At 33.3% G+C, this 72,089-nt stretch overlaps 1 protein-coding gene across 3 annotated transcripts; it reads right to left on the reverse strand.

The window, feature by feature from the left end:
- Positions 1 to 3,439: 3,439 nt before the first annotated feature.
- Positions 3,440 to 43,944, reverse strand: LOC106670145 (protein gooseberry-like). Of its 3 annotated transcripts, XM_014400224.1 has the most exons (10): positions 43,744 to 43,802; positions 43,502 to 43,674; positions 40,480 to 40,798; positions 32,592 to 32,642; positions 28,414 to 28,523; positions 8,388 to 8,584; positions 8,122 to 8,284; positions 6,132 to 6,289; positions 5,820 to 5,976; positions 3,440 to 4,618 (listed from the first exon to the last, which is right to left on the reverse strand). In XM_014400224.1, the coding sequence occupies exons 2-10, from the start codon at positions 43,548 to 43,550 to the stop codon at positions 4,419 to 4,421; spliced, it is 1,404 nt and encodes a 467-aa protein (XP_014255710.1). In that variant the 5' UTR covers positions 43,551 to 43,674; positions 43,744 to 43,802; the 3' UTR covers positions 3,440 to 4,418. The 3 variants fall into 3 exon arrangements, with proteins under 3 accessions (XP_014255710.1, XP_014255709.1, XP_014255711.1); XM_014400223.2 differs by lacking the exon at positions 43,502 to 43,674 and having other exon boundaries at positions 43,744 to 43,944; XM_014400225.2 differs by lacking the exons at positions 32,592 to 32,642; positions 43,502 to 43,674 and having other exon boundaries at positions 43,744 to 43,944.
- Positions 43,945 to 72,089: the final 28,145 nt, after the last annotated feature.

The raw sequence follows: 72,089 nt of genomic DNA on the forward strand, positions 1-72,089 counted from the left end.
GCAGTTCCAACAGTTTTCGAGTTATTTCATAGACAGTATCAATTTTTATGTATTCTCATATATTCTTTTCAAATCAGAATAACAACTCAGACTGCTTACTGTAATTCGTTTGGGGGTTGCAGCATTTAAATAAATAAAAACAAATTAATTTATAAAGTTATTTAAATCAAGGTACATTTTTAAATTTTCATAAATAAAAATGCATCTTTCTAGCACTCAAAAAATTCTATAAAATAAAAACACATTTTTATAAAATAAACATTATGCAAGTGTAATTATATTATGTATTTATTACGTGTCTTATGACTCAAAATAATTATTATTATACAGAAAAAATGTTGAAAATTGCAGTAAAAACAATATAATTACAGTAGTCTTGGATTGTTATTCTGATACGAAAAGAATATATGAGAACATTACACAAATTGAAACTAAAAGAAGGCTAAAGGAGAGAGAATTGGCCGATTGATTTTAAGTTTTTGTCGGACAAATTTCAACAGAAGTCTGTTTTAAAAAAAGCGTTCCAACAGAGTTAAGAATCCGTGATAACTCGATGTTTGGGCATGCACACTCATAAATTGCGGATTAGTTGGCGATGGTTTGTGATTGTGTGTTGGAACAAACTTACTAGTGGGAAAAGTACAGAACAATTGTTCATATTCTTAAAAAATCAAGCAGGAAATAATTTAAAACTAAATTAGATTTTTATAGTTTTAAATATTATATAGTTAAAAATAACCATTTAATTATTTATGTAATCAATTATTAAATTGCTTTCGTCAAAAAGTTAAACTTTTGTGGGTTTTTAGTTTGATTTATGTATTTGTTGAAATGACAATTTTGTTTTGAAATCAATCAGTGCTTTGTTTATAAGAATGTGATATGTTTCAAAACGTGTAATGAACAATTTAATCCAGTCTCTTTGTAACATGTTCTCATTGTTTCATTGAATTCTGATTGGATAATCTTGCTGTTCAAGATCGGGCTTATCAAGATATGGACAAATGTTAACTTTAGAATTTTAACCTTTGTTACTTTTGAAAGGATTACTACTCTTTCAATTTTGAGACTGCTTTTTGTCCATTTGAAAAGATATTGTACTTTTACCACTTTGAAACTCGATCTTTGACTCTGGAAACAGTTGTAAGGGTAACACCAAAAGTTTTACGTTCTTAAATCGATCCGTCTCTAATATATTATTTGTATACTGATTTTCTTAGTTTTCACATTGTATGGTATAATTTTTTTTGCAGCTTATAAAATTTTGCATTGTACTAAAATCGTAAGGTGACTAAACTTTATGAATTTTGTAAAATATTAATTAAATCGATCTTGGAAAATCCTAATAAATTTGAAAAAATTATTCTCTTTGAGATGGATTTGTTGATATAACTCGATGGTAGAGTTATTAAAATTCGACAGATTCTTACTTCCAATTGTTAATTGTTTAGTTGATTTTGTTTTGTTAAATTAATTTATTAGTTTTTTTAGGTTTTTTTAAAAATGGATAACTAATCTAAAGTTATAAAATATTCTAGTTATAAAATGACTTTTCTTCTGTCAGCCTAATGGAGCTAAAGATAAAATACACTAGATTAAAATTTTGCAAACTTTAGTTTCATTTTGAAGTGTTTTTGGATTTAAGTAAGATCTGACAAAGGATGTTTTCAATTTGTCTTTATCCTTTTAGTATTAAGTATAGTATTATAATATTTTTTATAAAGATGCCATTTAGGTTTAATTCTCGAATAGATTGCTTTTTTAAAATAAATATAAGTTATTGTTAATGCCTTAACAAACAATTTATTTAATTTGTTTTATGGTAAATACCTGCCTGTTCTTAATCGTATAATTGTCCTTTTGTATGTGATCTGTTTAATTATTTACAAAGTAAGTAAGAGATATGTTGTACTACGAATCTCTTGATTGATTTAAAGCAATATTGCTAAAGACTATTTTTATAAAAATATAAAATACTCCAAAACGTGTCTGGCTAAAATATATTTTAGATTTAATGATTTAAGTATGAAAGTTGATTTAAAGTGATATATATATATATATATTTTAGGTGTATGATTTCTTGTGACAAATATATTCTTAGGAACGTAGTCAATTTCTTTTAACTAATCCTTTATTTGAAAAAAAGCCCTTTCAAGTTTTTTTATAACTATAATTTGACCAAGCTGGGACCCCGACAATCCTGAAGAACAAGTATACACATGCTACTTTGTTCTCGACTTCTCTCTTAGTGGACAAAAAATTGATTTACTCCCGCAACTGCATAAATGTAATATTTTATATAATTTTATAGTAAGTTAGTCTTATTTATTAACAAACATATTAAAAAGGAATAGTCCAAATCTGCTTAAAAAATAAAGTCTACATTTTTCAAGGGGACACTTGTTGCTGGTGGTGCTTTGGAGGAGGGCGGGTGTCCAGTGCCATCCACCAGTTTGTGAATAGAACTAACCTTTAATTAATTATACACAATTTTTTTTTTTCGAAATGAAAAATTTGTGTCAGGCGGGATTCGAACCCATGACTTTCGGCTCTATACGCCACTGCTCTACCACTTGAGCTACCATGACTTCGATCGCCTATGCCACAAACTTCTCATTTCGACTACCCAATTTTATTCTAATTATAAGCACTGTGACACAAATTTTTCATTTCGAAAAAAAATCATGTATAATAATTGAGTATTTATATATTTAATAGAAGCTGATAAAATTTAGTAATGGCAAAACAACCTTAAACATGTCTATAGATTGACAAATTTAAGTTTTCTTTTTACCGACTGTATTCAATACTGTTACAGCCCTTGGCAATGTTGGGACAGAATCGGCCTTCAAGGGAATTTGAGATCGCCTGTAAAAAAATTTAAATATGTCAATTTGTAGACATATTTAAGGTAGTTTTGCCCTGATGATTACCTTAAAATAAGTCAAAAGTTTGGCACTAGCAACTAAATTTACTTTTTTCTTCTTCAAGACGATACCTCGACCCAGAGTATTTGTAAGTGAAAAGTGGTCCATACTTCTAATACTCAAAACTATCCTTTCTGACCAGTGAATTGATATTTATAATCATTGGAAGCGTAGGTGGCCGCAAATCAGATTGAGAAGGTGCACATCCCTGTAAGATAAGGTCCTGGGTTTGAATCCAGCGGCCTTCCATTCAAACCTGATATACAAACCTGCTTTTGTAGGGGGTTCATACAACTTCGTTGTTGAAATAATCTCAAAAAAATATATTTTATTTACTCTAAATTTTAAGCACCTAGTTGACATCTTGGCAAATGATTGTAAGATTTATTCAGCTCTAGGTTCATACTGATCCACTCCAACGGACTTTACCGACTAAAAAATCAATTTAGCAGCATTAGAAGGCAGAAATAATTTCTTGAAAATTTGCAATATATTTACAATTTATTATTTATTATGCACAAAATTACACATATATATCAATGCATTCGGTGATGTCAAATCATAAATAGAGGTGAAGCACTACTTAAATAAAATAAAACATAGACAAAAAAGAACATCCATAATCCAATTCATTTTGTTGACAAAATTAATTTACAATTTTTTTGTTATTAGGAGACAGCTTAAATTACAACTATTTTACAATAAGTACTGCTCTTAGCTCTCTTAAAGATGGCTCACACTGTGTAGGAACTAGCTATACCTAAGTCTCCCCTCGACGCGTAAATGCATTTTGTAATTGAAGGAGAAATCACTGGGCCTCATTTTGGTAACAACGTTTGTTTCAATCCAAAATGAATGACTTTGAAATCATTTCAGTTTAAACAAACCTCCTTAAAGACGCTTTGTCTTCAATTTATTGAAACTAATTTAAATTCTATGTACACGATAGTAGAACATCAATACTCACAAGGATAAAGCAAAAATTAAGTTATTTAGTTTTATCATTAATTTTTTCAATAACAAATTAACTGATAAGCTGTGAAATTATGATAAAGTTAAATATAAAATAATAAACTAAGATTTCCAATTTTTATTGCATTGTATTTTTTTAAAGATCTTTTTTTCTAATGAAAATCAGCATTAATCTTCAATAGTGATGTTAAATTTTTCCCTTTGGCATATTCCTAAGTATGTAGGTAATTTTATAAAATATATTAAAACGTTGCTTTCAATTTGGTAAAAATTAAAAATATAACTTACAATACATAATATAAATACTGTAATTTAATTCAATTTTAGTACGAATTTTTACCTATTAAAATAAAAATGCAATAATAAAACATTGTAATTTTAAACTATTCATAAATCACTCAACTTAAAAATTAATACCATCGTTAACTAACAAAATCACAATCGGTGTCAATAAAGAAATAATTTATTTTCAAATGTTGAATTAAGCTTGTAATGTAATGTGCCCTAATATGCATAAGGTCAATACCACGTGTAAAATGGTTGTGGGCGGTGCTGAGAAGTGACGAAGCTTGTATTGTAGCCTGTGGTGCCAGGGCTGAGAAGTGGTCCAGGACTGGAATGGTGTGGCGGTAAAACGGACCAGTTGTTATTTCCACCGTTGGGGCTGTGAAGTGACACCATATCACCGGAATTTGCCACCAAACTTTCATTGCTAGTACCTAAACGAAAAACAATTGAATTTTTACTTCAATGCTATTTTATAATATCACATCATAAATTATAAATTATTAAGTGGTTCTACAAAAAATCTTATCTCACCATCCCTAACCATGATTTTTTTTAGCCTTCGGTAAAATCAAAAATTGGAAAGCTATTTATTATGAGTATTCCTACTCAGATTGTTCAACAAATTCCTCATCTTTTTAATGCAGCATCAATTAAATCTAGGGATTCTAGCTGATGATCAGCATTGACGATGGAAGAATTAATAGAATGTATTTAAAAAAGGAAGAAAAAGAAAAAAATTTGACATTGCGTGTCACTCTAACTCTACAATGAAATTTTTGTAGTTCATTCAACAAATATGATATTTATAAAAGGAGAAGATGGATTACATATCACACAGTCCAACCACAGAAGATGGCAGTATGCAATCTACAGACAAAACCGTGAGAATTGGTTCCACTCAAACATCCAGAAAGAAAAGCCTATCATGGTATGAACTTTCCAATTAATTACATTAATAATAATTAGGGGAATGATCATCCAATAGCAATAAAAAACTGATTGTATGTATATTTTAAAACAATTTAAATTTAAAACTAAAACAATTAGACAGATAGATGTCAGCTCATTTCTTAATATAAAATCTCTCCCTCTCTCTCACCTAGACTTAACCTCTTTCTATTCACTATTCCTTCCTTCTCTCCCTCACCCCTCACTATCTCTATTTTTCTCATTCACTAACCCTTTCACTATTTCTTCCTTCTCTCTCTCACCCCTCACTATCTCTATCTTTCTCTCTCACTCACTTTCTTGACCTCTTTCTCACTAACTCACTTATTCTTTCACACTCCCATTATTTTTTTCTCTCTCTTTCTCACTAACTCACTTATTCTTTCACCCTCCCATTATTTTTTTTCTCTCTCTCTCACTCACTAACTCATTCTCTCTCCCACCCTCTCTCTTCCTTTTCTCACTCTCTCTCTTCCTTTCTCTCTCTCTCTCTCTCTCTCTCTCTCTCTCTCTCTCTCCCTTTCTCTCTCTCTTTCTCTCTCTCCTTTTTTTTAACCTATTTTTTTAATTTAATGTATCTCATTGTCTATTTATCAGCTGTCCTCTTCTTATCCTACTGTTGTGACACGGCGGAAAATTCGTGGTGATTATGTCATTTTGTTCATGCTCCAATGAAAAATTTACCTGTTTGTGTTCCCATAAGTGCAAGACTCGTCGGTGGCACGGGCGATAGCATGGAACCGGGGCTGATTGGTATTGGATAAACGTTGTTGGCAGTGGTCAGCAGTCCTGGAGAGCCGCCGCTCACGTGATGGCCACCGGAGGCTCCTAGGGTCTGCATCTGCCGAAACAAATTGCAAATTAAAATCAAACGGAATCGTGGACCTGTGGAAAACGGTTACATCTGCCCTTTACAATTCGAAATTATCCATCTGCCACAAACAGTGGGGGGAATCGGGCATTAATTAAATCCAGAAGGGAGGTGTAATGACTCACCTGTGAAGAAAGCAACGCTGCTGTCGACGAAGGCGGGGGTGGCGGTGGATAGGCGTTGATGCTGTAGCTGTGGGTCGTCGGGCTTCCACTTCTTTCTTGCTCCATTGAACTCATTACATGGCTGCTTCCGTAGCCGCCATTACCCTCACTTACTGACACTACAAAAAAATACAAAAAGGCGGATTTTATTACACAAGAATGTTACACAAAAGAAGACAATAATACAAAAATCACGCTTTTTTAATTTAATTTGTAAACATTTTCAACTGAAGTAGAGGTTCTAAAAGTAAGTTTTATATTCAACCCAAAGCGAATGATTATGTTATTACGTATATTCACAATTAATAAATCTTAACTAATTATCAAACTATTGAATGTAACTGTACTCCAACGTTTATTTAACTATCTTGCAGTTTAACTAATCATACATAAATTGCCCATTATGGACTTTGGCTCTGCATTAAATACTATACCGATGAAAGGAATAATGACATTTCGACTTAATCAAGTATGTCGATTTGTTGAGGTAGCCGAGGTGTTTGTGCACTGCGTCCATCAGTTAGGACTATAGTGCTCCTCCAGTATAACCCATAGGTGTATAGCTCACTGTCTAACTTCTGGTATTTTATTAAGCCCCTAAGCTTGATAGCGGCTCCTCAGTTTGCTGCATTAAGCTTTTCTTAGCCAGTGTTTAGAACCTTGGCTTCTACCTTATACCTTCTTCCTAACATACGATATATACTGCTATTTCCAGCTCATGTTGACAGAAACTACTTAGGCTATCTTTTGCCACTCCCAATATTTTCATATGCTTTCAAGAGATATCCAATAATCCTAATTTTCCGTCTTTGCTTTAGCAAGTTGTAAATTTGACCGAGATTTTCTTTGCGTTTGAGTCTGTCTCTGTCTAGGGTATGTTATTGTAATATTGCCATTGCCTGCCGAACACCAATTTCACACTTACTACCTTAACTGTCATTTCATTTTTGCTAGTTGTAGGAATTAGAATACTAAAGATTGATCATTCGGAGATCGTGAGATGCGGTCTGGTGTGACGTAGGTTTTAGAAAAACATTTTCTTTATCGTGCCAACGTTTCGATCTTTACTGAGATCATCTTCAGGGTTGTCTTTGTTTAAGTTTTACAAATGCATGAAGGATGTGAAAAAAAATGAATTTGTACAATGCTAGAAAATTTTATATTAAAAAAAAATGAATTTATACAATGCTAGAAAATTTTAGATAAAAAAAATGAATTTATACGACACGACGGACAAGAATGACACATCTACACGGAAAACAAACACTGAGTGAGTACAAATACTTTGATTGAGTCTAAAATTTTCTAGCATTGTATAAATTCAATTTTTAATTTAAAATTTTCTAGCATTGTATAAATTCATTTTTTTAATTTAAAATTTTCTATCATTGTATAAATTCATTTTTTTTAATCTAAAATTTTCTAGCATTGTATAAATTCATTTTTTTCACTTCCTACATGCATTTGTAAAATTTAAACAATGTTTATAAATCCCAGGCTCTGAAGTACGAATGCTTTGATTGAATCTAAAATTTTCTAGCATTGTATAAATTCATTTTTTTATTTAAAATTTTCTAGCATTGTATAAATTCATTTTTTTAATCTAAAATTTTCTAGCATTGTATAAATTCATTTTTTTCACATCCTACATGCATTTGTAAAATTTAAACAATGTTTATAAATCCCAGGCTTTGAAGATGATCTCAATAAAGATCGAAACGATGGCACGATAAAGAAAATGTTTTTCTTTATCCTACATCACACTAGACCGCATCTCAGGATCGCCGAATAAACAAAAATTAACCAAGGTCACTAAACACCACATAATACTAAAGATTGTTAATTTGATGTGGATGTTGCTTTCCAAAACCTAAAATTTGACTTTTTGTCTCGGTAATGGTGAATAACAATTTTAATTATAAAAAAGTAAGTAATGAAAGTTTAAACTTACGCTGTGGAGGGTGCGAGAAGGAAGATGGCTCTGGAATCATGTAAGTCGGGGGTGCTGTACTTGACGGTGGATAGCTCATCGGGAGGCCCATCCCCGGGTAGCCAGGTGTGGAATTGCTGGCAAGTTGCTTCCTCAAGCGTGCTCTTCTGTTGCTGAACCAAACCTGTAAAACGGGTAAATCTTAAAAATCCAATATCAAATTTCCAAGTGAACAATTGAAGATCGAGTCTTCGGCGAGGCAGGGTTTTAAAGGGTTTCGTCATTACCTGAATTCGTGCTTCGGTGAGCTTTGTCCGTTGAGCGAGTTCCTCCCGGGTGTAAATGTCTGGATATTGCGTCCGTTCGAAAGCACGTTCCAATTCGTCGAGCTGCTGCGCCGTGAAGGTGGTCCGGCTCCTCCTTTGCTTTCTCTTGAGCGGGATTCCGGGTTCGGAGTCGCAGTCGGAACCCTCACTGCCTTTTCCTGAAAACAGTAGCTTTTTTTTAGAATGAAAAGAAAATCAGCCTGCGGGAACGGCCGGGAGAAAGCAAATCGTCATTCCCGACTTGTTCGGCATGTCAAAGGGACGAGGGCTCGGCATAACCGCATTTGATGTGGGGGAGGGGTCGACAGGTCGAAGAGGGCTGGTAGCCGTGAGTTAAGACAAATGAGATGTGTTAGTGTCAAGACGGGGATGAAAAAAGAGCCAGCCATCCTACACCGGCGGCAACACAAAGGATACCACCAAACTATTTTCCAGAGCTTACACATTGTCTGTTCCTACCTAAGCCAGAGGGTGGTCAAAGGGAATCGAATGCTGTTTTATTTGAGCCATTGTCGAGGGTCCACTCACTTTCAGAATGCGTTGAAATCACCGAGGCAATAACGTTTTCAGTTTCATTTGACCACACTTAAAAGCCAATAAAAGTCCCAACTTAAGTGGAACCGATATAAAATTTTTTATCCTCATTGTACATACTGAAAAATTAACCATTCAACAATATCCCATTGTTTATTTAATATCTTAGTTTAACAGTGTAGTATAAGACAAGTTAAACCTTTCAAAACTCAATTTAATCCCTGTCCGTTTTAATTTAAATTTCAGTGGAAATTACCAGAATAATTTTCAATCAATCCAAGGGAAATTTTACAAGAAAACATCTCGCCTAGTTTCCTATGATTCTTTTTTTTATGTGTGCGCAACAGCAGAGGTCATATTCGGGTGAAGTCGGAGTGCCGGTGTTTTTGAAAAAAAAGCCCGTTTGTAAGTATGTCGGGTTCGGATGCAGGGCCGCTGGATTCGAACCCGGGACCTTTATCTTACAGTCATTTGCGCAGTGTCAACGCCTAAACCGTTGCGGCCACCGATGCCCCTTTCCCAACAATTAAACGCAACTAATGTACAACTTTCCATTTTTTTCTCCATAAATTTTAGGGACTTTTTCCAAGGGTTGAAACCTTTTCTACCTGCGATACAGTTCGCGTTTCGTGGGAAAAACTGATGACCTCGTCAATTCTATAGGGAGGTAAAAAGTTTAACTGAGAGCACTAATAAGATCAAGTCAAGCGGTTTCTTAAAGATTATCAAACTCAACTCTGGGGCCAACATACTTAGAATTTACGTCTTGCTTACAAAATGAACTAAGATAAGTAAATCTTAGGCTATAAAACAATTGTCAAAAAAAAAACTACAGGTTTATTAAGATGGTTTTGCTCCATTTCTATATCTGCTTATAATAGTATAAATATAGTACATTAATATAAAAGGAAACCTTATTATTTTATGAGTCAACTTTTATTTACAAAAGTTTACGAAAAGCTGGTAGTCTAGAGGGTTATTTAAATAAAACAATTTACCCCTTGTTACCACTTGCTTTGTGGTTTTTACTAATTATAACATCACAGATTAAAAATAGTTGTGGGTTTTTTATATTAGAAACTGTCAAATGGAGTAAAACAGAATGTGTGGGAGCTGGAACGAATCGGAGAGCCAACTGTCTGCATCAAAGACAATGACCGTATCTAAATGAGACAATATTGTTCAAAAGACTGGTACCGCGCGCGTTTGCTTGGCACCGCTCGCTAGTCGGGAAATCCGACGTTCTGAACTTTTCCACAATTATAATTGTAATAGGACGGGAGAAGAAAGGACAGCGTTTCGTAAGAAAAAAGACTCACCTCACATAAACAATGACCGTGGAAATCGGAAAACAACGTCGTTATGAGCGGAATCGCGTTTAACTGGTCTGGAGGTGTTTTGGACAGTTGATGTAATAGGATGGAGAGTCATCAGGTTTATTTGTTTATAGTCTTGGTCCTTACATTTTGGACACAAATTCAATATAACTTAAATCAACCTTTACTATACATTAAAGCCTGAAACATCAAGGTGAACAGAAAAACATCCAGAATTATACACGTTTTCTTCAAATACAGAACAAACGTAAATTTTTCATTCAGGCTGTGTGACTTACGTAAAACAGCTCATTTTCTGCTTTAATGTTGGAAAAGCCCTAAAATTGAAATCCTTCTTTAATTTCACCTTACCAGGTCTTACCAGTTCAATTTACTTTTGGAATTATTGAGTAAAAAGGCCGTTTGGCTTAAGAGTTATGAAAACAAAGTTTAAACAATAGCTTGACGCGCAAGCTTCATAAACAAACCATAAGTCCTATTTTCATGATACAAACCGGTACAAAAAAATGTAAGGTGGTCTCATTGAAAATTCTAAAGTATGACCTCTGCATGATTTGAAGAATAAATTTTATTATTAGTTGGAGATTGTGAGATGAGGTCTTGTGTGACGTAGGTTAAAAAACATTTTCTTTATCGTGCCAACATTTCGATCTTTATTGAGATCATCTTCAGGTCTGGGATTTACATTGTTTAGATTATGCAAATACATTTAGATGTGAAAATCGATCAATAAAGATCGAAACATTAGCACAATAAAGAAAATGTATTTTTTAAACTACATCGCACAAGACCGCATCTCACGATCTCCAAATAATCATTAATTAACGGTCACTAAATATACTGCACAAAAATAAATTTTATCCATTATGTTTATTGGTCTAATTGACCAAATTACTTCTTTCAATTAATTATTCATTTTATGTAATGTCTTGGTTGAGATGAAAAAGCTAGTATCACGAGCGGGATTCGAAACCACGACCTTCGGTCCAATACGCCGCTGCTCTAAACACTTGAGTCACGACAGCTCAAATATGTGTGGTGAGTAGTGAACGTTAGTCGATAATTATTCAGAAATCGTGAGATGCGGTCTGGTGTGATGTAGGTTTAAGAAAAACATTTTTTCTATCGTGCCAACGTTTCAATCTTTATTGAGATCATCTTCAGGGCTCAAAGTGTTTACCTTCTGTGTAATTGTGCCATTCTTGCGTGTCGTGTTGAGAGTGATCTCACGATTTCTGAATAATAGCTCAAATATTTTGAGCAACGGCGTATTGAGCCGAAGGTCGTGGGTTCGAATCCCGCACGTGTCACTAGCTTTTTCTTCTCAACTAAGACCTTACATAAAAAACTAATTAATCGAAATAAATTTTATTTTAATCAAATATAAAAAATTTGACATTTTTAGTCTATCTGTAAAATTAAGAAGAAAATGTGCTGTTTCACTCAGTAGTTACAGTCCTGTGTATTTCAGACTTGAACACTTTATAAATTAACACACGAAAAAGAAGGAAAACAAGCCGTAATAAGAAAACAAATCTTATAATTACATAACTGCACGTTTATTTTAATTAATAAAACATTTCTTTAAAAAATTTGAATAAATAATGCATCTAAAGTAACAATTTACACCCCACCTAGTGGTTAATATGGCGAAAAAAAAGTACAATTTCCGTTTCAATTATAATAGTTTTTATAGACTGGGTACTACGGCTAGTTAATTAATAAATCCATCATCGGTGTGGAATTTTCATTTGCCCTCCCCCCTGGGAGTTTATTTAACTCGTAAATGTGCGTTATTAAAAAGTGGATAGCCGGGTGGCTGCCTAATGGATGTTTTGCCGCTTCTAATGGGCTAACGTATTAGTCCTCGCCCTCGACTGACTTTGACAAATTTTAAGACCGACTCGTCTGGTTCCGGCATCCTTTGTTCCCACCGACCTGTCGAACAAGTCTGATTCCGTTTAATTTTCATCTTCTAATCTTGACGGAAGAAGATTAACCCGAATTGCATTAGAAAACATGTCAATTGAATCGTCCTTACACTACAGTTGACCATTCTCATTCTTTTTTCAAGCTAATTTAAGTAAACGAATATTTAAACAAAAACTTTCATATTTAAAAAGTGCAAATTTCAGAAAGGAAAAGAAAATATTTATAAAATGACACAAAAATACAAATGCACTGAGGCTGTCCAACAAAACTGTGGTTATTTATCAGACGTTAAGAATTTTTGTTTTTCATTAAAAACAAGCAATTTGACCAAAATCTGTTAAGAGGAAGAAAAAAAATCATGATATTAGGGATGGTTAGGGTGAGATGCGGTCTAGTGTGATGTAGGTTTCAGAAAAACATTTTCTTTATCGTGCCAACGTTTCGATCTTTATTGAGTTCATCTTCAGGGCCTGGGATTTACAAACATGTCTTTTCTATACCGACTTCCTTCCCCACCCCTCCAAAATCCAACATATATAAACATAAAACAGCAAAATCTCACTGGCACTCTCAACACGACACGCAAGAATGGCACAATTATACAAAAGACAATCACTTTGAGTGAGTAGAAATACTTTGATTGAATATAAAAAATATATTTTGCATTGTATAAATTCACTTTTCCACATCCAAATTGTAATTGTAATATATAAACAATGTTTGTAAATCCCAGGCTCGGAAGATGATCTCAATAAAGATCGAAACGTTGGCACGATAAAGAAAATGTTTTTCTGAAACCTACATCACACTAGACCGCATCTCACGATTTCTGAATAATGATCGATTAACGGTCACTAATCACCACACATTTCTTCACGATATTACTGTGAGTTAAATTATCAAACGTCAAACTTAATATTTTTACATTGAAACCACGTATTTTGTGTCTTAATATTCAAATATGATTTTCAATTATATATAAAAAAATTAATAGGGATATTGCCAATTTTGCAGTATTTTTTCTCTCTAGCGTTTTTATTTTTTTAAATATAAACTGCATTAAAAATTATTATGTTTTTTACTGAAGGAAAATTTAATTTTGAAAAATAACAAAATTAAAGGTTTTAATTCCATAATTTTGTTTATTGGACACAATAATTTTTGTAAACCAAATAATACCGTATGTAATGTTCTCTGTTAGCTAAAACCTCTGTGCACCTGTTAGGTAAACTGTTAATAAGGTTTTCACTAATTTCATAAGGAATTTCACTCGATAGATGTTGCAATACTATACTCAGTTGTTGCAGGTCAACTGGCTGCGGATGAAAAACCTTCTCAGCAACGCATTCCTCATGTGCTCAATGGGATTGAGGTCTGGAGAGCATGGGGAAAGGCTGATGGGATCCAGGTTTTTTAAACATTGAAGAACAACACTGTCTCTAGGTCTGGCATTGTCATCCAGAAGTCGAAAAACCTTTCCAATGAGATCCCTGGTTTGAGAGATGTATTACGCGATAATTTCTTGGACATAACGGACTGCAGGGAGGTTTGCCTTTAACAATATCGAGTCCGGTTTGTTCTCCTGTGTAAATCCCAGCCCAGACCATTACACCGCCACATCTAAACTGCATTGAAGGGGAACACTGGAACATTGTACGCGTCACCTGTTCTCGGTAGCTATTCGGCGCCTGTTTTCACAGAAACGCAATCATCTGTAAACATAACACCATACCAATTGGTGTACTCTTCTAGATGCAAGATGCAGCATATTCTCCTGAGTCGCTGTTCGCGGGCTGTTGCTGCGGGTCGTCTCAAAGTGCATACGATGCGATTACGAATCGTTTGTGAATAAAGGCCTTGCCAAAACATCTTGTTCTTCAATTAGGATCTCGCGGGCACTATGGAAAGGGTTCCATACAGAAATACAGAAATGACAATATTTCTGTTCTCCCTTAGCGGAATGCGCTGAGATCCACTACCAGGCTTCCTATCGGCACTTCCAGTCTCTCGGAATCGGGATAAAACCCGGGAGACCACGCTCTGAGAAACGCCAACTGCCTCTGCGATATCCACTTGCGGGTGACCTCGATGACTCATTTTCACAATAATAATGCCAACTGCTCGTTCAAGATGATGTCTTTCCTTGTTAAAGATGGATGGAAATGGAGAAAATACGAGAAAAAGTGTATATTTACAAAATGAGTAATCTTTTTTAACGAGGGTTCGCAACAGCAGAGGTCATATAAACCGTCAGGGTACCGGTGTTTTTGAAAAAAAAGCCCATTTGTAAGTATGTCGGGTTCGAATCCAGCGGCCCTGCATTCGAACCCGGGACCTTTACCTTACAGTGATGAGCGCCGTGTCAACACCTAAACCGTTGCGGCCACCGACGCCCCCCACGTTTACTATTCTCATGTAAATCCGTTATTAGAAAAGAGGATTAACATTTGTTTGTTTTTGGTTTTTAGTTTCTTTTCTGTTGTATCCAACTAACAAGAAAAATCGGTTGATTTAATTAAAATTAATAGAATAAGAATAAATTAGAAACATCCCTATTCATTTTTGAATAGTTTAGAATCAAATAGCGATGTGATACTTGCCATTATCAAAAAAATCAACTAGGATTTTAAAAACATTGGCTATCATATTTTTGTTTTCTTGCAAAAGCAATGATTTGGCCTGTCTGTAAAGGGAAAGAAAACAATTGTGAAACGCAAAATACGAACGGAAATTTTGATTTTGGAAGACAAAAATTTTTTCGACTTCTCGCCTTTTTTTCCTTTGTATGAATGCAAAACTTTCCTGCGTTAGTTAGTTTGGAAGCAATGAGACTCATAGAAAAAATAGTGAAATTGTGAAGACAATCATAAATAAAATCAACGTCGACAAACTCTCTTAATTTTCTATACATCATCATCAAAGTACATATATCGAAAAATTTATAATAAAGATTAAACACACCTTTCTATTAAGTATATAAATATAAGTTAAACCAAGTCCTTTAGGCAAAATGTTTAAACAGGAAATTCAATAAAACAATAAATAAAGTAAGACTGGGAAAAAATAAATGAAATAAAAAACCTAAAAAGAACCAGACCTACTTTTTCTTGTTAAACTTTTTTTTTTGTATACCACAAGTTAACTTTGCGGCCACAATCTGTTTGGATTGTGGTAACTGAGAAGCCAACTTACCATCCATCTTTAAACCGTTAAACTATAAATATCAGTTAGGCCATTTTCAATTCATGTTACATAAAAATATTATACGTAAATAATATAAACTAATATAGCACAAAATAAGCATTGTCTATGTTTATGTATCCTTTTAAATTATATGTAACAAATATGAGGGTAATAAACAGGAGGAAAATGAGAATATTTTACTGAACTAAAGTATGATATACTGATGTTTATACAATTAATTTTATGAATTTATATGTGTCACATTAAACATGTATTTTTACATTAAAGAAAAACTAAAAGTACATTATTGAGAAACCAAAAGTAATCATGGATCTATAGAACACTCAAGCAAATCATTTAAGTTCATCATTGAGGCCATTATCAATTTATTTCACTTAAAAATAGTTTATACATTTAAATTAATATTTATTACTTCATATTTTATTTATTCAAAGCATGTTCTATTTTGTCTAAATATTGCAAGTTCAAAAAGACAAGGAATATGAGAATAGTTGCCTCTAAAATAATTATTGATCAAACAAATGAATCGAATAATAATTATTCATCAAAAAGTGACCCAGTGCCTGTTGCATCATCGACTTTCAGAACAACACCCAGCATCAACTCTATGATCATCATTTACGATATGCTACAGTTATTATTTTACTCTGGCTTTCAACTATTATAAAGCAGTTTTCTGCGTTTAACGTCCATTTTAAATTCAACCCAAAATTGGATCTAGCTGGTTTAAACTAATTAGTTAACTCGATTTTTAGCGGAGTGGAGGTCGTTGGAATAAAACTTGACCACCCACCTTGAAACTGTCGCGACATCTGTTAATCAATTTAACGTAGGTTAATTAAAATGTTTTATTAGTATAGTTATTAAGTGTTATCAAAATATCTGCAGACACAGAGAAATTTTCAGCAAAAAAAAGGAGTACATCAAAAACCTAATTTTTACCTTTTACAAATAAACCATCTCCATTAGATTATCCAGGAATCTCGGTTGTCGCTAGAAAGTTAGGCGTAAATTAAAATTCAGCCAGATGATCCGATATAAAGACTATGTTTACTATCGGACCAATTAATAATCTTAACGGGAGACGGCCTAGGTGGGAGGTCTACGAAGAAGTTATTAATTAAGAAAGAGCCACTTAGTAATTACAAAACACCTCCGGGACTTACCTATAACATTTCCTTTTGTTTGAACAGTGCTCGGAAAACAAACACGTTCACTTTCTAATTTCGCCAATCTTATTTTTGTAAATTGTTGAAAAGGGTCTAATTTTGTCTTTTTGGATGCTCGCATATGGTGGCTTTTCTGCCATTGCGGACACACGACAGGATTGATTTCTAGCTACAATTATTTACGACAAACTTTTATGTGACGGGTTAAACGCTTCTCTAGAGCATAAATTCTTTTTGCAATTACAACTCCATTTGATGTTTTAATGGTGGCTGTGTCTCGTGGCTTTTTCATGGGCTACTTCTCGTGATTGCGCTACCCCATTGACATGCTCGCCGCCTCCGCTGTTGGGACAAAAAGTCAGACATACAATACTCCCCACCATGCTGGACGCCATCTTGGACAATGAATCCTTTCCGCCCTACTTAATTTCAATGGGCGGGCCAGTTTCCACAGGGTTATTATAAAAAACGAGGCACCCGTTGAAAAACCCTGGCCCTGGAGTCCCAGCGGAAGTAGGGTCGAAGCAGGGATATCGGGATTTTCTTTTCCATCCGTCGTCTGTATACAGACTCACAAACATACATGGCATACTGTGCTATATTTCTACGAATTTCGCAATAGGTCTCTAGGTAAATACATCGACCATTTAACATCACAATAAAAAAGATACAAGCAAGCAAAGAGAAACCAGAAACTCAAACTATTGAATAATAATTATCATCAGTCAAGAACCACTAACACATATATTTATTTAAACAGCTTTGCCCTCCATTATTATTCCTGGTCCGCCTGTTTTCGCTGTGCGCAATGGAACGAGCCGCGACATTTTGTATCCAGTGAAAGTCCAGAGGATGATCGAGGAAGATTGGATTCATCAGTTAGCAGAAAATACCCAACATCACGAAAGTGTGTTATATTCTGGCGAGTTGATAAAATTTCGCTAGCAGTTCTAGGTAAATGTACTTTATCCTAGTCGTATCTGATCATTTTTCTTTGTGAGATGAATATTGACTGATTAAGTGGTTACTGATGGCATAGACCAAAACAGTGAAGATAGCCGAACCAAAACGAAAGGAAATGGTTAATACACACCCATAACAATCGCCCATGCAGACCTCAAGAAGAAATCTCACAAGATACTTTAATTCAATATCAAGTTATTTTTGGTCGTCTGGAACACATGCTGAGCCGATCAACACTGATCACTTATTTCCTACCTGATTAGGGCGTGAAGCCGAAACTAGTGATAACTAAACCAGCGAAAATAGAAGTGTCCACTAGTTCAACATGACGTCGATACAGTCTGACATTTGAGCCTAACATAAAAAAATTTATTATTTATATGTATTGTCCATAAGGACATTATCGCACTAGACTATATCGTCTAGATATAGCTTTTTTATGGTCCGCTTATTCTCGCTGTGTACATAATTGTCGGAATTTTATCATAGTTGAAAAACCAGAGAATTCAGGGAAAATGAAACTGCTTAGGACTCCCATATCAATTCGACTAACAATAAGTAAGGAACATCGTCAGTTGAAGAGGGGTTGTGTAATTAACCCTAAATGAGCTCATTTTAATACACAAAAAATATTGTCATTCTTCAATAAAATACCATTAGTGATGTTTAAGAACCAAACTACGTGTTTTGAGGTCTATGAGATTATGGTCGTTTGCGGTAATTTTGGTCCTCCTATTCTCACAGTTTTGGCCTTTCAGAGTTTATTCTTCTTACCAATGGGTTTTGTAATAGAAATCAAAAATGAAGTCACATATCTGGGCATCACACTAGATAAAACACTAACATTTAAGAAACACATCAGCTCCATCATCACAAAGGCAACACGAGCTTTGATGGTGTGCAGAAGAATAGCAAGAAGAAACTGGGGATGCAGGCCAGAAACCCTGTTATGGATGTAGTAAGACCTTAACTTACATACAGAGCTATAGCCTGGGCTGATAAAGCGGAACAAGTAACCAAAAGGAAAGAACTCACAAAAATACAGAGACTTGTATGCATCTGCATAACAGGAGCAATGAGAACATGTCCTACAATTAGCATGGAAAAGATATTAGGATTAATCCCCCTACATCACATGATAGAAAGGACAGCACAGAAAACCATAATCAACTTTATCAGAGAGAAACCTCCAACAGGAATAAAACTGAAATGGAGAGACAGAAACAAACTGTGGAAAGACCATCTATCACTCATGGCTCCAAGAGACGACATGAACAGGATGTTTGAATTTAACCAAAAGTTCCGAATACATCTGGGCACTAAAAAGGAATGGGAAGGAAAGGGAAATAACTCCTTTAAAAATGGCACCATCCCGTGGTACACATATGGATCTAGAACACAAGAAGGTACGGGGGCAGGAGTATTTGGACCCGGAACCAAATATTCAGAACCCATGGGAAAACACACCAGTATCTTCCAAGCTGAGATTCACGCAATTGAAAGATGTATCCAATTCAATCTAAGTAAAGGATACAAAAACAAGAATATAGCTATCATGTCAGATAGTCAAGCAGCCATCAAAGCACTAAGCTCAAGTATCATTAGTTCAAGGATGGTGCTGAACTGCAAAAACAAATTAAACACACTAGGTATGCAGAATAAAGTCAGCCTCTGCTGGGTCCCAGGACACATGGAAGTAGAAGGCAATGAGAAAGCGGACACCCTTGCAAGGAAAGGGGCTGCCACACCGCTGATAGGACCCGAACCCTTCTGTGGCATAGGAATCCACACTATTAACGAATATCTCAGACAGAAGGACAAAAAGAAAATGAAGGAACAATGGAATTCACTCATTGGACATAGCCAATCCAACTATCTTCTAACCAATTTTGGCAAGAAAGAAATCACAGAATGTGTCAAAGGAAGCAGGAACAGACTGCGAATCCTAACAGGACACTGTAGATTAAATGGACACCTAAAGAAAATTGGAACAATCCAAGATGGCACATGTAGATTCTGAAAGGAGGCAGAAGAGACACCAACACATTTACTAACAAACTGCGGAGCTACACTAGACCGCAGGAGGAAATGTTTTGGGATGTATAATGTGACCATAGAAGAGCTTCAACCATTAAAACCGGGCCTATTAATCAAGTTTCTTGATGAAATAGGACTCACAGATGTACTTTAGGCAGAGAACGGGGGATACAATATAGCTCTCAAAGGGCGCAGTATACCATACCCTGGAAAAATTACATCTACATCTACCAATGGGTTTGTCTTTTACTTTTTTTTCAGCCCGCGAGAAGACTGGCTACTACTTGACTGACAGATCAAAACAGCGAGGATAGGCAGACCAAAATTTCCGAAAACGCCCAAACTATAAATAAGTTCACTGTTTTTGTTTCTGTCAATAGCGTTTTAAACCTATTTTACTTCTATAATCATATAATTCAATTATTGAACAAAATTTTTATGAAAACTGAGGTCTTTATTAACTAAAAAAAGCTTTATTCTTGTAATTCAATTCAGCAATCTTTTGCCCGAAGCCGAGTTTAAATTCTGGATGATGTCTGTTGGAAGAAATTGTGAATCAAAGAAAAATAAATTGCCTTGAGAACTATTTAAGAGAGTATTAAAAAACGCACATGGGTTGCTAATAGCGAGAACAGGCGGACCAATAAGGTCAGGGTCAATCATTGGAATATATTTTATTTCTCAATTTTTCTGGGTATTTGGTGAGCTTTCTTCGCCTTTTATATTGTAAAACAGTTTATTTGTTTGTTTACTATTTATTAATTATTATTCACATATTACATCGAGTTTTTCATGATTAATATTTAATATCTGTACAAAATAAATTATAAAAAAGTATTCCATGTGGGTGGGTAGCATAGCTTCCTCAATTTTGTACCTGCGCAGGCGCACATGTTAATCAATTTGGAATAAAATTTCGTAAGAATCCGACCAATGGTATAGGAGATATACATACACGTTTGCGCATACGCAGCCAATACCATTGATCCGATTGAACAAATTTTTCAAAATGAACAAAACTATGAACAAAACCATGTCTGCCTGATTATCAACGTTATGATTTGTTGTCAATTCAAGACAAAAGAAGTTGGTAAGACTTTCCCTAAAATTGTTTAATCTAAAGTAGTTTGATTAGTTTGAAATTCATAGGGGACCATTTAGAAACCATCCCGCACAATCTCCGAAAATCTCATGGAAATTGGTATCGTGGTTTCGGAGTTTTGCCGGTTAGAAGGAATTCTCTACAGACAGTCAGACGGAAAGACAGACTCGGAACCAAATTTGTTCAGACAGGTTGAAGCACCAAATGCGAGTGGAAATTTTGATTTTAGAGGACAACAATTTTTTTGACTTCCCTCATGAATCCCTACTTTCGGTAGTTCGGAAGCAGAAATCGGCTTACTTTTGAAATGTTTTTTTCAACAACGAACAAAACCACGTCTGACTGGTTATCAACGTTATGATTTGTTGTCAATTCAAGACAAAAGAAGTTGGTAAGACTTTCCCTAAAATTGTTTGATGTCGATTCTGCGTAGCAATGACCGCCAAAGAGACTTCCACCTGAAACGTCCTTAATCCCAAACTGTTGCGATTAAGCATAGTTAGAACAAAAGGATTCGGAAAGTAGGACTGACAATTTTTGAAATCGCCAAGCGTAAAATGTCAATTATGAACTATTTCCCAAGCTTTCTTTTCACCGGATGAACGGATGAATAAATTTCTAAGAAAATATGAAGTCGAATCGTGGTGCGCGATATCGCGAGAAGAATTGGGTCCCGACCAAAGGCCCGACACCTGAAGGCAATTAAAACGCTGGTAGAAGTAATTGTTATTAAAGGGGCCTCGGTGTCAGAGGAGAAGCCCATAAAGCCCTCCGGCAGTAAAAAACCCCGGCTGGACGTAACAGTGAATGGCCCGAACCGAAACCGTATTTGCACTGTTTCCCCTTTGTCCTCCCGCCGACACGCCGTCCCACCCCGGGGCAATTAAAATTCGGGACTGAGTAAAACCACGGACCCGATTTGCCTCGGTTCTACAGGTGTTAAAAGTCGGGCCTTGAGCCGGCTTTACTATTCGTTTACGGTTCGTGACAAATTTCGATGACACCGTCTCTCAAAATATTGTTATACCTAGAAAACAAAAAGAGACCTTAAAGGATATTACGAGTTAATTGCACCTCGAGTAAAATCACGAGACCAGCCTGGAAACTTCATTCAAACGCCATTACAAATCAAATATATTAAAGGGGAGTGTAAGTGGGGCGTTTGACGGTCATCGTATCCTGACAACGTTAAAATTTAATTTCACTAATTTCGTGGTCCGCTTGACCAATTAATAAATTAAAATTTAATGATTATTCGTAGATCGTGAGGTGCGGTCTGGTGTGATGTAGGTTTCAGAAAAACATTTTCTTTATCGTGCCAACGTTTCGATCTTCATTGAGATCATCTTCAGGGCTCAAAGTGTTTGTTTTCCGTGTAGATGTGTCATTCTTGTGAGTCGTATTGAGAGTAAAATTTAACGGAATAGAATAAATAATTCCTAAAATAAAAAGACAATCAAATCTTTTTGTAAAATTAAATCTTTAAAACCATCATGAGGAGAGTAAGGGAGCATTAAAATTTATTTTTTTGTTTAATGGATTAATTTATTCATAATTAGAATTTAAGTAAGTGCTGATATTACTAAGTATCTTCGAGTGTAATATCAATTATAATGCTAATATCTGCGAAAATATGTTATAGTAATTAATAAAATAATTAAGTAATTAAAATTAAGTAATTGAAATATGATGATAGAGGATTGAGGTTTTTGAAGATTCTAAGGAAAAATTACATTGCTTAAAAATAAAAAATGTTAATAAACATAAAAATAAAATGAAAGTATGTAGTAAAAAATAATTGAAATATAATAAAGCACTTGACACCTCAAAAAACAAGCAAAAATTCAAAATCGAATTACAGATATATTGACTTCCTTAAAATCTATTTTAGTTTATTTACACGCAAATAATAAAAATTGTAAGGATAGAATAGTTTCCCAGAACGACTGGTCACCGAGGGAAACTGAGACCACATCCTCCCACTCCCAAACTCAAATTGAACAACAAAAACAATTTAAAAATTGGAAAATTGGAACATTAAATGTAAGATCGTTAAAAAATGAAGATAAACTGAGAGTTAGAAAATGCAATGAATGAAAAAAGACATAGATATCCTGGGAATTTGCGAGGTACGACTAGGAGAAGTAAAAATTTTAAAACTCAAATCAGATTACACATTTGCGTATTCAGGTTAACAATTTGGTAGCCGTGGAGTTGGATTTCTAATAAAACCAAAAATAAATACAAAAATAATTATACTCACAAGAGATAACACAGGTTGGAGGGAAAAGGGAGAGGCCGTCGCTCTAAATAGGGCCGGTTTATAAATGATTATGACATGGAAGAAGAAGAAGAAGAGGAAGAAAGGGAAGGAAAAACTAAAAGAAAATCAATAATTTTTTTTCTCTGTTTCAATTATGTACATATTATAAACCAATAAAAAAAAGGTTATTTATTTATTTATGTATGCATTATGTTGGAATTTCAACACGTTGTTTGCAGGAAAGTCTAAAATAGGAAATTTCTTCACTCACTTCATTCAATTGCACCATTCTGTTTTTTAATTTACAACTATTTTAGGTAATTATGTATGTATTATAACGGAATTAAGAATATGTTGAATTAAATAAAAATTATGGTTGATTCATAAGTCACCTATTATCTATGTATTATTCTGTAATTTAACAACGCATATTTTATGACAGTAATAAAGTTGAAGTGAAAAAAAGATCTATAAAAATCGCGAAAAATTATTGGAGAGGGCCCCAATCACTCCGAGGAATAAAAAGTACTCTGATGTGGTGTGAATGCGTTGTAATCTGTGAATGTAATTTATTAGCTCGAATGGAGGGGCTTATCTCTAATTACTCCGAGGAATTTCGAGCATTCTGGGGTAGTGTGAATGTTAAATAGTGTTTCTGTGTTATTTTATCCAAAATGACGATACCCTGATGTACAGTAGGTAGGATAATAAGTAATATAGGCTCCTACAGCAATAGAATAAATATAAAAAGAGAGTCAGTTACCGTCTTAATTGGAATCATTACAGGGCAGGTAAAAATGAAAATAAATTAGTAGGATTAAACACGAGAAGTCTGAAAAAGAAAAGCAAATAAAGGAAGAACTGGTGATGAACAATTTAGTTTGTACTAAAAATGGCTCCAAACCTGTTTCTAAAAAAGTAGAAGGAATATCATCATAACCTTATTACTATGCTATTTAATGACAGTAATAAAGTTGAATTGAAAAACAATATAAAATCGTGGAAAATTTGTTGAAAGACAAACCCAAAATTGTTTCTATTTACGCTTAAGTTGATTTGTTTCGAGTTCACAAGGCAACGTTTTTAGGCAGTTCTTGTTTATCTAAACTTTAACGTTTCAGTAATAAAATTTGATTATAATAATCATATAATTAATTAGATAAATTTATACAATCGATTAAATTCAGTTCCCGCACTGTCCGATATACAACTCGGCGACATTAGGAGCTACTCTGATCTGTGTTATCTTTTATTACGACTAACAATTGCATATCGTATAAAAACGGCTCTTTGTGACTTTAGAGATAACAATCAAATCAAATCGAGAAATAATATATAACATCAAAGCAAGACAATTTTTTTTTACAATATAAAAAGGGAATACAATTCCGTACCACCATTATAAAATATATCATGAATCCAAAACAGATCCTCCACGAACTTCTAGTTCCGCTAAAAAGGACGTATCATTTTAGAGTTTTTCCTTTTCTTTATACATATTTTAAATATATAATTTGTTATTAACAATCAACGGTGATTCTAGAAATGAACTGAATTCTGTGCCTTGCAAGATGGAATAAATATGTCTGTAATGACTATAATTTTTTGTAGATGATATGCAAGATTGCTTAAACTAATATCATTTTCATTTTTAAATTACAATTTTGTTTAAATATTTTTTTTAATTTGTTCGTGTCCAAAATACTAGTATATTGAATAAATCAATAACATTTATCATCGTATTTATTGTTAAATAATTCTAATTGATACATTTAACTGCATTGAATTGCATTGTTTGTTTCTATTGTATAAATCGAAATTTATTTTATATATATTTTTATGTTAAAATACAATATAGGAGTGTACTTTTGTTTTTAATTTCATGTTCATATTAAATAACATTTTTAACCAAATTGAAGAGAATTTACCAGTGGTTTCGTAGTATTTTTATACTGATTTTTGGATTCAAGAATAATTCTTTTTAATTGATTAGAAAAGCGCGTTTATATTACACCAATTAATTGATTTTTGTTCACTTGCGAATATCTAGCAAGTTAAAGTTTTAAGTTCCTTCTTGTTTCTTTTTTGTTAAGAGTCTTTTTAGTTACCTTTAAAACAAGTACAATTGCATTGATTCGTCAATTTTTCAATTGATTACATGGGAAAATTTTCACCACAGCCATTGGGCAAAGTTTCAACTTAATTCGAGGTTCAGTTGATTGGTACATCCTATTATCTTGCAGGACAGAACTTTATGTATTTCCTTTCAGATTAAACACATTCTAAAAAACTTCTTTTATTCAAAGTTCTATTGGCTAATAAAATAAACATGTTCTTTGTAAGCGTATTCCGCAAGGTTGAGTTTTAAGACCATCCTTGTTCTTCATATTCGGAGAGTGGCAACTGCGGTGGCCGAATGGTTACACGTCCGACTGGCATTAACGCTAGCGGTTCTAGGTTGGAATCTCCACTTAGCTCATGAAATTTTAATTGATATTAATTTGAAAAAAAAATGTATTGTAAAGAGGTTTGACTTCTCGTTTGCGATACCCTACAGATGTCTTTATGACCGGAATTACTTTCTTTTATTTTTATTCTGAAAAAGTCAGCTTTCGGTTAATATCTCGGTTGGTAGTGTTTTAATTCGATTATAATCTTTCCCAATTGATACACACGTGTTTTATGGTGTTTTAAGTCTGTTTTCCAAACGACCAAAGTGTCGCAATATCGGGCAAACAAGCGAATTTCTACAACGCAAAAGTTCCTATTTGCATCGGGGGCATTATCATCTCGGATAACGAGAGATCTTACCTTTCGATAAAACGACCCAGAATTTTTTCCGATGAATCACCCTTCTTCACAATCGGGACAGAAACACCTTCAGGGCTGATTAAGATTAAACATGACATAATTAGCTTTCAAGACTTCAAAGATTTTCAGAACGTAAATAAATTTGAGTCTTAAATGAAGAAGTATAAAATCCGTCTTGTGCGTTTCGCAAACTTGTATAAACGTTTAATTTTGTAATTATTCCGACAGGAAAATGGTTCAAAGCCGCAATTTAATCATATTATTCTATACTTTTACATGAGTTAAGAACTGTGCTTATTTTCCTCAATAGGATGCTTAGTAATTACAAAGACATTAGAATTATGAAAATATTTATTAAGCTTCATTCAATGATTTGTCGGAAAAAAAATTCAAAGACGACTAGGATGAAAGTGAATATGAAAAATGTTAGAAATCGGCTTATTTAACGAATTTCATGCTTGGGCCCGCTCTCTTTTCACTTTCCTTCCGAATCCTATTCTTCTGGCTTTAATCGATTGACGGCCTTTCTATGCAAGAATTTATCAGCTGTCTTTACTTAATACTTAAGAGTTAAAACTTTTAAAATAAAGTATAGAACAATTGACCAAATTCGCTAGATTGCGTGGGGACAGCGGAAGTATAGTAGAACGTGATCGATACCCTTTTGGGTCCTCCCACTCAGGAGTTACATATGTGATATAAAGAGCAGTGCGGGTGTAATAAAAATAAAAAATTGCCTTTCTGAATTAAGATGCTGAATAATGTCAACTGTGTTGTCTGAAAGTAATGAGCAGTAAGTACCACTTCCTCTATCTTTGGCCAAGATTCAAGGGTTAAAAAGATTTGCAAGCAAACTAAGCGGGGATGAAATGATGGTAAATGTTTGGTAAACTTTCTTGTTAATTATTACAAGCAAGCCAAACATATTATTTTCATTTAAATTTAGCGGTCCAAGAGTCTTTAGTTGTTCTGACTCTATTGTTTGTACATAAAATCTGGCATATTTTTTGCACAGGTATTGCTGTAATTAAACAATTTGTACATCTGCTTTCTTGTATTATATGTGAATTTGAAAATTTCAATGGTATTTATTTAATATTTTTTGTGAAAATTATGTTTAATTTACTCTGATGGACATTTGACCAAGATGTCGCCTCTCGTTAGCGTAAATTTTTTGATTTAAATACTTAATATCATTATAAATAGGTAAATACCTAGAAAATATATGAAAATTTGTTAATTAATGAAATAGAAAATTCATTTGGAGAAGGAACGACTTTTCGTAAAGAACAGAATAGAGACCGATTTCAACATTTTTTCAGTATTTTGAAATTTTTTCCTTATTGAATTTGACTTTTAATAAGGGATGAAGGATTCCAAAGTTTACACAGAGGCGGAGATACATGGGTGAGTGGGGAAAAAAACAGCCCGATTTTCCGCTCAATATGCCAAGGGGCGCGTGTGGACGGCGAGAGTCGTTTTTGTACCGGTCGGCACCTTTGCTCTGTTAAAACAGCTGGGCCAAATTTGTGTTTCCCCGTCTTCAACCCTTGATCCGGAAACGTTTCACAAAGGGGGTGAAAATTTTTACCCCCGGCGTTTTCAAGCTTTGAGACTTCCGCCCCCTCAAACGAGCCGTTCATGGTTTTTTTTATACGAGAGTTGTTCCTTTTTTCACCGGCCCGTCTCATTTGCTAACGTGTGTGATTTGTCACGTTTTTTTAAATAAAAATATATTACTAAATCCTCCAGGCGATAATTAAATCCGAAAGCAACATCCTAAAAATCGGGACTATGCACTATTGAATTTTCTTTAATTTAGACACAAACCGTATATATGTAGATAAAAAATTAATCAATAAAACTGAATTTTGGTTTGAACCAAATAAATAAAACGCAAAAACTCATCCGAAGCCGAACCGAAACACCCAAAACAATGAGCGAAAGTAGACCAAAATTTTAGCAAACTGCAGGTTCATCACCCCAAAGACCCCCAGGTGATCTCTCAAAATGGATTTTTTTTGGAATTTTTCGTTGTAAAAGAAATGTTTTACAATAGATTGTAAGAATATGTGACTTTTTAATTAGTTTGTTTTTATTATTAATTATTATTTCCAATTTCTTGCCTTTGTGAAAGAATATGCGACTATTCTTTATTTGTTTTAATCAGTGTAAAATATCTGATGTTGATTGTATTCATAACTTCTTGAGCAAGATATGCCATGTTTGGCCTGTAAAGTATTTTATTGGATATGTCGTGGAAATGACCAATTACCAGTTTAAAATACATTCGTTCTTATGATAAAAAAGAAAATTCTAAGAACATTGGTAAGATTCGAACCAGGATCTATAACTCGTCCAATAATAATCGGAAACACCTTGTAACTAATAATATTTTACAATGTTTATAAAATTGAATTTATTTTGTAGACTTAAAATTGGTCAATGATTAAATCGAGAGGGCCGGAGAATTAGTTTTATTATTTGACTTCAGGGGTTCATGGGACGACCTACGAAGTTTGAAGAAGAGTAAATTTTGGAATGTAGTTGGCAATGTAAAACTTTATCGTTCAAAACGCACAAAAATGTCCCGATATTTTATAAATATATAATTCAATTGATAAAAGCAACATACCATCGAGGAGTTTTTTGTCGTCTCCGTCTCCGTCGTTTCCTCTCAAGAGCCTGGATATCGCGCTGACCGAGGGAGCGTTTCCCCGATCGCACAATCCTTCCTTTATCAACCTGTTGAAATTATATTCCATTAGAACAGTGTCAGAGAGGTGCAACATCAAGGTTGGTGCAATATCAGCTCCGGTGCAAATGGAACTCTCGAGACGAATGACTTCAAGGTGGGGAGGCCATTAATGGTTTTTTTTTAACTGCCAATTAATTTTAATGTCCCGTGATACGCGGGAATTATTGTCCTTGCGCTTTATTTTCTCTATTATAAACCGATTCTTTTAACTGTTGTATTCTTATCGCACTCCACGTTTACACCTGAATTTTCTGAAGTTAAAACAGAAGTTCTACATAGCCTATTCGGTGAAAGTTGAGGATTGACAATATCAGGAAAAAAAATTAGTTTAATTAATTCGCTTTAAAGATTGTCTACAGTAAATTAAGAGACATTTCTTTTGAAAAATTCGAAATATATCAGGTGCATCTACACTTCCCAAACTGGGTTAAAATGCTAATAAATGAACTGAAATATTTAAGAAAATTGCAAGGAATTTATTTTAACACTTCAATAATAGTCCATAAATAGGCATGAACAAAATAAATGGTCCGTATTTTTTTTTTTTAATAATTCACCTAATGGGCATCACTCCAAATTAATAAATAATATTTCAATGTAATGGATTCGTCAAAAAATCTTGCTACTCCACATACAATAATATAACATTAAGTCAATCGAAGTAAACCTTAATGTTGAGATTATGAATATAAACATTAAAAAAACCTATACATTTTTTTTCATCACGTCTCCTCATGAATAACAATTTTATAAATAAGCGGAAGGCCTTTTTCGATCGTTGTTTAGTTAAACCCATAAACAAGTTTAATATGATTACGTGCTAAGTAAAAACATTAATTGTCGAAAGACTGATCAAAAGTTACTTTTTTTGTTTGTTCAATTAACATCCTTAACATACAGGTAAAATTTGCTGTCAGTCTCAATAATAATATAATATAAATATACTTTTAATCTAAATTTTTGCTGTTCTTACTTTTTTCTTATTACGGATAGTTTAATTTTTATATATTATTGTTCGGGCAAATTCAAAAAGCTTTAATTATATATATTATTTTTTTCTTTTTATGCTTTTTTAAAGGTGGTTTAGGGAATTTTTGAAATGTACAACATTTCAGCATCCATACTATTTTCAAGTATATATTTATAGTAAATATTTTAATTTTACATTATTCTTTTTTCTCTAAGGAACGTTGAAATAAAAAATAAACCATATGCTTGAAAATTTTAATTTTTTAGATATTTTATTTTTAAAATTAAAAATAAACCATGTACTTGAAAAAAGTAAAATATGCTGTCTGTCTCAATAATATTATAAATATATTTCTTGTTTTCGGTTTTGCAGCCCTTCCTTTTTTTCTTATTGTGGATGGTTTAATTTGTATAAGTTATTGTTAAATTGAAAAAGCTTTATTTCGAGCAGAATTTTGAATTTGCCAAACAATAATATGTAATGAAGTTCAATAGCAATGAAGCTCAAAGTTTAAAAGAAATATTAAGTTCAATCTTTCCTTGTTTTTAGGCATTTTTTGAAGGAGGATTAAGAGACTTTTTTGAATGTAGGACATAACGACAACCTGTACCATTTTCAAGTATATGGTTTATTTCTGAAAATATTACTATATTACCTCTTTTTTCTCAAAGAATAATGTAAAATTTAAAAAAAGTAAGTTATGTCCCTGAAATGATTTAATTGTATATTTAATTTAATATCTTAATTATTTTTATGTTTTTAAATTAAAAATAAATTATGTACTTGAAAATGTTAGAAGATACCAAACTGTCTTACATTTGAAAAATTTCTTTTATATATTATTGTTTAGGTAAATTCAAAAAGCTTTTAGTTCGAGCAGAATTTTTAATTTAACAAACAATAATATGTAATGAAGTTCAATCGCAATGAGGCTCGAAGTTTAAAAGAAATATTAAGTTTAAATTTTCCTTATTTTTAGGCATTTTTTGAAGGAGGATTAAGAGACTTTTTTGAATGTAGGACATAACGACAACCTGTACCATTTTCAAGTATATGGTTTATTTCTGAAAATATTACTATATTACCTCTTTTTTCTCAAAGAATAATGTAAAATTTAAAAAAAGTAAGTTATGTCCCTGAAATGATTTAATTGTATATTTAATTTAATATCTTAATTATTTTTATGTTTTTAAATTAAAAATAAATGAAAATGTTAGAGGATACCAAACCATTTGAAAAATTTCTTAAACCACCGTAAAAAAGGCCTGAAAATAAAGAAAAATTAAACCATCCATAAATAAATATAATAATACATGTAATAATAGGTACGCAATATTCTGCAAAAGAGTATGTAAACCTTTTTACAAATTTTCTAATATTATCTAATGTAAAGGTTTCTTATAAATTATTTAGAAATCGTGAGATGCGGTCTGGTGTGATGTAGGTTTCAGAAAAACATTTTCTTTATCGTGCCATGTTTCGATCTTTATTGAGATCATCTTCAGGGCTCAAAGTGTTTGTCTTCTGTGTAATTGTGCCATTCTTGCGTGTCGTGTTGAGAGTGCTGAACAGACAACATAAAACGTATTTTCAAGGGCAACAATAGAAATAAATTTTTAAAAATTGTCGACTTGTGAGATTTATCTAAACGCTAGTTTTTCGATAAATGCATGGCATTTTTGTTTGTTTCCTTTTTGAAAACTAGGCCAAGTTGATATTAGAAATCTTGTTTTTACCTCGACTAAAGAATATTTGCAGACAAACGTACTTATAGACCTTACGATTTAGGGCATTTTAAAAGGTGATTTATGACAACAACGGTCATACAATATGACAAAATACGACAAGCCGTATATCAATTTCCACATTTTGCCCAGTGGTTCAATGCGTATTTGTACGTTGGATGGAATTAACACAATAACAGCGGCCCTTGCGTCCGTAATTAAGTAGGTGAACTTTTCTCGGAAAACGGCCCGAAAAGGTTGCGTCAAATTTTCGGGTGCCAACGGCAACCGACGTCCAATAGATTTACGGCACCGGGTGCACTGAACCCCGGGCTTTGTACAGGACCGGTACCGTTCGGTGCCTAATGTCCACAGCTAACATGCGTTATGTGTCCGAGGAAAAACAAATACGATTAATTTTTGTAGAACATAAAGTAATGTGGAGGAGAATCAATATGAAAAACGAAAAAAAAAAACACATGCTACATGAATCCTAATCCAGATCTTTAATAGTAGAACTTTCTAATTATCATTTGGAGATTGTGAAATGCGGTCTGGTGTGACGTAGGTTTTAGAAAAAATATTTTCTTTATGGTGCCAACGTTTCGATCTTTATTGAGATCATCTTCAGGACCTGGGATTTATAAACATTGTTTAAATTATACAAATACATATAGGATGTGAAAAAAGTGAATTTATACAATGCTAGAAATTTTTGACTCATTCAAAGTGTTTGTTTTCTGTGTAGATGTGTCGTTATTGGGTGTCGGCACCTGAAGATGATCTCAATAAAGATCGAAACGTTGGTACGATAAAGAAAACGTTTTTCTAAATCCTACGTCACACCAGACCGCATCTCATAATCTCCAAATAATCATTAACTAACGGTCACTAAACACCACACATTTTCTAATTACTACTAATTTCAGATACATTTTTGATTAGAAATTGATTTTAAGAGAAGTGGATTAATCACACTAACGATTATTTTCGTCGCTACAGTTTGGTTGAAACACATTATTGTAAATTTATATTGGCTTAAAAAAAATCATTTTTAATTAATTAACTTGTCTTAAGGAACTATTTTACTCAGAGAAGCTATACTCGAATTTACGAATTTTTTTAAAATCTCTATTATTTATTAATATTTTTAGTTAAGATATATAAAAGGAATTATTTATATATGGTATTTATTGAAAATAATAACAATGAGCGAGACGAAAGAAAATAAGTTTTTCGGACCATGAAATCGTTTATTTTGGTTTTAAATCTTTCCCTTCGATTTATTTTGACAAAATTAAAGTCCGTGTTTCAGGATAAAAAAATCTATTGAAACGGAATTATTTAAGCGTCATACTCACGCGTTTGTTCCTTCCTCAGTCTTTAATATGACGCCATCATCCGCTTGGCTTCTGCCAACAGAAGAGTAAATAAAGCCAATTTTCAACAAGAAAAAAAAAAAAATGCACGGCTTCCCAAATATTAATTATTGTTTCAAAATATTTTGCCTCTTAGGAAAAAGGGGCCTAACTATGAGGAGACGGGAAGTACGAGGGCCACAAATCGTTCCGACAGGCCGAAGACAATCTCTGTAACGTCCTAATCCTTTGTAGACAAACTTCGGCTTAGTGGGCTTTCTGATTTATTGGTGATTTGTCACTACTTCAAAGAAAATTTTACTGGGAAACCTTCGGACACAACGTGGCCAGGAATAAATAGGACAATTTTTGATTAACCGTTTACTATTTTAACACAAAAAATAAATTACTGTGTTGGACTTCCTTGTTATTTTATTGCTCTAAAGACGGAGAATTAGGTTGATATTTGAACTGATTTTTCCCATTGACAGTATTTAATGACAGGCACTTAATGGATTAATCACCTATAAAAAAAGGTGAATTTGCAATATTATCAAATCCAACGTTATCGGATGCAGGTCGTAAAAGAAAATAAGCTCCGTGCTATCTTTTCTCGTTTTGCGTTTAAAAACGCCGACTTCCTGCATTCTCTGATTTACTGCCCTTGGAAAAGTAATTATTTCAGAACACAGTCGGTTTTATTAAATCTTTTCTCGTTTTATTACCACTAAAAGCGAGCACTTTCAGCAATGACTTCATTCACTTCATGTTAATCCTGCCACGTTTACAAGCGATAGCAGGAATATCATGGAGGAAAAGAAATAAAACCTGAAAGTCATACAAAATCATATAAATATATATAAAACAAGGTTCGTAGTTTTTGAAAACTAGAATTTAAAAAAATAACAACTGTCAGAACAAAGCTTCAGTATTATAATAGTCATACACTTTTCTATACATTGCAGAATTGAATAAATAATAGATAAATAAAGTAAATTTCAAGTACAATTTCTTGGCGCATAAAGTGAAGTATAAGAAAAGTAAATAAAGAGAATGTTCCTATAGCTTATTAATAAACAAAATTTGGAAAGAAAACAAATTAAAGAACTTTTATGGACAAAATTTATGATTCTTGCAAATATTAAATTGCTGGTTTTATGACCAAAATATTCGGTAAAAAATCCCCCAATTGAAGAAAATAGCTGAGTATCTTCGTTGTTTTCGGCATAAAAATCGGCTAGAATCAAGCTATTCTTCGCTGAAACGACTCAAGTTGGGCTTTTCTTCCAAGATTGCTCCCGTTCTCACGTCTCATTACAGACCGGACGGGTTTGGCTGGGTTGTTCTGCCTCATCCGCCCTATTCACCCGATCACTTCGACACGCTGGATGGCTGACGAAACCACATTGAGTTCATCGGCCAAATGCGACAAGTTTTCGGAAGAAAAAAATATTGAAAATTGTGGCACACTTGTTACTTTGGAATATAGAAAGGCCTGTATTCTTTAGAGTTCAGATTTTTCCAGAAAAAACGTACATTTGTTTTAAAAAATGAATGAAAGAAGAGGGCAACACAATTGATTGATTACCATTGTTAACAAAAAATGAATTAATTTAAAAATAATGCAAATAGGGGGTAGGCGGCCGGAACGGTTAAGCTTTGACACGTATCACTGCAAGGGTCTCGGGTTCGAATCTCAGCGGCCCTGATTTAAACCCAGTCAAAATATAATAATTTAACAATTAAATCGTCCTACAAAGAAGGACAAACATATATTAAAAAACATTCACCATAGAATAAATTAAATTCCATTCACACTTTCAGTTTAGACATTATGGGAAAATTGTCATATTCCAGCCAGATGTCAATAAACGAGCCAGAAAATTGAGAAATCAACAAATCAAGGATAATTGAAACGACCGCATGAAATTCTGTGACAAATATAACATCAATAAGCCCTCCAATAGTGATTTATAACACGGCGAAACAAAGCGGACTGATGTCACGGGAGAATGTCCTGCCGGAAACACTTCGGTTCGACGTCTCTGTCAATCAAGTGTAAAGGATAAATGGTAAAAGGGACCTGGAGAGTGAGAGAGACTCGGCGAGAAAGAGAAGACATTTAAATTTAGAGTGAAATTGGTCACGGCGGCCCTCGGGACGGAAGCCGCCAGACGTCACCGTAATAAACTAACCGGGACAAAAAAACGCCATAAATAAAAAAAGGGGCTAATTTACCTCCTAATTTTTATAGGCTAATCTTCGTTTTTTTATGGACTGTGCTTTACTGGGAATTTCATTGGAGGACGTGCAAATTTGGCCACATCGGTAATTTTTCAAATTGTACAACCATTGACCTGCTATGATGAACAATTTTCTCTCCTTTACCCTTTGATTTTGAATATTTTAGTTGGATTTTGAAAAATATATAAGGCTTATCGTAATATGTACTGAAGGAATAACTCCAACCTAAGAGAAATACTATTTCCCTTGAGAAAATGATCATTTACGAAAGATTAAATAGTATAAGTTACTTGATAAACTATAATTTTAAAAAATTATAATTTTATTTATTGTATTAATTACAACATTGATTCAGACAGACTACATCTCGATCGAAAATATTTTCAAATTAGAACATTAATAGACATGTATATAGTCAATAATATGTAAAACTAAAAAAAAAGGAAAAAGGAGTGCTGAATATCAATTTATCTCAATCTCCGTTTTATCTCAATCTCAATGTCTCTTTTTTTCACTCACTTTCCCGCTCAATATTTTTCTTTCAATCATATTTTTTCTTTCTCATTTTTCTTCTTTTTTGCATACTTTTCACTCTCCTTCAATCTCTTTTCCTACCTTTCTTCAATTTTCTCTTTGCCTTTAGTTATCTGTCTTCTTCTTTAGATAATATATTCTTTCTTTCAATCTCCTGCTCCCGCTTTTCTCTGCCTCCTCATTCGCTTTTCTTTTTACCCCGTCCTTTCTATATTCCCTTTGCTAGCAATTAATAGCAACTAAACCATTCTCTCTCTCTCTCTCTCTCTCTCTCTCTCTCTCTTAATTGTTTCTTTTTCTTTTCATTTTTCTTCTTTCTTTTTTTGTCTTTCACAGTCCTTCAATCTCTCATCATATCTCTTTCACCTTGTTTTTTTCCTATTTGCACTTCTCCCTTCGGTTTCCTCTTTGCCATTAATTTATCTGTCTTCCTCTTTTAATAAACTTTCGTCATTCTCTATCTCCTCCTTTCCACTCTTGCCCTTCCTTTCTCATTCGCCTTTTCTTTTTTCCTGCCGCTTCTCTCCTTTCTGTATTCTCTTTGCCAATGATTGAATTATTCTCTCTCATTCTCACTTACTCTCTTCTTTTCGATTATCTTTTTTCTTTCTCATTTAGGTAATTTTTTCAAGTATGATCTATTTTCTTCAATTTTCTCTTTGCTATTATTTACCTACTCTCCTCTTTCTTTTTTTTGTGAGATTGTTATTCTCTCTTAATCATCTATCCTTTCACTCAATCCCGTTCTCTTTTTTTTTGTTCATCTTCTCTCACACCGTATCTCTTCCCTTTCTCACCTATTTGTCTTTCTTCCTGTCTCTTTCTCTTTTCTACATTATTCTACTACATAAAGTAGTAGAAAAATAGAAAAACCACCCCACAAGAGATGTATACGGATTATATTAAAAAACTATGAATCTTAACATGCTATTTCTTTTTTTGAACCGTAAAGTTCAATTAAAATTGATTGATGATCAATCGAGTCCCAACACCGACGTTCACACAGCCTCGGTGGTTAAATTATTCATGGGAGGGCTTTGTAGAATCAATGAGGAGATGGTTTTTCCTTGGATTGAGGATTAAAAGTATGTCTCGTATTTCTCCTCGTATTTGTTTTCCATCTCAAACGTTAACACAACAAGGCAAATAATAAGTGTAAGTTGTTTGTGTATCTGATTTTTTTAAAATGAATAATTTGTACATTGCATCGTTGAACTCGAATTACAAGCTTACTTGAGCAGTACTAAGTGGCACACATGTTCTCTCTTTTTCCCCCTGCTCCACACTAATTGTCACATAAGTCATTTTTTCGGCGGTGGCCCTGATACAATATTTGAATATGGTAATTAGTCGGGGGACAAATGACGAATTACTCTCTTACAAATCTCTAAGCTAATGAACATTAATTTATTCAATATGATAAAGAAAAATAGAATTACGAGAAAATATTCCAAAATAAAACATCACTTCTAGAATGAATATTGGATTTAGAAATATGTGGTGTTTAGTGACCGTTAGCCAATAATTGATTATATGGAGATCGTGAGGTGCGGTCTGGTGTGACGTAGGTTTTAGAAAAACATTTTCTTTATCATGCCAACGTTTCGATCTATATTGAGATAATCTTCAGGGCTCATAGCGTTTATTTTCCGTGTAAAACACTTTGAGCCCTGAAGATGATCTCAATAAAGATCGAAACGTTGGCATGATAAAGAAACTGTTTTTCTAAAACCTACGTCATACCAGACCGCACCTCACGATCTTCAAATAATCATTGGATATAGATAAACATGAAATATGCCTATATTATATACTATTTATTGTATACTCAGGTTGCTACGATAGAGAACTTCATATTTTTTCTTTGTATTCGTCTCTTGTCGCCGCTTGATATAATGATATCCAATGATGCTGACCAATAATCATCAAATTGGCAACAGCTAACAATATTCTTCTAAAAAATATGAGTTTTTAATATTTTGGACTAAATTTGATATAACCGTGTAAAAATGTATGAGCAAATCATCCGTCAATTGCTTCAACGATTAGATGAATAGAAAAGTTAGTGAAAAAATAAATGAATGATCGAATATTTAACTGAGTTATTACGATGGAGCAGTTGAGTGATTGACTGAGCTAATGAGTGATTGAATGAGAGAGTGATCTAATAAAAATCGAGTGAGTTGAAGTGCAATATGTAAACGATTTGAGTGAGCGAATACTCAAGTGATTGATTGAATGGGTTATGGAAGTAGTTGAGTGAAAGCGTAAATAAGTGATTTATTGAGTCAGCTAGTTGTTCAGTGACTGAGTGTCGTTAGTGGGTAAGTGGAAAATGGATAAATGATTGATTTATGAAGTTAATATAAGTGGGTGAATAGTCTTAATTTAATGATTGATTGAGGTGGGTAGTAAGTGAGCGAAGGAGTCAATCAATCAACTTTACCGATTATTCAAATATGTAGGGAATGGGTAGTTTTGTAAACTTACGTGCGATCCAATGAAAAAATGTGTAAGCGAGTGAGTCAATGAATAACTGATGATTGATGATGCCTTCATTTCCATGAATGAAGTTTTGGTAAATTAGCCACCTATATATTTTGTTTGGTTAAGAAGCAAGTAATCAATATTTACATAATTTCATATCCCTGAAATGGATTTTTTTCTCTATCAGAAATTAGTTTTTTCCGGAAAACTATTTTAGTGGATGAACACGTACGACAACGCGTTAAACAATGTGTACAACTTGCGCGTTTTCCCATAAAAGGAACTGTTACGGGATTAGACGTGTTAGTCAAACCGTGGGAATAGGGTTGAAAAAGTAAGGGAAGCTTGTCCACTTTTTCCCAACTATCGATTAAATTAGGATGTATTGATAAAATTAATTAAAAAGTAATTTTTGATAGTATCAAATTATGTAATAAGTGGCTTTATTCAGTAGTTTTTAACTTAGAAAATCTGCTTCAAATTCCGCTGAGTAATGTAATACTAATAAATAACAACTGTACTAATTTTCTGATTAAAAAATATTTAAACTTAAATTTAATTAAACATATTTATAATATTATTCCTTCATAGATTAATCAAGTTGAAACGATATTGAAAAAGTTGTGCTTTGCATCTTTATCGTTGTAGTTTTAATATCATGTACTTTATCACACTTAAACCACCTAAGATTATTTTTAGAAAAGCGAATCGACAATTTTTACTTAAGATTATTTAATTAAAGTTTTCTTTTTAAATTCTCCCATTATCTTATTTTTACAGTTCTACAGTTCAGTTTAAATCAGTGTTTAATCTGTTTTTTTCTTTTCTCCAGAGATAAACATTTTCCCATCGATTTTTTACACAATAATACAACGATGATGCAGGGATTTTTTTGTGATATTTTCCATCTTTCAATTATCAATTAAATAGATTGAAAATCGAAAAGAAATTATCTAGTGTGACCCTTTGATTATAATTTAAATAAAATGTAAAATAAAAATTCTATTGGTTTCTTATCTATATTTAGTTTTGGGTTAATCATTCTTCAATACTATACAGTCTTCATGATGCTAATTTTTTGGTTATATACAGGTTGCATTAACAGGTTATCTTACAATATTGGCTTTATATATGTATATAATCAAGTAGCAAATAGTCCAACCGTGGGAATAGGGTTGAAAAAGTAAGGGAAGCTTGTCCACTTTTTCCCAACTATCAATTAAATTAGGATGAATTGATAAAATTAATTTATTTTATTGGAATCCATCCATCCATCCATCCATCAATCTAAACCGTCCTGTAGTCGACAACCTGAGGTACAAACGAGAGGCCTAGCATTTTATGATATCGACGTAATATACATAGAACAGTGAAGATTCAGTAACCAGATCGAGACGCACAAAAGGCTACAGGTTGAAAAAAATAAGCGTGATAAAATAGGAAAAGAAGTACATCTCCAGAAGGTCGGCGATGACCTCAGTTATTTCTCGGCCCATAAATCTCCTCTTTTATATAGAGTAGAATTGATTTATATATTTTTAACAAATCTAAGGTTGATAAGCTTTATTAATATGAATACTTATGACGGCGAGGCAAATAAACAATTATATATAAAATTCAGGTGTTCCATTTTATAAGAAATATGATAGGGATTGATATGTAATATATTGCTGGATTTTTGATAATTCTATTCATTCTAATTGATGTGTATCGCTTTATTTTGTATTTACTTTTATAACATTAAATAAAATATTATTATTATTATTATTATTATTATTATTGATAACGCAGTTTTTAAGGATGAAGAGGTTTATTTTTCTTCGAAATGATAAATTCCAAAGCGGTATATTTTCGAATAGTTTAGCAACGAAAACAGTTGAGAAAAGAGCGAGAACTGACGGAACAGACACCAAACTGATGAAAAAAAATTTCGTACCAAGGCATTTTTCTCTAATGTGTATTTTTATTTCCTAATTAAATCTATTAGGCCGGCTTGGAAGAGGATTATACATTTGAAAATCTAAATTATGTCCGATTTGTGAAGATTTACGAACTGAAAAAGGTTTTGTCAGTTGTTTTGATCAACCCTGATCATCCTGGTCAGCCTAATTTTTTGTTTCGGTCGGACGAGTATGACAGAATTTGCAACTTCGCGTTCTTAGGTTCGTCCTTTTTCCAACACTTCGGTGATAACCGATGAAGGAAGAAAAATCGAAATGGTTCTTCTGAGCTGTGTTAAATAGCATAAAATTGTATTTAAATGTGTAAAATACGAAAAACAAATGGCTAATTTTAAAAGCGGTAACAAGCGAGAATGGACGGACCAAATTTGTGAAAAATTGAGGTAGAAAAAATTTTCAGTTGCCGGTAAATACATAATTTTCGAGTGCTATGTAGCCTGTGAGTGTTACTTGGGATTTGTTCCCTGAAAATTTTTGTTGCAGCATCTCTAGATAAAATTTCAAAATTTGTTCTAAATTGAACTGACAGTTCTTGAACAAACTTTGGAAAATTTGCAGACTTTTTGTTTAGCGGTTTAAGTAGACGTATTGTTCTAAATATTTCCTTTTTAAGAAAAGAAACTGAACGGAGGTTCATTATGTGAGGAGTAAGTGATTTTAATTACCTGTCTCTAATTTCCCAGCTGAAGATGCCCGGGTTCTCTCCTTTGTACTCCTCGATCCTCCGTTCGACGTCCGGGGTTGCCACCCTCGGCTTGCTGCCTCCGATCACCCCAGGTCGGATGCTTCCAGTCTCCTGGTAACGGTTGAGGATTTTCGACACGCAGCCGTGTGAGACCCTGAGCTGCCTGGAGATAACGCAGGGCCGCACCCCGGCTGCAGCCATTTCGACAATTTTGAGCCGAATGTGGTTCGGCAAGGGTCGCCCGTTGATGAACACACCCCCAAGCTGGTTCACTCGCCCTTGCCCGGTCGAGCAAACATCTGAGGAACATCCGTGGGTTACATTCCGGCAGAAACCACATCAAAATTTATTATGACTAAAAGCTCTAGCAAGCATCTGAAGGCATGCATCTTAAGTTGTAAAATAATTGTAAAAATATATAATTTTAAACTCTGCTAAAAATAAAAATTGTTCTTAACAACGTCAATTGAGTATTGTAGCAGGAAGCACCAAATTGGAGAGGAAACTGTAGATAATCTTAAAGATTTTCCATGCCAATCCTTTATAATGTTTAAAAATGATAAATAATTAGCAAATTCTACCGACATGCTGACAAGTAGATTTTTCCCACCATTCTGTCATTTATTAAACGATCTGTACAATTGTATGGTTTTATTTTATTATTTTATGCATTATACCTGCGTGTACTTTTTATATTTAGTAACTAACTTTTAGGTTTTTTGCAAACAGAAATATTCATCTGAGGGAACCTCAATCAAAACTAGTGTGTTTTAATGCTCGAATAGATGAAAAATTAAAAGGTAGTTTAATTTTTGTTTTGTTTAATACAAGTAGCATTTAAAAATTATTTAAATATTAAATTGTAGATTATAAATATTCAGATGTATATAGTTAAAATTGAATAATCTGTCGTTGAACTATTTAATCAATATAAATATTTTACAATTAAATATTTCGTTTTATTTGCTCGAGAACTGTAAATTTTGTAATCCTATCTCTCAAAAATGGTACTGTTAAAAAATGTCTTATCAAAAACTAGATTTTTATTTATCGTACGTTTATGTATGCTAGAACATGATAATACATGATTTTATTAAATATGATAAATATTAATTAAATAATAATTATTAATTAATATTAGTCCAAAATTAAGATTTAAATAAAACATTTAATTACCTTTACAATTTAATTACAGTTAAAGGTATTGAGGGTAGTTACCCCGGTAATGGTAAAAATACATCAACACAAAAACAGTTCATAAGTGGTTTTGTATGAATTTAACTTCACATAATTTTTAATTCATTCTTCGTATATCCTGTTTCAGCTATAGTAACATGACAATTTAGAAAAATAAAACATATTTGAAAAAAAGTCAAAAATTTATCTGACAATAGGAATGTGACTTTGTTATCATTGGTTACCGAAAAGCCACGTTACACGACATCATCATTGGTGGATTTTACATGCAGATACTTTCCGAGTAGGAATAATTTTGATTTTAAGACAAATTCCGAAACACTCGGCGATATTAGGCGGCCTGTTGGAACTGCTATCGATTTCTATGTGTTTACCTTTGCTGGAAAATTTTGAAAACGAGTTTCTAAAATTGTAACACGCCTGAAGAAAACGTTATAAATCGGATAAATGACAATATTTTTTTAAAAATTCTTAAACCATTAGTCACGCAATAATTTTTAAAAATAATATTTGAAAATTGATTATTACAAATAATAAACGAATAGATGCAATTTTTTTTAAAAAATCCGACAGTCTATGGACAAAAATTACTTATTTTGAAAATCTATATATCTATCTAGTCTATCTATTGACAGAATATAAAGATCAATGTAACTAACTTGAAATTAATTTAGCCTCTGACGTTTATGGTTTCTGTAAAAATAAAAGAGACGAAAAGTTATAAAAACTGTCCATAATTGAAATAACCTAAAATCTTTGAAGTTTTTCAACTGATTATTTCTAAATAAATGCTCGTATTACAAACGTTTTTGAAATTCCAAATAAAACTAGATTACAATATTTGCTTTGGACGTTACCGATCATTTTGGACTGCCCATAATCTCTGTAAGAGGCTTTTGGGCATTTCGACAATTTTAGATACCACACTATAACTAAACTACAAATTTGTAACTAGTATATAAGACAGTACACTGAAAAAGGGTTATGAAACATGAAAGTAAAATTTTATTCAACCTTTAAACGTAAAAAGTATATTTTCATGGGGTTATTATGTAGATTGTGCTATCATTTTAAATTATTCGAAATACTTACTCATTACTAGAAATAAAAATAGCTAACATTTATACAGTTTTCGTTGTGTAAGTTAACTTTAAGAGAGTTAAGAAAATTAAAAAGCTTATTCTTTTGTTACTAATTAAAATGGCAGAACTGAAAAAATTAAAAGTGCAATATATGTTAAAATTGATAAGACATTTGGAAATTCTATTTAGCGAATGTAATAAATAATTGCAATAAACTAAAAGAAAATAGGTTTAATAAATATTTATTATCTATTAAAGGAAATTATTTAATTCATACATACTCATTGTATTAATTATTAATGTGGCATATGTCACGAAATTAAAAATATTGTTAATATTTAGAAAATAATGTTCATGCAAATCTTAACCTATATTATAATTTTAATTATTTTCTACAATTATGCTTTTATTACATGTAAAAATCTGGTTTATTGTTTGTCGTATAATTTAACTTTTTTTTTAATTAAAGAAAAATTTTTACAAGTTGTTTCTGTTGAGTTGATGTAGGCCACTGAAGGCCTGTTCATGCTAAACGGCGATTAACCCACTGAATAAATTAAAATCAGTTAAGGGATTTTTTTTTGAAAATTTCATGTTATGATCATGTTCTTACTACATTTATTTAATAAAAGGTCACCATAAGCTACATGCAACTAAAGTGACTCCATAATAATAACTAGTATGTACATATAATGGGTTTTTAAGAAATAAAAATGAACTTACCCATTGTTTTGTCAAGTAACAAATTGTGCATTGCTGCTGTCAGTGTCATTGTACTGTTTTTGTTAATTGATTAGTTCAAAATGAGTTGAAAATGTATTTGCCCAATACTCAATAGAAAAACCAAAATAAAAAGGCACACTGTCACGGGAGTCATACACATACACTCACAGTCACTAATTTCAAATAAAAATGAGAATGTGTTGTTAGAAAATACAGTCCGCGATTTTATTGGTGTCTCTCACCTTGGAAAGGGTATCCAGTAAAGCAAGGGCGCATCATATCGAAGTTGGTGACGGTCATCTCTTCTGTCCTGCACTATCGTCAGCAGATACTCATCTCTCGGTCGGATCTGGTGAAAGTTGACAACGGCCTATCGAACTCTCCAACCGGAGAACACGGACTGAGACTCTCTTGCACCTTGGTGAGCACTGATGCTTCCCGGGGTGTCCGCCCCGCCTACGGACCGTCGACCAACCGGCTTCATCCCAAAGAAACACTTCCATTGGACGCAGCCCCTCCAGAAGCTCTCCCTCCATCCTGTCACAAGGGAGCTTTTCATAAATAACCAGCCAGGAGTCATAAACTGATCATAAATTTTCTCAAAATGGACACATAATTGGTAGTATTGCCTTTCTGAAAATAGACTCCTTCAGTGTAGAAACTGCACTATTATTGCCACCCCCGGCCTGTCATATAAATCGTTTCTTAGAGGCATCATGTTGATTAGTTATGAGTGAAATTATAGGGTTTTTATTATCACTGATTAGTGCCTATCCTCACCCCGGCAGATGAGTTTCGACTTATTTTCAATTTCAGCCTTGGTTATGATATGTAAATGTAATAATTACCATACATTTAAGTCCAATTAGTCTGGATCTAAGTAATTAATATAAAAACTAATTACGACCTATATTTTGGATGACAGAAATCGTTTTAAGGAATTGTTTTTGTGCTGTTTGGACTTTATGGATATCCTTACTGACAATATGGCGTATTGTTGTGTACACCGTGTGAAACAACGACTTAAGACTGACCAGAAGCCGAAACCCGTCTGGCAAGAAAGTCTTAAGAAAATGATCGAACTACTGGTTTGTAAACCAGCAAACCCCATGATAAAACCCCACAGTTACAATTTATGTAGTGCTTAGGTTCCAGATCATTTTTGGTCTACATCTATGCTGGTTTGGTCTTTCAGACAGATTCTTGACAATTTGGCGTATTCGTTGGTTAGTTTGTGGAGTTTCGTTCAACCGCTAAACAATCCCAATATTGAAGATGGCCAGAAGCCGAAACGTGTCTGACTAACGAAAACAGCATAAATAGGTAGAACAAATTGATCGCAAACGGCTAAAGTAAATAAACATCACCCCCCTTGTGGAAATCCCATAATCGTATTTTATCTAGTTTGGTAGTTTCAGATTATTTTTGGTCTATTTTTTACTGCTTTGATATCTGAAACAGAGTCTCAGCAAGTTGACGAATTCAGTGATGATTTTGTGTAGTTGCTGTACGTAGGACTTAATCATGAAACATGCGTACAGTTAGTTCAACCTCTACACAATCCCAGTCTGAAGATGGCGAGTAGCCGAAATAGGTCTGACTAATTAGTTATATGCAAGAATTGAATTAGTGAAAAAATAATTAATAATAATAATTAACGGTAATTAAGGTAATTCAACTAACGATTAATTGCAATACGCAAAAATAGGCAGAACAAAATAATCGGAACCACCAAACTGCAGGAAACCCATTAGGAAATACCACAAATGGATTTTTATGGAGTTTGGTGGTTACAGAAAGTTTTTTGTCTACCTACCTTACTTTGGTCTGTCAGACAGTTTGACCAATTTGGCGCATTCAGTGGTTAGTTTGTGGAATTCTTACGACAACGCGTACATATCAACCGCTACTCAATCCCAACCTTGAAGATGACGAGTAGACGCAACGCATCTGTCTAATCGAAACTAAGGCAGATCAAAATCATCGGAAACTTCCAAACTCCAGATTTTTCCGTAGGAGACCCCATGAAGAAATCCTACAATTTTAGTTTATATAGTTTGTCGATTACAGATCATTTTTTATTTAACTATCCCCGCTGCTATGATTTGTCAGGCAACTTAGAATAAATAATACAACTTGGCGTATTTACTAATGGGCTTGTGAAATTCAAGTATGAAGGATTTATTCATGAGAAAGCGCACAGTTCAACCTCTACATAATCCTAGCACTGAAGATGGCGAGATGCCGAAATACGTCTGACAGTTGAAAACAACGAAAACAAGCAGACCAGAAGTCATTGTTAAAACATGTAAAAAAAAACAACTTGTATTTATTTATTTAAAAACCTTGTGAAATACGTCTGAATAGTTTAAAAAATACTGTATTACGTTATAAGCCCATTTCATCATCCCGGTCCGTTTATTCGTGGTGTGATTTCTTTAGAGTTTCTTTTTTTTCCATCTTCGGTAGATATCACCGAAAGTGGCGAAAAAGGGTCGAACAGCGTGAGAACGCAAAGTTGAAAGTTCTGTCTGAATCGTTTGACCGAAACATAAAATTACAATGGGGTTGCTGACAACAATGTCAATTGGCACCCATCTGCTTTTTTAAAGACAAAGTTATTAAAAAAAAACACAATAAAGAAATTTTAAATCTTTTTGTTTAACCGCAGGCTTTTCTCTTGTAATACACAAATATCAATATAAATTGTTCCCGAATGTATAATCGCTCTCATGAGTATGAACACTTAAAGGTATAGAAATATTATGTTAAAAATAATATTTTTTATAAAATTGATGCGGTATAATGTGATTATTTAGAAATTTAGATTGCTGGTAGAGAAAAGAAAACTAAGTGTTCCATGGTATACAATTTGTGCCCTCGCAACAAAAATAAACATCTAATTTAATTACTCTATATACATGTTGATTTTGCCAAAGAGCATAAAACATAAAAAATAAAGAAAACAATATGCCACGAAACTCTTGTTTTTCATTTTTCCACCGACTATATAAATTTAAAAAACCCAGGAACATAAAACAATATGAATTTTTAGAATTTTTTTCTACTTCAATTTTTTTAAATTGTATATTAATTGTTTGAATTGTATATTTTGCATAGTTCCATATTGAGTTATTATTACCAAAAATATTTCAAATAAAATGTGTATTTATGTTTAAATAAAAATTAGACTAATCCAAACACAGTAAAATATGTATGAACTGAAAGGTAAACTTTCTACTTCAAATTACGAAACTTTTCTTTCGAATTTGAATACTTTCTATTGCATATTTACATTGTATACTGAATGTATCATTTTTACTGAAGATATTTGTAATAAAATGATTAACTACGATTTATTTAAATGAATAATCTGATCCAATTCACTGGATGAAAAACACGAGTTACTCAGCAAAAACAGTCGTTCCAATTACGAACCTTCTCTTTCTTGCATTTTGCACATTTGTGTTGTATTTGTTAAAATATTTAAACGAAATGTTAAACTAAGGGCGCCAGACTCGAATTTGCAAACGTAAGCGATCTGGGTTCGTATGCCGACAGAGCTCACGGCTTTTTAATTAAGAATAATACGAAAAAAGTATTATTAAGTAGTTTAACCCCTTTTCCGCGACATTCAAATATGGCAGGCAATGTTAAACTATAATTAAATATATTTTATTTCGATCCAATCCACATAAATACGTATTGTATCGGCTGAAAATTAGCATTCCTTTGATTTTGTATTTTGTTTATTTGCAATGTATGTGTTTTTTTTTTCAACAAAATATTGAAATAAAATGTTAAACTATTTTTAAAACATATTATATTCTGATCCGATTAAACTACAGTACCTAAGTAAAATGGGTTGAAATTGAACCGTTTTTAGTAATTGCGAACTTTCCATTTCAAATTTGAATATTGTATTTGGCATTTCTGCATTTTATGAGTTATATTATGCAAAATATTGAAATTTAATGTTTAAATATATTTAAAGAAATATTAATCTGACCAGATTCCCTTACAGAACGAATTGAATGGGATGAAAATGAGCTTCCTGACGAATTACTTCTTTCTTACTTTTTACTTCCTTCTCTTTCACATTCGAATTGTATATTTTGCATATTTGCATTGTATGATTTATATTGTGAAAAATATTGAAAGTCAATGTTAAATAAATAGTAGACTTATTCAATGCCAGTAAAAATTCGAGTTAAATGGGCTGAAAGTGAGCTTTTTATGTAATGCGAACCTTTTCATTCAAATTCAAATTATGAATTTTACATATTTGCAGTGTATGACTATTTATGGACAATATTTAAATTCAATGTTTAAATATATTTAAATATTACATTCAGTATTTTCATTCCACATGGCAGGGTTAGCTGATAATGAAAATTGCATGTTTTGGATCGAAATTATATATTGATAAGTATGAATAAATGAAACAAAAAGGCATGAAACACATAGATCTATATTATAATTTTTATTATGTAACATGGATAATTTTGAATACTTGTCTTTTTTAATAATTTGTGGTTAAAAACAACTTTTCCGTGGTTTTTTAAAAATATGTTTTGCTTTATTTTTACATTACATTTTTGGCGTTTTGGGAAATTTACACCCTTCATCGGCATCTTTTTATTTGAAGGAAAATTTAAATTTTTTTATTACTTATAGTTTCTTTTAAAAATCATGGCCATACGGTTTGTCGATGCAAAATGGTCATGTACCTTTTAAATGAATCTATATATAATAAACTGCTCAAAAATGAATAGGGATATTGCCAAGTTGGTCGTATTTACTTTACCTAGCATGTTTTAAAATTATAAATTGCAATAAAATTGATTAGAAATTATAAGGTTTTTACTGAAGGAAAATTTAATTAAGCGATTTTGAAAAATAACAAACTAAAAGGTTTTAATTTCATAATTTTGTTTATTGGATACAATAATTTTTTATACAAATAATAGAGTGTATAAAGTCCTCTGTTAACTAAAACTTCTGTGTTACTGTTAATAAGGTTGTCACTAATTTCAGAAGGAATTTCAGTTCATAGATGTTGCTATGTTACACTCAGTTGTTGCAGGCCATGGCTGCGGATGGTGATCGAAAAACCTTCTCTGCAACGCATTCCTCATGTGCTCAATGGGATTGAGGTCTGGAGAGAATGGGGGAAACGGCAGATGGGAAATTTCCAGGTTTTCTAAACATTGATGAACAACACTGCCTCTATGAGGTCTGGCATTGTCATCGAAAATCCCTGCTAATGAGGTTTGAGGAAAGTATTCCTCGATAGTTTCTTAGAATAACGGACTGGGTGAAGTTTGCCTTCATCAATATGGAGTCCAGTTTGCCTTCTGTGTAAACCCAGCTCAGACCATTACATCAACTGTACTGAAGGAAGCAGGAACTGGGGCATTGTACGCATCCCCTGTTCTCGGCACTTTTCTGCGCCTACTATCGTACTACCGACAGAAACGCAATTCATCAGTAAACATAACAGCATTCCAATTAGTGTTCTCTTCTAGGCGATCTCTGCTCCATATTCTCCTGAGTTGCTGATGGCGGGCTGTTGCTGCAGGTCGTCTCAAAGGGACATACGATGTCAGGCCAACTTTTCTCCAACGATTACGAATCTTGTACTGTATTTAGGTTTGGTGGGCACTAAGGAAAGGGTTCCGTCTCGCAGCAATGACATTTCTGTCCTCCCTAGTGTCGTAATGCGCTGAGATCCACTACCAGTCCTACTAGCCGGAATCGGGCTAAACTGCCTCTGCGATATCCACTTGCCGGTAACATCGATGACTCATTCTCACAATAATGATGCAAACTTCTGGTTCCAGATGGTGTCTTTCCATGGTTAAGGAGAATACAACTGGGTTAAAATGGAGAAAAGACGATAAAAGAGTAATCTTCATGTTTATTATTTTTAAGTAAATCCATTATCAAAAATGAGGATTTAACATTTGTTTGTTTTTGGTTTTTCTTTTCTTGTTTTATCCAACTAACAAGAATATATCGGTTAATTTCATTAAAAGTAATAGAATAAGAATAAATTACAAATATCTTTATTAATTTTTGAACAGTTTAAACATTTCCATTTAAAAAATAGGATGCTGATGATGAGTTTCCCTAAATGTCTAACAAATTGGATGTAAAACGTGTAAGGTAGAAAAAGCCACATGGAAAAGATTTTATACATAAAAATATAATTATTGTATTATGACTGCTATTCAAAATATCACGTGGGCCGCACTAGATGCATAATTTTATGCAAAATAGACCTACAAATTTTTCTGTAATCTGTACATTTTACGAATATTACAAAGCAAGTTAACATTCAATATTGAATTATTATGCTGTACATTTAAGTTAAATAACTTGTTGAAATTAATTGTACGCTCCTATATATAAAAAAGATTTTTAACATTTGTCGGAGAAACCAATGTAACAAAATGTATTTACGTTCTAGCACGGAAAGCCGATATAATTAAACTGTACAAATAATAAATGAATATTGTATTCATTGTGGTTTTTATTTTTGGATTGGAATATTTGCCAAAAAAGTAATCGTTATAGTACTATCGGGTCGTTGATGTCTGGTTTCGTGTGTAGACGTATGTTTGCCCGTTTTAGATCTTCTAACCAAGCTAGGGAAATTGATTTTGTTCTGGTCCGGCAACGGTCTAACTAACTGGCCATTCTTCATTCATGAGCAGTTTTCATTCATGGTCTTCTTTATTAAAAACCGTGCTGGTTCTCAGATGCCGTGCATGCGGCCGTGCCATATTTGAGCGAAAAACCAGGCACTTCACGGCGAAATGGTAGTTAAAAGAAAGTGTCAATTGTTTCTGATGGTCCCTTGAATGTTGCCGAAGGCAGTTTCATTGATTCGTTTATTTGATGAAACTATTCTCCTTTTTATTATTATACAAGTACTACAAGAACTAATTTATTAATTTATTTAAAGATTACATCACGTATTATTTGTACAAGTCAATCAATTGTAAGAAGTTTTTCAAGTTTCAACGATGAAATCTTGATTATTTAGTCAATTTGATTATAAATGTCTCAATCTTTATTAATTGCGATTCATAGATTCATAATCTTTTTATGTGCAATTGTGGTAGATGCAGTTTGTGGTATATATATATCTTACTTAAACAATAATCCTCATAGTCAATGAACCTCAGTAAAATTCAATATTTGAAATTTTAAAATAGGAAAAAGAGAGAGAAATAGAGAGAAAGAACGAAAGAGAAAGAGAAAGAGAGAGAGAGAGAGAGAGAGAGAGAGAGAGAAAAAGAGAGAGAGAGGAGAGAGAGATGTAGGAGTGATAGAGAAAGAGAAAAAGAGTACTGATATATATAGATATATAGATGGACTTACAGATACTTAGATAAATAAATGAATGCAAGTATAAATAAATAAGTAAATCTACATAAATAATATCTATATAGATACAGAGAAAGAGAAAAGAAAAGGGATAGATAGACAGATGGGTAAAGATAGACAGATCAACACATAGATAAATATTAGCTAGATAGATATGTAGGAAAAGAGGGAGTGTGTGTGTGTGTGTGTGTGTGTGTGTATGAGAGAGAGAGAGTGAGAGAGAGAGAGGAGAGAGAGTGAGAGGAGGGGAGTATGTGTGTGAGTGTGTGTGTGTGAGAGAGAGAGAGAGAGAGTGAGAGAGAGAGGGAGGGAGAGAGAGNAGAGAGAGAGAGAGAGAGAGAGAGAGAGAGAGAGAGAGAGAGAGAGAGAGAGAGAGAGAAAGAGTGTGTGTGTGTGTTGGTAGATTAATATTGATTGGTTGTTAGTTTTATGTTTATATTTAAAATGTAAAATTCTAAGACAAATTTTTCCCCTTTATTAATATTTGCTTCATAAATATTTTTGGAATCAACTTAGACGCGTGCTGTACACATTTTTGATTTAGAAGTCTTGAGGGTTTCCAGGAATTGGAACTCCTGCGTTTAAAATCATTAAGTCCATGGATGAAAGGGGTGAAATTACTTAGGAGTTACTGAATCATGATGGTCAAGGGTTTTGTTGTTATAAAAGGACACGAGTTGCCGAGGAGGTCTGAGGCGACTTCCTGACAACGGTTCGTTCCCGTAACTACCAGGTTCCTCTACGTCTCGGACGCCAAGATAAATGGGATCGTTTAAACGGGTCGATTCGCCTTGGACCGTAAATGCCGGGGCGTTATTTGTCTCCTCTTTTTGCCATACGAGTGTGTTTAGTACAGTTGATGACAGGCTACTGTTAGCCAGCAAGTGCCCAGGGCATGATTTAGGGTGGCCTGATTGTCCCCTGTGGGAACTACTACATTCCAAGTCGTAAAACAATCAAAGGGAGAGTGCACGCCCTTTCCCTCGGTCCCCAATTCCTCTTACTTGGAAATTTCCCTTTCCTGAACGACACCCTGGAACTAAGGTGTTTACGATCATTCCGAAGAAAGAGGAAACGAAAAGGGTGCACGTTTTAACTTCTTATCGCGGTACTACATCATTTAACAAAATCATTACGTCTTCAATGATGAACCACATATTTCAACTCCTTATAAACTTTATTATTTTATAATTATTTGATGTCTAATAATGGAATAATGAGTAAGACGACCATGTACGTACGCAGACTTACTGAGGATTGATATTCATAAACATGAAGTTTAAACTCAACAAAGTAAAAGTTTTTTCGAATTTTAAATAACATCACATTTAATGTTTGGTTGTCTTCGTCTGTGGAATAGCATTGGTTAAGATAAAAAATAAATTTTAATAACAACCTATTGAATAGAAATAAGACTAACAATATTATCAAAATAAGATATATAGTTTTTAACAGCAACAGCAGAGGTCATATCAAACTTCAGGGTGCCGGTGTTTTTGAAAAAAGCCCATTTGTAAGTATGTCGGGTTCGAATGCACGACCGGTGGATTCGAACCCGGGACCTTTACCTTACATTGGTGAGCGCTATGTCAACGCCTAAACTGTTGGTGCCACCGACGCCTCCTCAAAGATTTATTAATTAAATTGTTACAGTTATACACAGAATCTGTTATCAGAGTCATATTACAATTGTTTTTCCTTTTTATAAGAAGATATTTTTGACTAAAAAACACGGCAAAACACAGAATGTCTTTTATTTTATTAAAGAACGTTCCAACAAAATTACATTAATATTTTTCGAGATAAATACATTTATACGAACTAGCTATAATATTGTACGCTGATAATATATCCAGAGTGATTGAAACTAGGTACCATTTCGTAAGTTCGGATATATCCCTCCTTCTGGTTATTTCGAATTGTTGAAAAACCAATTTTTAGCCAATCCTGCCAGTGGTGACGAAGTTGTGCGGATTTACAAAGACAAGCTGATTGATTTTCTTTTTATCATACCATTGTGGCTGGAACCTTTTGCACGTTTTCAGTGGGACATGCATTTCACGACCATTGACAAATCGACCCAATTTTGAAGGAAAACAGTTGAAAATGGGCAGAAATAGGCCTGAAAGAATTAAGAAATTCCGAATAGATCAGAACCAATTAGATTAAAAAAAAAATACAGATTTTGTTTGAAAGAACCTTTCAACCCATTCTTCATTGCGCTTATCAAGGATATTTTATTAGTTTAAAAAATAAGGATTTATTTCTTAAATAAAAATGGAAGAAGAGTTCTAAAAGGTTATTTTATAAAACTTTATTCAAGACTAGTTGGACTAAAAATGCTATGTCAAAATTCGGTTTAAAGACCGAATAATGACATGCCATCGCCCATTAAATTTTGTATTATTGCGACAAAATTAGAAGATTTTTATTTATTGCTCTTATTTAATAAAGAAGAGGTTTGAAGGTAACAAAGATGTTTTTGTTTGTATAACAATTTTCAATGTTTATAATTATATTTTTATTATTTTATTTGGAACAAGTCTTCTTCCTAACTATGTAGGACTAACTTAAGTTTCATGTTTGGAGTCTGAAAAAGATGTTAATTTCGATTGTTCTTGTAAAATACTTAAAACTAAACCAACATACAATATAGTATAAGCTGCAAAATAAATTATTCAACGACATTAATAACTATAATAAAGTATATATTTTAGTTTAAATGTACAAATCTGTAATTCATAAATTGCTTGGCAAACATCGTAAAGTAATTGTAAGTAAAATCTAGATGATAGATTTAGTGTATGAAAAATATGAAAATATAAAACGTTGAACAAAAATATGAAAACAAAAATAGTTTGTACCTATATATGTTGTAAAAAATATGAAATATAAAAAAAAATATTATTGGGGAAAAGCTCGAAAAAATATTTTTATGTCCTTCTCAGTCCAAAGTTTCCGAAGAGCGCCGTTCAACTTGATGGACGATAATAATGATCATCAACATACAACTTTTAAAGCACAGTATTCGTAATAATAATAAGTTGATTCGAAAGCTGAAGTAGGTAAAAGTATATGGGAGTATTACATGGCGCCTTTTCATACGTTGGTTGATATATCTTTAATTTGAGTGAATATATTAATTAGCGTGAACATTTGACTAAGTTTAAGTGTTTGTGAAGGAATATCTCGTACCACAGACACACCAAAGTAGTCGAGGTTATTTACTTTTATATATATTTACAATGTGGTAGGGCATAATATCAAAAGCGAGAATCGGTGATTACCCGTGTAAATGAATTTATTTGTGTGAGTGGTCAAGTGTGTATCGACACCTAGAACTGTCGAACCAATTTGGTTAAATGAGGATAGAGAATGTGATTTTTACTGTGTGAATGTATTTATTGGCGTGAATCACGCAAGATAAAAAACGCACTGCCGGCCTCCCAACCTTAGGTTTAGGTTATACATTATTCAAAGCAACATAGTGAGAAGACGAAGAAATATCCACGTTAACGTTATTTTCTGTTTTACACTATTGTCAGCCCATTGAAAGGATTTTATTCATCTTTCTGTGTTAAAAGAATCAAGAATTTTTGTAAAAGAATGCACTGGATACGTTCGATTTGGTGCTGTATTAATCTCAATTTTGAATATTGTCTTTGAAACCATAGTTTTCATAATTTTTAATAAGGTTCCGTGTTTTTAAGCGTTTTAATTAGTAATTAAAATTTCATTTCATGAAAGCTAGACGAAAGAACTGAGTGTCTTCTTTTCAATTGGCCTCATTCCTGATAGTGTTTGGATACATAAAATTGCTTTTGGATGTATAAAAGATGCAGTATTTTCATTTATTTTTAAGCCTAGAACGTGTGTTCATGAAAAAAAGGGTCACCTTTGAACGGTAAGATTATTATTTTTCATTTGTTTAGCTTTATCTAATTAAAGATGTTATTATTCTATTAATTCACAAATAAATGTATATTTGAACTGAAAATGTAAAAAATTCGTGGTTTCTTATCAGTAGACCATTGAGAAAAGAAGTGGTCTTACTCCGTGAACCTATTTTCAGGATTGGTACAAGAATTTTCTTTTATCGTTTCGAAATTTATTTTCGAGGTTGTGATTTCCACGAGCCGTCCCTCCCATAGCATAATTCTAATATTGCGCCTATTGCCCAATCCGGCAGGGTCAGATGGCAAAAACGCCTCACGACAAAAGGTGAAAATTCAGTCGGGCCGGTGTCGTAACGAAGAGTTTTCCAGGCCGGTGGGAACGGTAGCTTTCCCCAGTGTGTTGGCCAACGGAGCCGAGGGAGAAACTCCGGGAAACCGGGAGCAGTCAACCGGCAAAAGGCAGGCTTCGTTCCTCTTACACGTACCTGTTTGATTTACGATACAAAACAATGGGCTTACAGAACGAGGCAAATATACGACACGCCCTCGGAAAAAAATAAGAACCACCCTTGAGAGCCCTGCCGTGAAAAACGTATATTACCAATGATGATTAACAGATGTTGACAAATTAGGCGAAAATTATTGGTAATTTTGAAGGTACAAAAGTTTTCTAGCCGCCTTAAGAAAGGCAGATATTGATTTGTCGTAAATAGTTCATCTAAACTTTCAAATACAAAAAATACTTAGTAAATAAATTGATCTTTAGCTTAATTTAAAAAAATAATATCTTCAGACTTTCACATTAGTTATGACAACATAGAGATCATTGCCATTTTAATTATTTCCTTTAGCGCTTAAACCTAGTAATCTCTCCATTTTGAACAAAATTGTATATTTTGAAAGTTACTTTCCTTGTTTTCTTGTTAAAAGATATCTTTTGGAGGAAGGAGTTTAATTTGTAATAAACTATTTCAAATTATAAAAAAAATATATATGTATTATCCTTTTTTTATGTTTTTAAATGTATTTTTCCACATTTTGAGTTTTTTACTACAGGTTTTTGTTTCTTTACTGTAATGTGTGTATTTATTACTATTTAAAATTATTTGTTTTTAAAATTATTTTCGTACATGGTTAATATGTTTTTAGATTGTTGAAAAATTTGGTTTTTGTCTTGTTGTATGTTGATGTTATTGTTATCTATATTTCAATTAATTAAGGTTTTTGTGGAGATAAAAAAGTCAGTGTCACGAGCGGGATTCGAACCCACGATCTTCGGCTAGATACGCCGCTACTCCAGTACTTGAGCTATCGTGACTTCGATCCACTTGGATACTAACTTTCCATTTCAACCACACCTTTTGAATATTCCCTCCTTTTTGCTATTTTTCAAAAGGCAAATAGTTCGAATCCCGATCTTGACTTTTTATCTCAATTAAAAACCTTAATTAATTGAAAGATATTAATTGGTCAAGCGGACCAGAAAAGTAGTGAAGTTATCTATATTGTAAACTTAAACTTATATTGCATCAATTTATATATTTCATTTTGCATTATTGTTTACGTGGTTTACGAGCTTAATTCCTTTTCCAGTCGACTGAGCAGGTCGATTTATTTCGAAGACAATACGTTTTTTTGATTTTTTGCGTTTTTCTCAAAAACTACGTGGTTTACCATCTTAATTCCTTACATTGAAAAAGACAATAAATTTTTCTATTTTTATTTTTTTCGGTTTTCCTGATTTTCTCGAAAACTACGTAGTTTATAAGCTTATCTCCCTCCATAGATTTCTACATCCTCAAAATTTATGTCATTTCCTGTATTTTTGGTATATTGACTTAAACTTGTGTATCTGTTTTTTATTTTTTACATCTTGTTTGTGTTTGTTTACCCTTTTCCATAAAAATTCGATTGTTTTTCCTGCGTATGTTTTTCTACGGGTGCATTTTAATTTATAAATTATTTCGCTGTTTTTCCCACAGGATCTTTTATGGGTGGCAATAAGTAGTATACCTTTTCACTAATGTATGAATAAAATGTAATACCATTGAGCATTTTTTCTTTTTTGCTTCCTCTTTCGATCATTTCAAGTAGGACTCGACCTCTCGGCCTACTATTAATATAGACTTTTAACGAATTCTACTGGAATATTCCATAGGTCATTATTTAACTCAAGGAAGTGATTAAAGGCTAAAACGGTGGTTGCTGGTATTTCTTCCATAGTTCTTTTCTCGCATCGATCTGTCAGGAACCAGTCGAGTCGTTCAGCCTCACTGAAGTCAATATTTCTCCGATCAGAAAAAACTGGATTTCAGTGAGAAGTGTGTTGTGACATTGAGGGGAGGCCATGTTGTTACGTCGATTCTTTGTTGGAGGGAGCTGTTACATGGAGCCACGCGGTCTGCCGAACACGGCTTTTGTCCTCCGTTTGCGAAACATAAGCATGTAACTAACTCTTTCAAAGTAATTTTTACCCTCCCGTCTCCTGAACTATTTCGTCCAACGACCCTTTCCCCTCCAGTTCCGATGGTGTGAATTTCCACAGCGGTGCCTTAATGTAATTAACCACTTGGAAAAATAGCGACGCGACAAAAGTTGTCTTTCTGTGGGTTTTCATTTCCGGTGGGAAAACTTATCCGTTGGACTCCTGTGAAAGAAAGTCCATTTCATTGAAGCTCGTGGGAACGGAATCGTGGTGGTCATTTTGAATATCCCGGTAATTTGTCGGTGAAAGTTTGATACCTTCCTTTTGTGCTGTGTCATGGATCTGGGATCACAGGAACACTCCTTTTTTTCCCACCTCTCCCACTTCTTTCCCTACCGGGTTTTTCTACTGCCTCCAGTGATCTCACGAACTTTAATTAAAAAGTGGGGTATTTTCCAGATTCTCACGACAATTAAATCACCTATAACGATTTAATTAAAAATAAAATGTCTCACTGATATGACAGAAACAGACTAGGATTTGTGATTGATAACCCATATAAAAAGTAAAAAGTAAAAATCTAACTGGATAAAAGCGATATTATCTAATCACAACTGTAAATTTCTAGAATACTAGAAACAACAAGTTTACTTAAAAACCTTAGTTCAAGCAAATAATTATGAGGTTAAAACTTAAGGGCTTAACATGAAATAAAAAAGCTAGTTTTCGCCATTCTTTGAGTGTCAAACATGTTTCAACATAGTTTTATTCAACTTTCTGCTTTTGAATTCCAGTAAAGTAATTTTATTTGATAATGATTAAGAAACAAGTAAAGTGGCTCTGATCCCTCGCCCACGACACTGAACGTTAGTTAAGCCGCCTCCGGTATGGCAGGAATGACTTTACATTTATACTTTCACTTATATTTCGTAAGGTTTTTTGTTTAAATTCTGGCATGATCATTGGATTGTTTTGGATTTAGATAAAAGTACAGTAACACTTGTTTGCAGGAAGCTTAAATTTATACAGGAAAAATAATAAAAAACCCTTCTTTTATGAACCCTTCTTAAATGAAGGGCCCATAAAAGTAATTAAAGTAACACTGACCTCCTTAATAGATTTAACTTCTAATAAACTTGTTTTGGTCCGCTGGTATGTGGTCACCCTCAGGAACGGCAAGGAAGTGGATGGGAAAAAATTAAAATAATACAAAAAGCAAGGTTGTTGTTGAATATAGGATTGACCATAGATCAAAGATTGAAAAAAATAAATAGTTGATGGTCAACTGAATGAGACATTATTCGCTTTTGCCTAGCTTGAGGAATTTTCTTTTGAATTTTCTTCTTCTTCACTGCTTAGTAACTATAAAAAAATCTATAAAGTCTAAATATAAAACATTCTTTAACAATAATAAAGGTTGTACCAACGACACATTTAAAAAGATCCGACACCTGATACAAATGTACAATGGACTGGAAGTTAGACCCATGTACATTACAGATCAAATCTACATGTTAAATTATAATGGTAGGTAAGAGTTACCAAGCCCTGAGGAAGGAGAAAATATATGTCCGAAAGCTCGGCAAAATCGACTGGCATTCAGTTGACCTGATTTTCTTTCAAAAAGCAAAGTGGATGTAAAAGTCCGTTCTTTCCATCTTAGACATTATATTTTTTACTTCGTATGCCTTAAATTTCGACTCTAATTATTCAAATCCTTTCTTTTGTACTTACATAATCTGCAGGGTTATCACTTTCAGATCGACTTCCTCTGATCGTTATTGGTTCTTTTCAAGGGGCCAAATATCCAAGGCTTAAAACTTTTCACCCTCACAGTTCGTCTTCCCTTGAAAATAAATATTCTTACACGATTTTTAACCTGAATTTATTTTTGGAAGGACGACGGCTAAAATTTGTGATTGAAATAGTATATAACGACAGATCATTTCATTTAACTATTATTAAAAAAGCCAAGGAAAGCCTTGGCCTCGTGATGAACTTCCTCTCTGTCTGGGTGTTCCAACATTTGGCCTAATTGATTACCTGTGCCCTAAATGATCAAACTTACTCAGGCAGAATAGTTCAGCTATTATTATTAATATTAATAATTATCATTAATAAAGTATTGTTTTAGAATAGGATTAATGATTTGGGAAGCTCCTCGTTCAACGGGTTCAAATACTACATTTTAATCCTTTTTAAAAAGGTTCCTACTCAAAGTAAGTTGTTTTCAACGATCAGGATTTCGAGATTTTAACTCATCATCAGGTTGAAGGAGTTTTACAACCTGATGATGAGCTAAAAGCTCGAAATCCTGATCATTGAAAACAGCTTACTCTGAGTAGGAACTATCTTTTAAAAAGGATTGACCACCGAACTCACTCCACCATTCATCATTTCTATTCTACATCTGGGTAATTTACAGTCAATTGAAGGGTAATAAAAAAATTATAATAACAATAACACGTATACAATATATTAATTTATCTATAATTTGTATGTGTGGTAATCAAGTATTAGGTCACAGAAACACCCCACATTCATTCTAATTTCTTTATCAAGTACATAAATAGATGTTAATAAATCCTTGATAAATAAATAGCATAAAAAACAACGATTAAAATATCAAAAATACTAAAAACAAAAATAGATAATTATTTGGAGATCGTGAGGTGCGGTCTGACGTGATGTAGTTTTTAGAAAAACATTTTCTTTATCATGCCAACCTTTCGATCTTTATTGAGATCATCTTCAGGGCCTGGGATTTATAAACATTATTGGAATTTTATACATACATTTAGGATGTGAAAAAATGAATGTATACAACGCTAGAAAATTTTAGATAAAAAAATGAATTTATACAATGTAAGAATATTTCATTCTGTCAATACTTTGATTGAATCTAAAATTTTCTAGCATTGTATAAATTAATTTTTTTAATCTAAAATTTTCTAGCATTGTATAAATCCATTAATTTTTTAAAATCTAAAATATGCTAGCATTGTATAAATTCATTTTTTTTAATCTAAAATTTTCTAGCATTGTATGAATTCATTTTTTTCACATCCTACATGTATTTGTAAAGTTCAAACAATGCTTATAAATCCCAGGCCCTGAAGATGATCTCAATAAAGATCGAAACGTTGGCTTAATAAAGAAAATGTTTTTCTAAAAACTACGTCACACCTCAAGATCTCCAAATAATCATTGACTAACAGTCACTAAACACCACACAACAATAGATAAATTATTTTTCACCAATGTGGTTAATTAATAAATTGATGATCGATACACAAGGTCGATACATGTCTTAACAATATTTTACTTATCTATAATTGAATTAACAGATAATAAAACTCTCTAGGATGAAGTGTATTTTTTAACCAGCAATATGTATTTCTAAAAATTTCTCATCTAGATTCCAAAGGGTAAATCACTGAGTTTTGTTACATCGGTAACGGTTACGAACGACAAAGACGTGTTTTTTCCTCTTGTACGCTGAAGAACGCGCCACACACGAACAGATCTTACTTTATATATATTCTCTCTTTACAGAATCCTACAACAGACAAAAAATATAATGTAAAATATTTTTGTTAATATATGAAATAGATATTAACATAAAAATTACATTGGTGTCAATCTATCAGCGTAAATAATGAAGCAGTACCGAAGTATTTCTGATAAATAATTTATAGCATTTGAAGACAAAAAGTGATGTTAAATAACGATCAATCAAGCATTGCCAGCAAGAACTCTTAGTCATAATAGATCTCTCTTCCTCTTTAATCCACTCTCTTTCATAATAGTACTATCTCACACCCTTACAGGTTGACTGTCTTCTTTCACTCAACCGTTCTGTCACTCTCTCCATTTCTTTTTTATTCACAAGCTGTTCATCTCCCGTCGTTTGTTTTTCCCGCCTTGCTTCGTCTACATATCTCTCCCGGACTATCTCAGCTTTTTAATCTTAAGTTTTCTATTATTAAATCCATTATATTTCGTGGTCGGGTTGACCAAATAACTTCTTTCAATTAATTAATCTTTATGTAAGGTATTGGTTGAAATAAAAAAGCTAGTGTCACGAGCGGATTTGAACGCACGACCTTCGGCTAAATACAGCGCTGATCTACCAGTTGAGCTATCGTGACTACGACACACTCGGACACCAACTTCCCATCTCAACCTCACATTTTTTTTTAAATTATCCCTCTTTTTCGCCATTTTTCAGTTTCAGTTTTCTATTATATTCTTTACCTCTAACTTTCACACTCCTCTACTGTTTTATTTACGTTCCATATTGTTTCTACTTTACATATTTCCATACTATCATCCCTCATTATACCCCTTTTGCACATCCCGTTATTACCTATTTCCCTAACAGCATTTTTCTCGCATTTTCTTAATTTATTTCTTTTTACATTTTATGCTTCTGACTTTCTTCACAGGCCAAACAAATAGAGCGAAGGAGAGAGAGAGGAGATAGATAGATAGATAGATAGATAGATAGATAGATAGATAGATAGATAGATAGATAGATAGATAGATAGAGAGAGAGAGAGAGAGAGAAAGAGAGAGAGAGAGAGAGAGAGAGAGAGAGAGAGAGAGAGAGAGATGGTTTATGGTTTCAGAGGGAATAGCAAGGAGAGAAAAGTTATTTAAGAATGGAAGGATTTGAATCTGGATTTATATAGGCTCAAATTCGTCCCACGACAATTCCAACTTTGCTATTCACAGTAAACTGTCGGCAAACTACACCCACCCAGGGTGTTGGTAGGTCAGAGATCAGTCTCATCCGTCCAGCCAGTCCGTCCAGTTGGGCTCCGGGTGTTATCAACACCAAGGTCAATTCAACGCTCATCGCTTGCAGTTCCAAACCCATTCGTACTCACGTTCATTCTTAAGTACATTCACTCCTATTTATATACCATTCATGCAATTAGGTGATGGAGTACTTGATATTACTCCGTCACCCATTATACATATTATACAACTAAACTAATTAAAAGTCAGTGGGGTACTCGATATTCCACCATAGACCCTCTCACATCCCACATTTACGCAAATAAACACATTCACTTTCAACAAAAAATAGGTGTACGGAACTATCATACTATAGACTGCTATATACAATAGACATAAACTACTTTATACAATAGAACAATCCCTTTTTCTCCAAGAAGTACAACTCTCAAATCGGGTGGCATTCCTGCGCGCTCTCTATATGGAGCCAAGGGATTGCACCCTTCAAGTACTGGGACACATCGATTGAGCAACTTATGCCGGAGACATACGCGGGCTTTGACCCAAAAGTAAATGTCCGTGGGTCAACCTCGCATGGCCTATTCTTAGTAGGATCTTCTTAAGGATGACCCTTCTTCTATGAGATCCTCCGAGGGCCACCCATCGACAGTGCTCTTGATACGCAAGAGCTTCTCTGTCAATCCGATCCATTTACGCTGCCACCCTTTTTTAAAATTCTTTTTTATTGCATTCTTAGCGTTAGAGGGCCGAATCGCTAAGTCCGAACGTTGGGAAATCCCGGCTTTAGCGTCGTCCCGTCTTTTCATTACCCTCCAGATCTATGTTACCAGGTACCCAGACAACCAACGTTTTGCCGAGACGCTACAGTTCGTGGTATCACTCCAAGAAAAGCACTACCAGAGGGTCGACGGAAAACCTGTCAAGGACCGTAGAATTTGCGCTGAGGGAGTCGGTGCAGACTGGGTAGGCAAGAGCCACTATCGTCTCAGAGCACTTAAAGTGGTGCCAAATCGCATACAGTTCTTTCGTGTAAACGCTACAGTGCGGCGGGAGCGACCCCTAACGGCACAAGAGAGGAAGGAAAAAGGAAGTAACAATTAATGGATAAGAGAATATAGAAGGGAGAGAGTACACAGGGAAAAACTGAGAAAAAGTGTGGGAGGGAATAGGGAGCGAAAGGAGAGAAAAGATGATTAGTAGAGGAGAGAGAATGAGAATCTGAGAATGAAAGGAAAGACGAGAGCAGAGAAATTATTGTCAAAAAGAAAATTGGAGAAAAAATACAAAGCGGAAAAGAGATTGTTGCAGAGAAAGAAAGGCAAGAGAGGATAGAGTAGAAAAATAAGAGGGAAATGTGAAGTAAGGAAGACTAAATTTTCTTCCCTTTCTTGCTCTTTATTCCATTTTCTTTCGCATTTACGAATTTCTTCTTTTTATTTGGTTAACAAGCAATCGTTTTTTATCCCCTTTCTTTATTCTCGCTCCCTCTCTTTCGTATCAATACTATCCCCATCTGCATTCTATCTTTTTTTTCTCCATTATCCTATCACAACATATTTTCCTTCCTCTTCTTTGTACTAACCACAGTGTTTTTATCTCCCCTCATTATACAAGTTTATAATGATTATACCTAAAAAAAAACGAAACATGCAAAAAGTTTATGAAATGTATGCCTCGACATTATGTTAGCGGGTGTTTTACCATCAGGCTATAAATTACATATTCTATATAAAGTAACCATAAACTACAAATATAAAAAAAATTGAAAAAATGATTTATGTAAAGTCAAGGTTAGCTTTATAAAAAATGTATATTTGTTTCAAAAAAGGGTTAGGCAATGTATAGATGTTTTTAATTGTAAAGGTAACTACAAAATGCTGTGAAATTAAAACTAAATTCTTAATAATATTATAATAAATTCGTAATATTATTTAATTTTAGTAAGCGTAAAACAGACGATCGTTTCCTCTTGAAGGTTGTCGACAAGGACTGAGAATAGAGGCCCACCCCGATGAAGAAGACAGGGCGGGCTAATTATGAACAGGTCATTTCAAAACAGTATCTTGTTGTTGTTCCGACCACTTAGTCGCAAGAGGACTATATCATTCCAGGGATTAGACACGGCGGCAGAAGTAAGCAAGTGTGGCTTGATGAATGCCATGGGACGGGTGGTGATGAGTGATGACAAGGAGCTGATGCAGAAAGGGGCCGCTGCCACACGTGAACCCAATGAGGCTTGCCGCCCACCCACGTTTTACTCAGAAAAATCTTTAGCTTATTTTTACAAAATCGAACGTGATGTGGATCCTCACGGACATTTAATAAACTTTTTTTTAATAAGAGCAAATTAAAAGTTCCTTGTTATTAATCTAATTTACCCTGAAAATAAATTTAATTTTCTTACTTTTTATTTTATGTACTTTGTTCTATGTCGTCTATATCTTTATTGATAATATAAACAGTTAAATGTGAAATAGACAGGTTATTAAATATATATATACATATATACAGATAAATAGTGACAATTTATATAATAAAACAAGTAATAAAAAGACTAGAGAGAAAAAGGTCTGTACAAGTGACAAGTAGAGTAAAACAGAAAATATGAGAGTGCGGAGAGTAAGGAAGAGAAAAAGAAAAAGAGAAAAAGAGGGAGAGAGAGAGAGAGAAGAGAAAAGAGACAATAGAAACAAATGTTAAAAATAACACAATGAAACCCTCTCCCAAAAAAATAGAAAGTGCAATTTATATTGATAAGGCTCTCACCCAGAGAGTGTCGGAGAGAGGAAAAGCGAAATAAGGGCTGAAAAATGATAAGGAGATTGAATGAGAAAATATAAACGTGAGAGGAGATAACAGTGCAAGATTAAGAAAGTGAGAAGGAGGAAGATAGATAGATGGAGCGAAAGAGAGAGAGAGATAGACAGAGAGAGAGATAGAGAGAGAGTGAGAGAAAGAGAAAGTGGGAAGGAGGAAGATAGATAGATGGAGAGAAAGAGAGACAGCGAGAGAGAGAGTGAGAGAAAGAGAGAGAGAGACAGCGAGAGAGAGAGTGAGAGAAAGAGAGAGAGAGAGAGAGAGAGAGAGAGAGAGAGAAAATTGAAAATAATACTATGAAACCCTCTCCAAAAAATAGGAATTGAAATTTATATGAATAAGGCCCTGAAACAGAGATTGAGGGAGAGAATAAGCGAAATAAAGGCTCAAAATGATAAAGAGAGTAAAACGAAGTAAGGACTGAATAATTAATAAGCAGTATGAATGAGAAAATATACGAGTGAGCGGAGATAAGAATGCAAGATTAAGAAAGTGAGGAGTGGAGAAAGAGAGAGAGAGTGTGGGAGAAAGAGAGAGAGAGAGAAAGAGAGAGAGAGAGAGAGAGAGAGAGAGAGAGAGAGAGAGAGAGAGAGAGAGGGAATTTATATTGACAAGACCTTATAGTGAGGGTGAGAGAAAGGGCCAAATAAGGGCTGTAAACATGACAAGGAGACTGAATGAGAAAATATGAGAGAGTGTAGAGGTAACTGGGCGAGATTGAAAAAATTGAGTGTGGAGTGTAATAGAGTAATGGCAATATTTCCAAAGAAAAAAGCCAAGAAAAAAAAAAGAGTAAAAAGTAACCCTCTACATAAAATACCAATTGAAATTGATTGATATAGCCCTCACCGAAAATTGTTGCTCACAGCTTCTAATTCTTCTAATTATTTACATAAAAAAAGATGATTTTCTCTTTATGCAGAGATTCCTCCCTTGATGAACGGTAAAAGAAGGAAATGAAACGAAAGTTTTTCAGTGTCTAACAAGTGGGAATAAAAAGGAAATTCAATCTAGGACGAGGAGCAAGGCATTTTTCGTAAATCCATTGTCCATTGTCCTAATAATTTTTTTTCGTCCTTCTTTCATCCCGGCTCAGCCGACACCAAGGTGTCAACCGATGCCAGACGCCATTTTATACCACCATTACAAAGCCGGATTCCATTCTTTTGAAAGAAGTATCCAGAATCTTTTTCCCTTCTCTGAAGCCCCAGCACCTTCACTTCACCGAGAGCAGGTTTTTGTCCCCGCCCGGCCTCCATTCCCAGAGGTGAATAACTAGCCTTCTTTGAACGCCTTGTGAATTACCTTTTTTACCTTCCTCCTACTCCACTAGGCACCCGGGGTACCAACAAAACCTGGAGTGCACTCATGAAAGGTTGATTCCATATAAGATATAATTATTCGTTTAATTTACATGAAAATTATTCAAGGTTTGTTTCTTAAGGAAACATGTTTGAAAGAAAATGCTCAAAATATCCTCTCAGGTCATGCATAAGGTTGAAAAAGACAAGAAGAAAGAGCCTGTTCTTAAAAATAAGCCTTTCCGTAAGAGAAACAAATTATTATCGAAAATGACAAATTTTATAATTTATAAAAATTTGTGTTTTCTAAAAAAATATACTGGGCTGCTTCAAATATATAAAATGTACTATAAGATTTGCTAAGGTATATAGAGAAATTGTGTTTGCTATTGGTTTAAAAACTTTGAGGTGATTTTCCAATTTGCCATGCTCGCGTTTTTGGGTTCGAAACCCAGTGTAGTCCTTGGAGTTTTATTGAGGCCAATTCTGAAAACGTAGTTTAAAATTTTTCTGACTTCTTGTCTGCGACACGCAAAGGGTAGTTTGACTTTAACCCATCTTTACGACTAGAAAATTACCTTAGTTTACTTTACCATAATTAATTATTTTAAATTAAAATTTCCTCTTTACTACACCATGCCGACAACTTTTCTGTCTGTTGCAAATTTTTTATTTGATGTAATAATAGTAATAATAATAATAATTAACTTTACTAGTTTTCGTGGTCCGAGTGAATCGAGGTCACGATACCTCAAGTGGTAGAGCAGCGGCGTATCAAGCCGAAGATCGTGGGTTCGAATCCCGCTCGTGCCATTGACTTTTTTTATCTCAACTAAAAACCTTAATTAATTGTAATATATTAATTGGTCAAGCGGACCACAAAATTAGTGAATTTATTTTGTATTCTATTTTGTTGTTTAGTTTAGTTTTTCTATTTAGCATTATGTCTGAGCTTAGCGCTTTGATGACTGCCTGGCTTACATAATGACTATATTCTTGTTTTTGTCCCCTTTATTCGATTTGAACTGAGTCCATCGTTCAAATCTTTTCAGCCTGCTCCTGCCCCACCATCTTGCGTTTAGATCCATATGAGATGGTGCCGTTCTCAACGGAAGGGGTCTTACCCTCTTGCCCATTCCCTTGGGGACGTGAGTATCGGAAATTTCTTCATTAGGATGTTATTTCTCCCCTATTGGATTTTGGCCCTGTTGGAGGTTTCTCTTTGATAATTAACATTATGAAATAGTTTTCTGTCCTGTTCTCGTTATCATACGCTGGAGGGGGATTAGTCTCATATCATCTCCATACCTGCTGTGGGCCATGCTCTCATCGATCCATGTACACAAACACATGAAAGCCTTTGCATTTCTATTTAACTTATTCATTGCAAAGTGAAAACAAATTTTTAGTGCCCCATTTAATATAGGAATGATATATTGCACTAGAAAGGGAAATTCGTCGTTAGGTCTATTTTCATCATATTGTACATATTCTATACTACAGTGACCGAGATTATTAGATAATTCAATTTTCAAAATGGTTCAGGTTGTAATTTTCCATTAAAACTATAAACATGATGTTATTATTGGAATACTTGTACTTACACTTGTACTTATTACAGTTTTTATTAAAATGCCAGAGGTCACATCTTTCCAGGGTTGAACATGATTCTTTCACTGCATTTTTTTTAATTAAAAAAATGATGCTTAATAACAATTCAGAATATATAAAATGCGTCCATTATGAAGTTCAGTTATCGTTACAGTTTTTTGTTAGGGAAAATAGTTGTATTTAGGCGAACAAGGGTAACGCTGTGACGCAACCCAAGGTTCGGTGCAGTCAGCGTAACTAATATGGCGGACAAGGATACAGATCCGGTCTCCGGAATTGCTTTTTACCTCTGCCGCCCCCAATGGCAGAAGGACAGTTTTCACTTACATCGAGCAGATCAGAGTCAATTATAAATGGTCCTTAGAAAAAATTTCAATTATTGGGGAATGCTTTATGTTGGTACATAAACCATTTGTCGGTTCAGACTGGATCCTTCCAACATGAAAATGCTCAATGAATTTAACCTTTTTAGTATTCATAGGTCGGGCAAGCATACATTTGTTAGAAATATTGGGAGAGGCACCCAGAGGCTGCCACGTTATAATTAGAAATATAATGTTAAAATTATATAATTAGACGATTATTTTTTTCCTGGTATTAATAACATAGAATCAAATCTAGGGCTTTTTAAAATTTGTTTCCATTAAAGTATAACATGTTGTATTAAATCAGTTGTAGCAGAGAGATAGATTTGCAATAGACAAATAGATAGATGTATGAGATATGGAGAGAGAGAGACAGAGAGCGAGAGAGAGAGAGAGAGAGAGCGAGACAGAGAGAGAGAGAGAGAGAGAGCGAGACAGAGAGAGAGAGAGAGAGAGAGAGAGAGAGAGAGAGAGAGAGAGAAGAGAGAGAAAGATAGATAGATAGAGAGAAAGAAAAAAAAGAGAGGGAAGATTGTAGAAAACATTTGTGTCAAATTGTGAAAAACAAATCGTGGAAAGACAAACAAAATGAAAAAAGAACTATTTGGCTACATTCCACAACAAATACTCCAAAGATGAGAGCATAGAAAGCGAAAACGCAAGCAAGAATGAAAATTTTTACATTTATGTAAATTTGTCTGTTTCATTTATTTCTTCATTTGAAAAAGATTTACTGTTCATTTGTAAAAGAAAATCAATAAGTGAGAAAAAATAAATATAAATTTTATAACTCTATCCGGTCCGGAGGACCAAAAAACGTTGTCGTATGCTTTGAGCTGCATTTCATTAAGGATATATTATTAATTTAAATGAGGATGCAATACGGTTGGAAGAGGTGAGAGAGAAGGGGTAGGGTGAGGGATAGAAAGTGAGTGTGTAGTGGTGGAGAGAGAGAGAGAGAGAGAGAGAGAAAGAGAGAGGGAGAGAGAGAGAGAGAGAGGGAGAGAGATAAGAAAGAGAGAGAGAGAGATAGACAGACAGATAGACAGTAAGAGATAGAAGTGTGGGAGAGAAGATAATGAATGAATGAAAATAATGAATACAGAAGGAGAATGAGATAGAATGGGTGATGTAGTGTAGGTAGTGAAATGTTCTACCTTTTTAATTAATTTTATTTTAAAAAAATCTTTTAAATTTATGCGGATTTTTCTTCTAGAGAACGATCAAAGAAGTACATAAAATTAATTTTTTTTAGAGTCCAGTACAGGAATGAGAAGAATATAGAAAAATGAAGACTACGATGAGAATGTGGGGGAGTGCGAACGAGTGAATGTGAGCGGGAGTAAGAGATTTTCTCTTTTTTTTTCAAAGTTTCTTTCTCATTAATATATTTTAATAAACGAAAATGGATAGTAATATCGGGTGTAATCTGGTGGAATAGACTACAGCATACAGAGTTTTTTAATTGTTTGGGTCTTTTGCTAAACGAATTAAACCAAACCATTTTCCTTAAATAGATTACGGTTTAATGCGTTATTTTTCAGGATATTTAATAGAATAATGAGTGTTACATTAGTCATGGGTTGTTATCAATTGAAGTTTTAAGAGAAAATATAAAGTTTTGTTGGTCGTTGTTCTGCAGGTATCCAGACGTGCAACAACATTGAAGATAATTGTTCCAATTTTCTTTACGCTGGAAATCGCACTTGACTGGAGGACGGTAAGTATTTCCGCTTTTCCTTGAATTGTGTAACTTTAATTATATACCATGTAAATTTAAAGTCGGTCTGCTGCTAACCTGAGGGCGTTCTTTGCATTTCAGATAAAAATTATTTCGATAATATCAGGTAAATACAGTAAATAGCCGCATCAACACCATAAAACTCGCAAATATTCTCTTCGTAATTCGTCCATTAGATATTATATAATTGAATATACAGAAATTGGTTGAATTGGTAACAAAAAGTCAACACGAAGAATCAATATACACACACACAAATACAGAGAAATATGGTGGCACTTACTACAGTTCCTTCAACCGTCAAGTAGTTAAAATTTAGCTAAGGTCAACTTATTAAACTTAAAAAAAATTATCCAAAAATAGGTTTTTATTTGAAACCACTGAAACTTCCTTCATAAAAAAATGTTTTTTATTTTTCTATTTGATAGCATTTCTAACTTGGGTTTCATATGGTTGCTATTTGACTCTCTTTAATGTTTAAAAATCAATTTTTTACAATCACCTATTTATTTCTACCTAATATACGTTCCTCTTGCCACAATCCTTCCTGATTTGGGAGATCTCATTTCCTTTAGCATCTTAGTCCTCGCTCCGGCTTTTCTTGCCCTTGTGACAGTAGAACAAGGCTGGAAGAGAAGGAAGGTCGTTGGGAATACTTAAAAAAAAAAAAAAATCATTCGCCCATGGATCTTGACAATAAATGTGCACAATCATCAACATCAACAATCAAATCACAATCGTGATACCTTCAGTGTTTACAATGGCTTTGACCCATGTTAGAAACCAACTTTCGGAAACAGGTTACCTAAGCCGATTAAAATGTTTTACAATATTTATTGACAATTTGTTCGATAAATTGTAAAAAAAAGCTTTTTATTATAGACTTTTTGGAATATATAGTACGACGTTCCTGATTTTCCAATTCGTATAATCAACTTTAACTCCGAATGCAGAAACGTAAAATTTATTTTCTTAAAACTTATAATTAATAAGAAATAATTGTTAGTAATGTAATATATAAATTTTCATGAATGTCATAATTACCCAAAACTCCCCATATCCTTAATAGATTTGATTTTTCGATTTTCGCACATAATGACAATTTCTTTTTTTTTCCTTTGTGTTAATTATGAATAAACCTTATTACTTTTATCTTTAAGGAAGAAAAGCAATTTTAAATTGATTTTGTTGTTAAATTTATTCCTTATTAAGAAAAAGAGTGTAAACATGATTTTTTTCACATTGGATTCTGTCGTCGCTGGACATAAAAATGTAGCCTGAGTGATACAATTTTAAAATTGAACTTACAACAAAAATGGCCATTTCAGAGATTTTTAAAAATATTTCTCCTGTATATACAAAGTAATAATCAAGATTTTTAAAAAATCTTCTTTCAAGGGCTAACAAGTAAAAGTTCCATTGCAGAGTTGATTTTATTTTTTTGGAATTCCACCGTTAAAAGTGACATTATAAATTATAGCATAAAAAATCGGAGGCGTGTTTGTCGCAAACGTTTTAAACATTTTTGTTATATTTATATATTTATCCATTTATTGTACGTATTATAATTTTTATCGTATTGTTAATAGCTAATATCTGGTTATTTAACTACATTATTCTTATTATTATGCTTATGATAAATTATAGCATAAAAAATCGGAGCCGTGTTTGTTTCAGACTTTTTTGTCATTTTATTATATTTATCTATTTATACGTTTACTGTACTTATTACAATTTTTATCGCATTATTAATATCTAATATTTGGTTATTTAGCTACATTATTCTTATTATTATGATTATGATAAATTATAGCATAAAGAAATTTCTTATTAGGTAAAAGAGGGTAAACATGATTTTTTTTTCACTTTGGATTCTGTCGTCGCTGGACATGAAACTATATCCTAACTGATACAAATTTAAAATTGAACTTACAACAAAAATGAGCAATTCAAAGATTTTTAAAAGTATTTCTCCTGTGTATACAATGTAATAATCAAGTTTTAAAAAAATTTCCTCTTTCAACGGCTAAAAGGCAAAAGTTCCATTGCAAAATAGATTTTTCTTTCTTGAATTCACGCTGATAAAAACTTATGAAAGAAATTATAAAACTTATGATAAATGTGTGGTGATTAGTGACCGTTAATGATAATTATTCAGAAATCGTGAGATGCGGTCTGGTGTGATGTAGGTTTCAGAAAAACATTTTCTTTATTGTGCCAACGTTTCGATCTTTATTGGGATCATCTTCAGGGCCTGGGATTTACAAACATTG

The sequence above is a fragment of the Cimex lectularius genome, unplaced genomic scaffold (assembly GCF_000648675.2).
Source record: "Cimex lectularius strain Harlan isolate CLEC.00 unplaced genomic scaffold, Clec_2.1 scaffold40, whole genome shotgun sequence".
Classification (NCBI taxonomy): domain Eukaryota; kingdom Metazoa; phylum Arthropoda; class Insecta; order Hemiptera; family Cimicidae; genus Cimex; species Cimex lectularius.

What these genes read in the sequence shown, in the direction of transcription:
- LOC106670145 (XM_014400223.2), bottom strand. Translation starts at nt 43,801, where the DNA reads ATGACCGTCACCAACTTCGATATGATGCGCCCTTGCTTTACTGGATAC. An exon ending in TACTGGATACCCTTTCCAAG is followed by an intron (nt 40,799 to 43,743) that starts GTGAGAGACACC and finishes GATGTTCCTCAG; the next exon opens with ATGTTTGCTCGACCGGGCAA. An exon ending in AGCTGGGAAATTAGAGACAG is followed by an intron (nt 32,643 to 40,479) that starts GTAATTAAAATC and finishes TTCTGTTGGCAG; the next exon opens with AAGCCAAGCGGATGATGGCG.